At 36.7% G+C, this 72,089-nt stretch overlaps 2 protein-coding genes and 1 pseudogene across 4 annotated transcripts; 1 reads left to right on the forward strand and 2 right to left on the reverse strand.

Moving 5' to 3' along the window:
- Nucleotides 1-15,654: 15,654 nt before the first annotated feature.
- LOC137735765 (putative fructokinase-7) lies at nt 15,655-31,999 on the forward strand (annotated as a pseudogene). The gene is made up of 6 exons (XR_015964434.1): nt 15,655-15,738; nt 29,929-30,099; nt 30,513-30,863; nt 30,954-31,094; nt 31,186-31,302; nt 31,555-31,999. The product of XR_015964434.1 is annotated as a putative fructokinase-7 (transcript).
- An 859-nt stretch (nt 32,000-32,858) lies between these two features.
- LOC137733249 (MADS-box protein SOC1) lies at nt 32,859-40,063 on the reverse strand. Of its 2 annotated transcripts, XM_068472396.2 has the most exons (8): nt 39,725-40,063; nt 39,363-39,579; nt 34,403-34,490; nt 34,232-34,293; nt 34,015-34,114; nt 33,852-33,893; nt 33,603-33,644; nt 32,859-33,245 (listed from the first exon to the last, which is right to left on the reverse strand). In XM_068472396.2, the coding sequence occupies exons 2-8, from the start codon at nt 39,542-39,544 to the stop codon at nt 33,114-33,116; spliced, it is 648 nt and encodes a 215-aa protein (XP_068328497.2). In that variant the 5' UTR covers nt 39,545-39,579; nt 39,725-40,063; the 3' UTR covers nt 32,859-33,113. The 2 variants fall into 2 exon arrangements, with proteins under 2 accessions (XP_068328497.2, XP_068328496.2); XM_068472395.2 differs by lacking the exon at nt 39,725-40,063 and having other exon boundaries at nt 39,363-39,655.
- A 10,094-nt stretch (nt 40,064-50,157) lies between these two features.
- Nucleotides 50,158-56,542, reverse strand: LOC137734703 (lysophospholipid acyltransferase LPEAT2). Its single transcript, XM_068473964.2, has 14 exons — nt 55,938-56,542; nt 55,253-55,433; nt 55,080-55,139; nt 54,327-54,490; nt 54,178-54,241; nt 54,005-54,073; nt 53,770-53,871; nt 53,613-53,657; nt 52,788-52,858; nt 52,082-52,148; nt 51,341-51,391; nt 50,938-51,048; nt 50,779-50,826; nt 50,158-50,671 (listed from the first exon to the last, which is right to left on the reverse strand). The coding sequence occupies exons 1-14, from the start codon at nt 56,399-56,401 to the stop codon at nt 50,501-50,503; spliced, it is 1,668 nt and encodes a 555-aa protein (XP_068330065.2). The 5' UTR covers nt 56,402-56,542; the 3' UTR covers nt 50,158-50,500.
- Between the last annotated feature and the right edge of the window lie 15,547 nt (nt 56,543-72,089).

The raw sequence follows: 72,089 nt of genomic DNA on the forward strand, positions 1-72,089 counted from the left end.
ATATTGTGAGCATGAATGGCATATGGTGGAGCATGATTGGCATACCTATACATACGTATATATGTTCATTTTCTGGGAAGTATACAGGTTTTACGGCGAGGGGTTAGAATGTGTTTTGCTAAAGAGTTTTCAAAGAACTTTGTTTTTGCCCACTCACGCTTTTGTTTTTGCGCCCCTCCAGGTTCTAGTGGTCTAGCAAGTTCGGTGGTTTATCCCAGAGGGCGTCTCGGCATTTCTGACAGACACTCACCATTGTAGGGTCACCTTCGGTTGTATATATGTCATATCTTTTCCTTTTGGACTGTTGTAGACTTGCTCTGAATTGTGTCTCACATACACTAGTACTTTGTATGCTAGTTAGTTTTTAATTATTAGTACTTTTATTTTACCTTCTCATTAGCTTCCGCACGCGCACATGGCTACGTCACCTTCGAGTGACGGCCAGCACACCCTGATCTCGGTCGGGGTGTGTCAGTTTGGTATCAGAGCCTAGGTTTGGCAGTCCTGTGTCTTTGTGAGTATTCTAATAGTTGGTGTCTTCTGTCAGAATCATGCCGCCTCGTCGGGAACCACGTCGCTCAGATGAGTCTAGTTTCCCTGATCTTACTCAGTTGGGGGAAGTGATTGCTACAGCCCTTCAAACAGTGATGCGCCCTCCCCAGAGGACTCCTCTGGAGACTATGTATAACCTGAAGTTGGATAAGTTTAAAGGTAACGAGGGTCATGAAGGCGCAGAACGTTGGTTAGAACACATAGAGAAGACTTTTCGTGTGTTGCATAACCAGGGGAACCTTCCTATGGAAAGGTGGGTTGAGACAACCTCTTGGTTTCTGGAGATGGAGTCTGCAGCTTGGTGGGAGCAAGAACTTCGTAGGTTGACTCCAGCTCAGAGGACCGATTGGAATGTTTTCAAGGACGTGTTTCAAAGGAGATTTGTACCCCCTGAGTATATTGACCGTAAGAAACAGGAATTCACTGAATTGAAACAGCGAAGGATGACGGCTAACGAGTATTATCGTAAGTTCACTGATTTGTCTCGTTACTATCCTGATGTCGCTGGTAATCCGGCGGAGATGCTTCGTCGTTTTCGCTTGGGCACTAGGAAGAAATGGCGTTCTATGGCCACTACTACTCACTGTGAGTCCTACCAGGAGTTCTATGAGATATTGTTGAGGGTAGAGGACTCAGAGAATATGTCGAGCGACAGTGATGAAAAGAAAGATGACAAAGGGAAAAGTCAAGTGTCGCTTGGGCCTCGCCAAACTCAGAACTTTAAAAGGGGTGGTGCCAGTTCGAGTTCGTCTAGTGGTGGTTTCAGTGCCTCTGGACAAGGACGTGGTGGTAGGTTTTATGGAGGTGCTCGAGGCCAGAGACAAGGTGATGGTGGCCGAAACCGAGTCCCATTTTGCCGTAGGTGTAATAACCGACACTTCGGCGAGTGCAGGCAGATTAGCGGTAGTTGTTTCACGTGTGGACAGGTGGGACATAGAGCGGTGAATTGTCCCCAGAGTCAGCAGCAGAAGCCGCAGCAGACCTTTATGCCGCCACCTGCACCGATTCGGCAAATCCAAGGTCCGAGTAATTATGGTCAAGCAGGTAGAGGTGGTGCCTATCACTATCAGGGTGATGTTGTTCCCTATGCTCCGGGACTATATCAGTACCCCCAGGACCCGTATTCACAAGGTGGTTATCCCCCGTATCCCATCAACTACATGTCGTATCCTCCAGCTCCGATGGGTGGTTCTCAGTGGTACCAAGGAGGACAGTATCAGCAGAGTGAGAATGCTACTAGTAGTGCAGGGTCTTCGAGACAGATGGGTCAGCCCAGTCAGGGGCGTGGAGCTCAAGGTCGCGGTGTTCAAGCGAGCAGAGGTCGCGGTGGACGACAGCAGGGCTAGGGGCGTATTCACAATATTTCCCTGCAGGATGCTCAGAACAACCCAGATCTAATTATGGGTACGTTAAACATTCTTGGTTATTTTGCTAGAGTCTTAATTGATTGTGGAGCTACACATTCCGTTATTTCTCATACATTTGCTCAAGTAACGCAACCTCACCCCACACCTCTAGGGTACGATTTAGAATTCGCTATGCCTAGAGGAGAGAGATGTGTTGTAGATTGTATGTACCCAGGATGTCCAGTGATAGTAGAGGGTGTTGTTATGCCTACAGATCTTATTCCGTTAGATATTGTCGATTTTGATGTGATTTTGGGCAACGATTGGTTGCACTTCTATCGTGCCAACATTGATTGTTACGGGAAAGTAGTTACTTTTCACCGTCCTGGATTACCTGAGGTTACTTTTGTGGGTGAGCAGAGTGGGATAAGACATGGTGTTATTTCGGCTTTGCGAGCGATGAAGTTGTTGACTAAAGGTTGTCAGGGGTATCTAGCTCATGTGGTGCTAGAGGAGACCGTTCCTAGCAGAATTGAGGATGTGAGAGTGGTTAGACACTTCCCTGATGTTTTTCCTGAGGATTTACCTGGTTTACCCCCAGATCGAGATGTGGAGTTCAATGTTGAGTTGCTTCCAGGCACTAATCCTATTTCTTTAACTCCTTATCGTATGGCTCCCGCTGAGTTAAGGGAATTGAAAGTGCAGTTACAGGAATTAGTGGATAAAGGATTTATTCAGCCTAGTATTTCACCTTGGGGCGCTCCAGTGTTGTTTGTAAGAAAGAAAGACGGAACTTTGAGGCTGCGTATCGACTACAGACAATTGAATCGGGTGACGATTAAAAACCGTTATCCATTGCCTCGTATCGATGATTTGTTTGATCAGCTGAGAGGTGCTTGTGTATTTTCTAAGATAGACTTGAGGTCTGGGTACTATCAGCTGAAGATTAGTAAGGATGATGTTCCTAAGACGGCGTTCAGAACTCGTTACGGTCATTACGAGTTTCTGGTTATGCCATTTGGGTTGACTAATGCACCAGCAGCTTTTATGGATTTAATGAACCGGGTATTCCAGCCTTACCTGGATAGATTTGTTATTGTCTTCATTGACGATATTCTGGTGTATTCTAAGTCCAAAGCGGAGCATGTTAGACATCTTACTTTGGTGTTGAAGAGGTTGAGGGAACACCAATTGTATGCTAAGTTTAGTAAGTGCCAGTTCTGGTTAGATCAAGTCGCGTTTTTGGGGCACATCATTTCTGCTCAAGGTATTCTTGTTGATCCTCAGAAGGTTGCAGCTGTGGAGAGTTGGGAGCAACCACGAACTGTTACTGAGGTGAGAAGTTTCATTGGTTTGGCGGGATATTATCGGAGATTCGTTAAGGATTTTTCGGTAATTGCCTTGCCACTGACAAGGTTAACAAGGAAAGACGTTAAGTTTGAGTGGAATGATAAGTGTGAGCAGAGTTTCCAGCAGTTGAAGCATTGTCTTACTAATGCACCTGTTTTGGCACTCCCGGACGAAAGTGGTGATTTCGAAGTTTATAGCGATGCTTCCTTGAATGGTCTGGGATGTGTATTGATGCAGCATGGTAGGGTGATTGCTTATGCTTCGCGGCAGTTGAAACCCCATGAGATGAATTACCCTACACATGATTTGGAGTTGGCTGCTATCATCTTTGCATTGAAGTTGTGGAGACACTATCTTTACGGAGAGAAGTGTAGGATCTTCACAGATCACAAGAGTCTTCAGTATCTCTTCACCCAGAAGGAACTTAATCTTCGTCAACGGAGGTGGTTGGAGTTGCTCAGCGATTACGATTGCACGATTGATTATCACCCTGGTCGTGCGAACGTAGTGGCCGATGCACTTAGCAGGAAGTCACATGGCCGTATCAATGCGTTGTACGCTAGTCGTATTCCTCTTTTGGTGGACTTGCGTGCTACGGGAGTAAGGTTAGAAGCAGAAGATCGAGAAGTGGCATTACTTGCTAATTTTCAAGTTAGGCCAATCTTGGTAGATCGGGTGCTTGAAGCTCAGGTAGCTGATGAACAGATTCAAGAACTAATTCGAGCTCGAGATCAAGGAAGGAGGCGAGATCTCAGAGTTCGTGATTCTGATGGCATGTTGATGTTAGAGGGTAGAATGTTCGTGCCTAGTAATGTAGAGTTGAAGAAGGAAATTCTTGATGAAGCACATATCTCGGCTTATGCCATGCACCTAGGGGCAACTAAAGTGTATCATACCATTCGACCATTTTACTATTGGCCGGGTATAAAAAGGGAGATAGCTGAGTATGTGAGCAGTTGTGCTGTTTGTCAGCAGGTTAAAGCAGAAAGAAAGAAGCCGTTTGGATTGTTGCAGCCGCTTCCCGTTCCAGAGTGGAAATGGGAAAATATCACTATGGATTTTGTGTACAAGTTGCCACGTACACATAATGGCTTTGATGGCATTTGGGTGATCGTTGATCGGCTCACTAAGTCGGCACATTTCATTCCAGTGAGAGAAAAGTACTCTTTAAACCGGTTAGCGGAATTGTTTATTTCAAAGGTTGTGAAGTACCATGGTGTCCCTGTAAGTATTGTCTCGGATCGTGATCCACGATTCACATCGAAGTTTTGGGTAGCTTTTCAAGAAGCTTTGGGTACGAGACTACTTTACAGTACGGCATATCATCCACAGACGGACGGACAGTCTGAGAGAACTATTCAGACCTTGGAAGATATGTTGCGAGCATCAGTGTTACAGTTCAGTGATGCTTGGCACCAGCGATTAGACTTGATGGAATTTGCTTACAACAACAGTTTCCATTCAAGCATTGGCATGGCGCCATTTGAAGCTTTGTATGGTAGATCTTGTCGCACTCCGTTATGTTGGTCGGAGGTTGGCGAAAGAGTTTTAGTAGGTCCGGAGATTGTCGAGGAGACTACTCAAAATATTCAGGTAATTAGGTCTAACCTGAAAGCAGCTCAGGACAGGCAGAAAAGTTTAGCAGATCGACATGCTACGGACAGAACGTATGAGGTCGGAGATTGGGTATTTCTGAAGCTTTCACCGTGGAGAGGTGTTGTGCGGTTTGGAAAGAAAGGGAAGTTGAGTCCCAGGTACATCGGACCGTACATAGTCACAGAAAGAGTTGGTGAGGTAGCTTACAGGTTGGAGTTGCCTCCGGAGTTGGCTAAAGTGCATAACGTTTTTCACGTATCTATGCTCCGACATTACGTTGCTGATCCATCACATGTGATACCTCCTCAACCGTTAGAGATTAATCTAGATTTGACGTATGACGAGGAACCGTTAACGATCTTAGATTGGAAAGAGAAGGTTCTGAGGAACAAAACGGTGAATTTGGTGAAAGTTTTGTGGAGGAATCACTCGGTTGAAGAAGCCACATGGGAGACAGAAAATAGGATGAGGGATTTGTATCCTAGATTATTCTTTGACCGTTAGGGGTGTAATTAGTTATTTTGAATTTCGGGACGAAATTCTATTAAGGAGGGTAGGTTGTAACATCTCGTCCCGAAACTAACGAACCGTACGTGTGAATTTACGATTTTACCCCCTAGTTGTTATTTTTTACATGTAGTTTTGTGTTGTGTGGTGTGTAGGACCACACACACACACACACTCCTACACCTCGTCTCACTCCCCCGGGATTCCCTCACTCTGTCTTTCTCTGTCTCTTTTCTCTCTCTCTCTCTCACTCTCCCCGAGTTCCTCTCTTCTTCTTCTTCCTTCTTCAACACACGGATACACACACAAACCAATTCAAATCTTCACGAATCAAGAAACCAAGACCACCATCGTGTTCGTGAGGCTGAGAGGAGTTCAGAGGTGCCATTTTCAGGTAAGGATATAGTTGTTTTCACGTCGATATCACCATGGCCGATTTGAACACTGTTCATGCAAAATTAAACTAGCTTGTTTTTGGAATTTCTGAGCTTGTAGATGTGTTTGTGAGGTCCCAAGGAGCCTCGGAGTGGTTCGTTGGGTGAGTTTGGACGTCGGGATCATCCTATGCAAAGTTGGCCGAGTTTTGACCTTGAAGACAGGTGAGATTCCTTAATTTTTAGGCCTTAAAACTAGTCTAACGTTGTTCTACTAGTCCTAGGCTTCATTTTGGTATAAAGATCGTGAAAAATGGTTGAAAAACGAAGGAGAAAACTTAGTTTGAAAATTACCCAGTTTTCCGGCACCGTCGCCGGCGCCGGCGTCTCGCCGGAGAAGAAAGGGGAATATTCCGTTAAGTCTAACGGAATATTCCTAACGGCAGTTAACAGTAACAGTTGGATTTAACGGAATATTCCTGACGGCGTCTGTTGACACCGTCAGTGTGCAGTGCACGTGGCCGCGCGTGGGGGGCGCGTAGGTCCGTGGCTGTTCAGGCGCGTGGGGGCGCGTGCGTGGTCCAAAAATTATTCTAAAAATATGGGTGTGATCCTGAGGTTGTGTAGGTCACGTTGGTATATTCAATTGTCCAATTTGAGCAATGTATGAGAAGTTATTACGAGAAGTTGCTTAGGTGCTTTTAAATTAACGTTGTCGTAACTTTGTCGCGTATAGGTGATTCGTTTTCCGAGGACGAGCGTACACACTCGAGGCAGGGGGGCTACGACCCTTCTAATTATCAGTGAGTGGGCTTTTGTTTTCCGTATATACCTATATACATATATATTCCCAGAAATTTAGTATAAATGCTTAATTGTTATATGTCACTCCTTTCATATAATTGGTGGTTATGCATGAGAGTTGCATATACGTTATTTATATATTCAAATATGCATACATATATATATATGTGTATTTGGTGCTGTGGACGCACAGGTAAGTGCCAAGTAAGCGGTATTCATGTGGTTATGCATTCCTATTTATTATGCAATGGTAATTTGAGATGTTTAGAGAGCTCATAATCTGCACCCCCGGTGTTAGTGCTCCCGCCCGAGGCCAGGGCACAGCCTTCACGTGTATGTTCACCAGCACCGCATGCTCGCCTTGGATCCAAGATAGGTGCAAGTCTGTCGTACAGACCACAATAGGTGGTTCCGACTTGTAGGTGACCCGCGATTTATCGCACAGCTTCACGTGATCGTAGCACTAGAGCATACATATATATATTACACCCAGCCTGTCGTACAGACCACGTTAGGTGGTTCCGACTCGTGTGCAGATTCAGTTATTGAGTTGAGAGTGGAGCTCTATATTCAGCCGTACAGGTCACGTTAGGTGACTCCCGGCTGCCAGATTATATATTATTGATGTGAATTACGCTTGAGCATTTATATTTGATTATGAGATTCTGTTGTGGCATATTCTCAAGCATGAATGGCATATTGTGAGCATGAATGGCATATGGTGGAGCATGATTGGCATACCTATACATACGTATATATGTTCATTTTCTGGGAAGTATACAGGTTTTACGGCGAGGGGTTAGAATGTGTTTTGCTAAAGAGTTTTCAAAGAACTTTGTTTTTGCCCACTCACGCTTTTGTTTTTGCGCCCCTCCAGGTTCTAGTGGTCTAGCAAGTTCGGTGGTTTATCCCAGAGGGCGTCTCGGCATTTCTGACAGACACTCACCATTGTAGGGTCACCTTCGGTTGTATATATGTCATATCTTTTCCTTTTGGACTGTTGTAGACTTGCTCTGAATTGTGTCTCACATACACTAGTACTTTGTATGCTAGTTAGTTTTTAATTATTAGTACTTTTATTTTACCTTCTCATTAGCTTCCGCACGGGCACATGGCTACGTCACCTTCGAGTGACGGCCAGCACGCCCTGATCTCGGTCAGGGTGTGTCAAAAACCCTATTTCCCTTCGCAATCTGCTGCCACCGAAGAAACCACGCAATTGCACTGTTCTTGAAGGATTTCCACATTAGAATTGCTTCAAGGGGGTTTTTTCTCTGAACTTTAATTTCACTCATGTTGTTCTTGATATTTATATATTCTGTAATCATGTTGTGTAATTAAGTTCATAGCTGGGGATTTCGATGTAGCCTTTCAAAACTACTCTATGTTATTAAGTTAAAGTATTCAAACTACCAATATGTGTTCTTGTTTCATTCACTAGTTTTATAGTTTAATTTGTTTGATAATCTTAATGTTTGATCACCATTAGGGCTGCTCATGAATTATTCAATCAAGGTTATAGTACACATCATGCTTAATCTTGGTAGACATGTGAATGATTGAAGAAACTACTACGCATACATCCTGCTAGGCCTGGCAATTCTTAACACAACCCGATAACCCGACACGATACGACACGAAATTAACAGGTGTTCGGGTCGTTATCAGGTAACCCGATAAGCACCTGTTAAGATAACGGGTTGGTTCGAGTATACACGTTGGTAACACGATACATGATAAGCAAAATATTAATTTTATAATTTTATTACCCTAAAAAAATATTATATTAATTATATATATTAATTTAACAATTTTTTACCCCTAAAAACTATAATAATTATATATATATATATATATATTAAATTAAATATTAAAAATTGGTGACCACTGGATCGGCTTAAATATACATACCATTCAATTTCTTAAGTGTTATACGTACAAAATAAATAAATTTAAATCTACTTAATAAATATATATATATATATATATATATATATATATATATATTACACACACACCATTGAACTTGATGGGATACAAATTCTACGAAACTAATTTGAACGATCCAACCGTCAAACTTGTTTGTATATGCATCAAGATCACATCAGCAAAAAATCACAAAAAACAAACATTCAGATATCAACTAACGGGACGAAACTTTTCGATGGTTATCAACAAAAAATCACGATTTAACAGTTATTTTAACTCCAATTTTGATGATTTTTTACAACTACACTACTTGACCCTATATGAATACAATAAATGAACTCGATCTTTAATTTAAAATATTTACACTAGTGGATAACACAAATATTATGTTATACTTAATGAAAGTATGAATGAACTCTTAAGTGTTAGTGAATCTATGGTTTTGATGGGATATGCATTCTACGAAACTAGTTTCAACTATCCAACCGTCAAACTTGTTTGTATATACTTCAAGATCGCATACGCCAAAAATTACAAAAAACAAACATTCAAATATCAAGTAACAGGACAAAACTTTTCAACGGTTATCAACGAAAAATCACGATTTAACGGTTATTTTAACTCCAATTTTGATGATTTTTTATAGCTACACTCCTTGACCCTATAAGAATACAATAAATGAACTCGATCTTCAATTTAAAATATTTACAGTAGTGGATACCATAAAATCTTATGTTATACTTAATGAAAGTATGAATAAACTCTTAAGTGTTAGTGAATCTATTGTTTTGATGGGATACGCATTCTACGAAATTAATTTCAACGATCTAACCATCAAACATGTTTGTATATGCTTCGAGATCACATACGCCAAAAATTGCAAAAAACAAACATTCAAAGATCAAGTAACGGGACAAAACTTTTCGATGGTTATCAACGAAAAATCACGATTTAACGGTTATTTTAACTCTGATTTTGATGATTTTTTATAGCTACACTCCTTGACCCTATATGAATATAATGAATGAACTTGATCTTCAATTTAAAATATTTACACTAGTGGATATACTTAATGAAAGTAAGAATAAACTCTTTAAGTGTTAGTGAATTTATCGTTTTGATGGGATACGCATTCTACTAAACTAATTTCAGCGATCCAACCATCAAACTTGTTTGTATATCCTTTGAGATCCCATACGCTAAAAATCACAAAAAAAAAAACAAACATGCAAAGATCAAGTAACGAGACAAAACTTTTTGACGGTTATCAACAAAAAATCACGATTTAATGGCTACTTTAACTCCGATTTTGATGATTTTTTTACAGCTACACTCCTTGACCCTATATGAATACAATGAATGAACTCGATCTTCATTTTAAAACATTTACACTAGTGGATACCACAAAATCTTATGTTATACTTGATGAAAGTATGAATAAGCTCTTAAGTGTTAGTGAATCTATTGTTTTGATGGGATACCCATTCTACGAATCTAGTTTCAACGATCCAACCGTCAAACATGTTTGTATATACTTTGAGATCGCATACGCCAAAAATTGCAAAAAACAAAGATTCAAAGGTCAAGTAATGGGACAAAAATTTTCGACGGTTATCAACAAAAAATCACAATTTAACGTTTACTTTAACTTTGATTTTGATGATTTTTTACAGCTACACTCTTTGACCTTATATGAATACAATGAATGAATTCGATCTTCAATTTAAAATATTTACCCTAGTGGATACCACAAAATCTTATACTATACTTAATGAAAGTATAAATAAACTCTGAGTGTTAGCGAATCTATCATCTTGATGGGATACGCATTCTAGGAAAATAATTTCAATGATCCAACCATCAAACTTGTTTGTATATGCTTCAATATCGCTTACACAAAAAATCGCAAAAAACAAACATTCAAAGATCAAGTAACGGGACAAAACTTTTCAACGGTTATCAACAAAAAATCACAATTTAACGGTTATTTTAACTCTGATTTTGATGATTTTTTTACAGCTGCACTCCTTGACCCTATATGAATACAATGAATGAATTCGATCTTCAATTTAAAATATTTACACTAGTGGATACCACAAAATCTTATGTCATGATGATCGATGAAAATTGAGGATTTTGTAAAATGAATAACATGCAAGCTTTGAGTTCCATTGGCAATGTTTAAACTTTTGAGAAAGGGTTCACAACCTTGAAAACAAAAACTCTTTCATTTTACATATCCTTACACATTTAATATTTTGTAATAGACTAGTAGTGTATGAATGTTTGTTTATTAGGCTCTTATTTTCAAGTGTAGATGTAGTACTCAAACGACAAATGTGTTTTAATGTTTTGAAGTAATATTTATGTGGCAATGTGTGGTATGTGCAAATTTAAGAAAAAAAAATACATTTTTCTTAACTGGTCATAGCGGGTCATAACAGGTCGGGTCACTTTACCCGTTGCGTAAAGTGACCCGACCTATTAAGGACCCATTAAGATAACGGGTGTGACACGACACGACCTGTTAAGATAACAGGTGTTACACGAAAACGACACGAACACGATAGACACAACCCGTTTGACAGGTCTACATCCTGCCATGTGATTTCTTTGGTTCTTTGAAGTTTTCTTGTTCTTAATGGATTCTTATTCGATAATCTAAGCTGAACATCACAACTAGGTTCCAGATTAGGAGTACTTGATCATAACCACACATCAAATGGATGATCATAAATGAGTAAAAAGAAACCTGGTTGCAGATTGGAGAGTTGAATGAGTTTTGACTTAATTTTCTAGAATTGGCTTGTAATGGTGAAATCGGTATCCCTAGTTCCATTCCCATCGTTTCTGAATAATTCTATTATTCATACTTACATTCTCTTGCATTTTAAGTTACTTTACTTTTCAATTGAAAATCCAAACTCAATTTGTTCGTTTCATTGTTTAGTTTGGGTTCACATAAAGCTAGTAATTTGTAGAGGTCTAATCAGTCCATGTGGTTCGACACCCTTACTTGTGCCATTATACTATCCTTATATTTGCACTTGAGAGGAACACAACATCCATCCTTGGTCTAATGTCTAGATCAAGAGGTATAAAACTCAACCTTCACTTTGTTCTTCAATATTTTGTTTGATGCATCATATATGAACCTATGCTTCTTGAAGGGGATTTGCATGACTAAAGCTTTGATAATATGTGATAATATGCTTCCGTTGCTTATGTATATAAATTTAGAATTGTATACACATACTAGTCACTAGAAATCCCAATTAAATCTTAATATTTCCCTTTAATAAAGGCACTACGTAGGATGGACAACATATCCTCAAAACATAATTCCCCTACGATTGGACAAACACATCTCTCCTCTCTCTCCACCCTTGCCGCCGACCCCTTTCTCCTTATTAGATAAAATAGGCTACAACATGTTCTGAACTTTCCTAGTTTAAGTGTGATTGTGTAAATCCTATATTAGAATTGATTCTAGTTATTCTTTCCTATATGGACTTGCGTCCTGCCATTGAAGATGAGACGGACAACCCTATTAGCGAAGCTGAGAAAGCCACTGCTATGATCTTCATCTAAAGACATATCCACGACGCCTTGCAAACTGAATATGTTTCTAAGGAGGATCCACGAGCACTATGGTTAGCTTTGGCTGATCGTTTTGATCATCAAAAGGACATCTTCTTGCCTGAAGAAAGACATAACTGGCAATATTTGCGCTTCCAAGACTTTAAGTCTGTGAATGAATATGATTCTGAAGTTTGCTGAATCCGATCACTTTTCAAGTTTTGTAATGAAACTTTGACTAAAGAGGATCTCCTGGAGAAGACCTATTCGACCTTCTATGCTACTAATATTATCCTGCAGCAATAATATAGAGTTCAAAAGTTCACCAAGTTCTCGGATTTGATCTCTATTTTACTTTTCACTGAAAAGCAGAACCAATTATTGATGAAGAATCATCAAGCTCGACCTACTGGGGCAACTGTTGTGCCTGAAGCACACTATAGCACAAACCAACTGTTGTGCCATCCCACTAAGGTCAACAGAGTCAAGGCCCATCCAAGGGAGAAAACAAAGCCTAGAAGCACCCAAACCTCGCTCCCAAGGCCCTAAACTTCAATAATAAGTGCAAAGCACCTAAAACCATGGATGCAAACATGTGCTATTGTTGTGGTTCAAAAGACCATTGGTCTCACGTTTGCCGAGCTCCCCAGAAGGTTGTAACTGAATATCATTCTCGTCATAAGAAGTTTGAATCAAACTTTGTGCAAATGGACGATCTGGAAAGTACAAAGATAGAGGTTTCTGACTTTTAAGAGGCTATAACACCTATAGAAGATTAGAATTTTAGACATAGACTTATTTTTTTAGTTGAAATAAGACTATGGGGCCGAATTCCACAGTAGCGGCCGAACCCCCCCTTTGTTGTTGGTTAAATTTTTTAACAAGTTTCCTTTATGTTTAGATTATTTGTTGGTGATTCATTTTTTGGATATTAAGTTTTTAATTAATTTCCGTTCTTGAATACTTAAAATTAGTTTGAATGGATATTTGTTTTTCAAACTTTTATGCATGTGACCGATTCAAATTAATTTTTCATTCTAGGTATGACCAGTGGGTAAGTTAGCTGTCTGGCAGATAGTGCAACCACGCACACTGTTTTGTGTGAACGCATCTATTTCACTAACTTCATACCTAAGATGCACCTCTACCAACCCTCTCAAGCCCATCTAACCTGATCAAAGGATACAGTAAGGCACGTATAATGTTATCCAATGGTACAATCTTGACGATTGATGAGGCTCTTTATTCTCCATGTTGCGGAAGAACGTTGTTGAGCTTTAAGGGCATTAGAGATAACAACTACCACGCTGAAACCCACGTAGAAAACGGAGTTGAATTTCTATGCATAACTTCCAAAAGCGTATTCTAGAGAAGGTTGAGCGTATCCTAAGTGGTATGTATACTATGACCATATGCCTCATAGAATGCCACTATGTGGCCGACCGTACCTCTAGTATCGTGCACGAAATTACACTTTGGCATGATCGTTTAGGATATCCTGGACAAATAGTGATGCGCCGTATCCTCAAATCATCACACGAGCATCCACTAACTTGAAGTTTAGGTTCAATTCAAGGAATCACATGTCAAACATGTTCTATAGGAAAGCTTAATACTCAGACTTCTTATGATAAGATTCGTTTGAATCCTCCCATTTTTCTACAATGGATTCAGGGGAACATTTGTGGACCGATTCACCCTTAATGCGGACCATTTAGATATTTTATTGTTTTGGTTGACGCTTCCAAACATTGGTCACACGTGTGCTTGTTGCCCACAAGGAACGCTGCATTCTCCAAACTATTGGCTCAGGTTGTCAAGCTCAAGGTTCACCACCCTGATTATCTGATCCAAGAAGACAAAGAAAACGAAATCCCCGAGGAAGACGTCATTGCTGCGCCACCATAGCTCGAGGATGGGGTGCAAGCCACAATTGATGATCACAAGGAGATCAACCTAGGCACAAGTGAGGAACTGAAGCCTATCTTCATAAGTGCACTACTAAGTGTGAACGAGATCGAAGAGTACTACCAACTACTAATGGAGTACATAGATGTCTTTTCTTGGACCTACAAAGAAATGCCTAACCTTGACCCTACCATCGCCGTGCATTATCTTGCAGTCAAAAGGCAACCAATAAAGCAAACTCAAAGACACTATCGATCCAAACTTATCCTATAAATTGAGGCCAAGATTGACAAGCTAATGGAAGTGGGCTTTATTCGAGAGGTGTCATACCCTAAATGGATCTCCAACATCATCATTATCCTTAAGAATTCTAGACAAATACGTGTTTTCATAGGTTTCCACGACCTCAATGATGCTTGCCCGAATGATGACTTTCCCTTGCCAATCATCAAAATCATGGTGGACGCAACCACTGGCCATAAGGAATTATCATTCATGAACAGGTCATCTGGATACAATCAAATCCGTATGCTTCCCAAAGATAAGGAACTAACAGCCTTCCGCACTCCAAAAGGTATCTACTGCTACAAGGTAATGCCCTTTGGCTTAAAAAATGTTGGAGCTACATATCAACGCGTAATGCAAAAGATCTTCAACAATATGCTACACGAAAATATAGAATGTTACGTGCACGACGTAGTTGTCAAGACTAAAAAGAGATCTAATCACTTGAAGGATTTACGAATGGTGTTCAACAAACTATGGCACTACAACCTCAAAATGAACACGTTGAAGTGTGCATTTGGCGTCACTTCTGGGAAGTTCCTTGGCTTCATTGTCAAGCATCGTGGCATTGAAGTAGACCAATCGAAGATCAAGGCCATCCAAAGCATACCCGAACTAAGGAACTTACACGAGGTGAAAAGTCTACAAGGGCAGTTAGCCTTCATCAGACACTTCATCATCAACCTCGTTGGACCCTGTCAACCTTTCAGTAGAGTCATGAAGAAAGAAGCTCTGTTCATATGGGATAACACATGTCGTAATGCCTTTGAGAGCATAAAAAGGTACTTGGCAAACCTACCTGTCTTAGGAGCTCCCGTGCCTGGAAAGTCGCTCATCCTATACATTGTCGCACAAGAGGGTTCCATTGGAGCACTCTTGGCATAAGAAAATGAAGACCAAAAGGAAAAAGCACTTTACTACTTAAGTAGAACTCTCATTGGTGCCAAGCTTAACTACTCATTGATTGAGAAGATGTGCCTTACCTTAGTCTTTGTCGTCCAAAGGCCTACATGCATGCTTACACCATCCACTTGGTTGCTAAAGCTGACCCAATCAAGTACGTTACATCCAAACCTATTCCGATAGGGCGACTAGCTAAATGGACGTTGTTTTTCAATCAATACAAGATCATCTACGTTCGAGCTAAAGCCATCAAAGGACAAGCACTAACAGACTTTATTGTTGATCATCCAATCCCAGCTGATTAGTAAATCTCAGATGACTTGCCTAACAAGGAGATGTTCTAAATCGACATCTTCCTGACATGGACAATGTTCTTCGATGGATCTGCATGAACGGACAGAGTAAGGGCAGGAATAGTATTCATGTTGCCACAAAGACAACTATTACCCTATTCCTTCCGACTAAGCGAGCTATGCTCCAACAACATTGCCGAGTACCAAACGCTGATTGTTGGACTCTAAATGGCGATCGACATGGGAATCACAACACTAGAAGTGTATGATGACTCCAAGCTCATAATCAATCAACTCTTTACTGGATATGAAGTGAGCAAAGATGACCTCATCCCACACTTTCGGCTAGCAACTCAACTGCTATAAAAGTTCAAGGCCGTGATGCTAGAACACGTGCCAAGAAAAGAAAATCAAATGGTGGACGCTCTCGTTAACCTAGCCTCAAGTATGGCGCTAAGAGAAGACAAAGTTGCAGATGTGCCAGTTTGCCAAAGATGGGTGATCCCACTTGTCACTGAAATGCTACTGGATGATACAAACGTTATCTCAGTACTTCCAATCAACACTGAAGAGTGGAGACAACCACTGATTGACTACTTGGAGCATGGAAAGCTTCCAGATGATCCTAGACACTGCTCTAAAATACGTCGATGAGCACCTCACTTCCTTTACTACAAATGAACACTCTACCGACACTCTTTTGAATGAGTACTTTTGAGATGCCTAGGTGAGGAATAAGCCAATCAAGCCATGGAAAAAGCACACCCAGGCATCTGTGAGGCGCATTAGTCTAGACCAAAGCTACATTTCCAGCATAAAAGAACGGGTTACTACTGGCCAAGCATGGTGAAAGATTGCCTGGAGTACGCCAAAAGGTGCCAAGACTACCAATTCCACACCAACTTCATACATCAACCGCCTAAACCATTACACCCTACAGTTGCTTCATAACCGTTTGAGGCACAAGGATTGGATGCCGTAATGGATTATTTTCCCAAGTAAGTTGAAGCCGTACCCTTAAGGGAAGACATGAAGGAAATTATCATCCATTTCATCAAAGAGCATATCATTCACCGATATGGTGTGCCTTGCTACAACATTACTGACAACGAAAGACAGTTATCTTACCAACTCATGGACAAGCTCTGTGAGAAATACAAGTTCAAACAGCACAAGTCTTCCATGCATCATGCTCCGGCCAATAGTCTCGCGGAAGCATTCAATAAAACGTTGTGCAACTTCCTGAAGAAGATGATTAGCTGAACAAAGAATGAATGGCACAAAAGAATAAGCGAAGAACTACGGGCATATAGGACAAAAGATAGAACTCTTACCTAAGTTACGCTTTATTCTCTCATATATGGCATAGAAGTTGTTCTACCGCTCGAAAGTCAAATCCCCTCACTAAGGATGGCTATACAAGAAGGCTTGACTGAAGAGGAAAATGCAAGGCTATGACTTCAAGAGTTGGAAGCACTCGATGAAAAGAGGCTTGGAGCTCAACAACACTTGGAATTCTACCAAGCACGACTATCTAAGGCATTCAACAAGAAGGTCCACCCAAGGTCTTTCCAAACTGGAGATCTTGTCTTGGCATTACGAAGGCCTATCATCACAAATCATAAGACAATAAGCAAGTTCACATCAAAATAGGATGGACCTTACGTAATACAAGAGGTCTACACCAACGGCGCCTACATAATCATGGTGAAAGACGGCTTAAAGATCGACCCCATCAATGGCAGATTCTTGAAGCGTTTCTACCCCTAAACCAAACAAGTAATGCTCATCACATGTATGAGCCTAAACTGCACATGGCACAAAGCTCCTCACCTGCATGAGTCTAAACTGCACGGCACAATGCTCCTTGTTTGCATGAGCTTAAAAGACGACACTCAATGCTCCTTGTTCGCACGAGCTTAAAAGGTGACACTCAGGCCCGCAAGAGCATAAACTGTGTACGGCAAAATCACCATAAAAAACAATCCATCATTTCCTTTGAACTACATTATGACTTGATCCCTCCTTAACCGAGGGTATGTAGGCAACTTGAAACTTCAAAACTTCAAGTACAACCACATCACCAACAAAAAAAAAAATGCAAACACTTTCAACTTGGCAGGAGCATAGTGCTCAGCTGAACCAATGGCACCTAACGAATCTAAGTTTCCCTTTGGCTTGGTTGTCTTGTTGCAGCCACTTTTCTTTGAAGGCTTCTTATACTTCATGGCACCCCAATACCAAAATTGAATCCATAAAGATATCTTCATGCCTAACTTACCCTGAGGCTCCTGGGAAAGCTTGTGATACGCCCAAAATAAATAGCGGTAACTCGTAGGCAATCCTCGACTATTACGATGAGAAAATTCCTCCACACTATGAACAACCTCGTCATAAAACTTACCATGGATTGGCAAGCCTCCTATCTTGTGGAGATCCCAAAATCAAATCGACATCTCCCCTTGAGCCTTGAGAAATGTGTTGATTGCTAAACACTAATGCTCAAAGAATGTAAGAATGACGAAAAAATGACGATCATAACTAAACAAAGATGCTTATACGGCATGATAAAGGCCCACATTAGTAAGCACATCTTTGGATCGCATCAAGACATCTTCAAGCCATTCCCAGTAAAACTCAGCAAAGTTTCAATGATGCACAAAGTTTCAGCGTCGTTCCCCTATCTTGCGAGTCGTCTTCCTTCGTAAGAATAGTGATGGTATTACTCTTAAAGCACTTGAAAAATACCATGGCTGCAACGAGAATAAAAAATAATAATAATAATAATTAAAAAAAAAAAGACAACATAAGCACAAGGTGGGACAGCAAGAAAAAAAAAAGATTGCTTTGCTAAAGCAAAAGACATGCGAGACAAACCTTGTGAGTGTTGAAGGATGACGATGACAAAGTCACAACGACAAAAAGAAATCAGCCACAAAGCTTGAGCAGCACAGCAAAGAGGGCAGCTACAAGACGGTCCTTTAAAGCATGCTACAGTAGCAAAGAAAATCAAAATGCTACGCAACCCCGCAACGATTATGCAAGCAGTTTCTTGCACTGCATGGCAACGTCACCACCAAGGGAAAACTGCGACCAAAAGGCACTACATGGTGTAACTCCGTTGTAGTCTTTTGCACAGCATTACACGGTAAAAAGTGACACACTGCAACAAACTTCAAGCAGTTACAACTCACAGCAGCAGCAAGAACAGTGCACACAGCAAGGAGTTATTGTGACAAAAACACACTCCCAAGTGTCCTATAAATAAAGGTCAATTGCTTCCTAATGCTATAGGGAGAATACATAACAAATAGCAAAAAGAAAATCAAAATCAGGAAGCATATTCTAGCTGCAAGAAGGAAGTAAATTCCAAGCTCAAAAAGGGCGAGCTGATTTCAGCACAAATAAAAATAAAAATAAATGCTATTTTTGCGACAAAATTAGCAAAGAGAAGAAAAGGAAACAAAGAAATAAGGAAAGGGCTTCTAAAAACATCAAAGGAAAGTACCTTTCCTTGCCAAAATACAAAAGGGAATCCCTCTAAGGCAAGGACAAGTCTTCAAGTTTCCCAAACCAAGAGGGAAAACACCCCTTGGCCGAAAAAAATGGAAAGAAAAAGGAAAAAAATGCAAATCCTATTTACCCAAGGACAAGAATTAAATCTTTCCAAAACCTTAAAGGAAAGCACTAAAGCTTTCCAACATCTTGAAGGAAATCACCCTCATTACCAAAATTGAAGGAGATTCCTACCTAAGGGAGGAAAAGCATTTTTTTCCCATACCCACAAGGAAAAAATTCAAGTCCCAAAATATACCAAATGTATTTTGTCAAAAAAATTATGGCAAGTCAATACACACAGTAAGTATGTGCTGATTTATCCATTTTCAAAATTGTCATTCAAGATTAAGCCTCTACGACCCTTAAAGAAAATTTTCATTTCATTCAAGATCAAGCCTCAACGGCCCTTAAAGAAATGTTTCATTCAAGAAATACGCCTCAATGGCCCTTGACGAAATTCATCATTTGCATTCAAGAAATACACCTCTACGGCCCTTGAAGAAGCAAACTAATTCAAGATCAAGTCTCAACAACCCTTGAGTTAGAACATTCATATTGCAAGACTTCAAAACATGTTTCCTACATGTGACAAGCACATGCCTACAACACGCCTTGAAGTGGGGCCAATTGTAGATATGTAAATTTCGTTGCATACAAATGATGCATCACAAAGCTTCACGTGGCATATGACTCATCATAAATGGACAAGTCATCAATGACATGTGGCACAAATCAAGCAAAGGAAGCTCAAAAGCATTCCTAAAATTCAGCAGAGGGGAAGAAATCTCCTTAAAATCGGCAAGGGGCCCAAATTGCTATCAAAACCGGAAAGAAAGCTAAAGCATCTTCACAAAACAAGCAAGAATTGAAGATTGTTCACAAAATAGGCAACAAGCCCTATAAATTTCGGCCAAGCAAGGGAAAGTGGCTTAAAACAAGACACAAAACATGCCTAAATTCTCCCATGGATGAATCAAGACACAAATCAAAGGCATGGCTTTGGAAGTCTATAAATACAAGGTCCCAAGGAAGCATAACTGGTCGACAATTTCTACATTGAAAGGCTAAAATTCTCACATTGAGAAGAACCTCTGCCAAATCTTTGAAGACTAATATGCTGCCAAAGCTCTCTTCGAAGAACGTACAACCAAAGTCGAAGCTTTCTTTCGACCAAAGCCGAACCATTCCCTTGAAGAATCAACAAACACTTGTGCCGATTCCTTCAAGACTTTGTTGCAAGCTTAAAACTTGTAACGACATTCAATTCAAGATCAAGTCGCCAAGACTCTTGAATCAACAAAATCCCACATCAACATCACCTTTGCCGCAAGCCATACACAAACCTAGAGGTGGAGACTATCCACACATTGTTTCAAGCTCAAAACTTGAAGCAATCGTTCAATCGTTCGTCCGAGATCAAGTCATCTCGACCCTTGGATCAACAACCTACGCATCTACATCAAATTTGAAGACTAAATCAGAGGAAATTTGTAAACAGAGGTTGTAACCCTACAAATTCATCAATACAAATCTACTTTGTACACATGTTCTCATTTCATTCGTTACAAAATTTTCGTGTTTACAAAAACATCGAAATTCATTTGAAGCAATAAGGGTTTTTAACACTAGAATTCGAAGAAAACAAAAACAATAAAAAAAAAAACAAAACAAAAAACAAAAAAAATCTGGGATTTCTCGCAACTGAGCGGTGACTTCACGCTGCGCCGTCAAGTCGACATGGCTGGCTTGCAGCCACGCCATCACCAGGACAACATTGTTTCGACGTGACTGCACAGCACCAGGCCTCGGACTAGGTTGGTCTTCATATGGGACTGAAGCCCTGAGTCCACCAGCAAGCCCTAAAAGCCTTGTTAGGCTTCACTCGCACGACCCGACCCGCCTGTAGCAAGTTTTGCTTACTAGGTTCACCATCTGTCATAACCCACGATTACCAAATCTAGCCCAGATGGCTGGGCTTATTTCCCCACTCCCCAAATCGAAGCCAGCCTGCGATCGGGCTTCTCGCGCACCATCTAGGCCAGCTTTCATGTGGGGCATGTATCCCCCACACCAAATTTGGCCCACAACTAGTAGGTTGGGTTGTTGGGCCTATCCCAAAAACCCCAGCCCATGGCCAATAATCCTTTTAGGGCACCCAAGCCCACAGATATTGGACTATGGTTTTTCGAATCCAATGTTAGTTTTAGCATTCTCTATAATTTTAACCTGAATGTTATCATTATTTTTTGCTTCTATGATAAACCCTGTATGGCCCAATCTATTAAATTAATTAAAGTGACCAGCAGTCCATTAATCTGACAATTAATCCAAAATTATTGTCCTGAAGCTCACTTTTGGACATTAACGATTCAATAAATTATTTCGTTTCTTTGAACAGTTGACTCATTTTCATAGTCCCAAAGCATTCACACTCAAGTTCTTGAAGCAACCCAAATCAACTATACTTAGTTGTATATTGTATTCTGTGTTCTTACAGGTACCTCCTTTTTAAGAACCAGAAGTTTATAACTAAACTCGAAACTATGGTTTCAAATTTAGTCCCTTTGAAACCTGAAGTTTTCTTAAAACAATAGACCTATGAAAACCCAACGATTTTCATGAAAATCATGTCTTAGAATTCGAATGTTCTAACTTTGATGCTTATGGATGATTCATTCCCATAGCACCAATCACAACCTTATTCCCTCCAATTCAGTGGATTGTCAAATCGTCACAAGTTCTATTTCCCTTATTTGGACATTTCTAATAGAAACCACTTTATATGGGTACAAGATATGAATCTCCACTTGACTATCAAGAAGCTGAGAAATCAATATAGCCAACAATGGCATGGAATAGCTGAATAAGCAACTGCTATGATCTTCACTCGAAGACTTATGCCCGAAGCATTACAAATGGAAACACCTCCCAAACGAGGATTTCATGGCTCTTTCGCTCGCTTTTATGGACCGTTTAATCATGAAAGACATTGCCTAAAGCACACCACGATTACGTCCATGAATGAGTACGATTTTGAAGTTTATAAATCCAATCGAATTTTGACTGGAGAATACTTTTCTTGTCCTTCCATGTTTCTAACTCGCTTTAGAAGTAGCAATGTAGAAAGTGGAAGTTTACCAAATTCTCGTATCTGATTACTACCACAAACGTGAGAGAAAGGTATAGACCTAGCTTCGGCTGAAGTTTACCGAACAGTATAGTCTCATTTCAGCTGAAGTCTACGTAATGTCTTAACCCAGTTTGGTTAAAGCCTACCAAATGGTGGTGCCCTCCTTTGGCAGGGATGCACCGAACAGAATTGCTTTACTTCGGCAAAGGGTTACTGAACAGACCCCTCCTACTTCGACTGGAGCCATCTTACATGGAGCCAAATTAGGATTTTTTGGTGTTCTCGTTGAAAGCCACTTACTATAGTTAGGGTATTAAACAACGGGTGGCAACTTGCCCAATACCGAACCCAAGTTCGAGTCTGTCTCTCTCACAATCCAATTTCGAGTTTGTTTTTACAACATATGGTAGAATCAGGGCTTGTCAAGGTGTGGCATCATGCCCAAGGCGTGATCCTTGGCACCTAAGACCTAAAACTTCAAGAATAAGGGATAATATTTCCAAACCTTAACCCTGCAGAATCTACTTCCATTTTGATGGAATAGATCATTGGTTATGCACCTGTTTATGCCCCTACCAATGTCATTAAGGAGTACCATTCTCGTAGTCAATATGTGAGACTAATTTTTCTCCACCAAACATTGTTGGAAAAGCAGAATTTTGACATGGATAGCCTTGTTGGCCGAATCCTCTTAGTAAACCATTTACTTTGTGAACACTTTTCCATGTTCTTGAATTCAAGTTTGGTGTATGTTTGAGTTACGGATAATCTTATTGATATTGTCCTCAAACACGAGTTAATGGAATCATGTTTCTTGTATACATGTGACCGAATTCACTTAAACACGTGATTAGGTAGGAATGTCGGAAAGTTAGTTGTCTGGATGAATGCGATACTACGCACACTAACTTTACACCTAAATCACATCTCTAGGAACGACTCCAGGTCTATCCAACCTGATTAAAAGCATTGGCACGTTCCTCGTTGTATGCATGGTCCTGAATTACCATGTCAGAGACATTATACTCTATCCATTCTGGAAGAATGTCGTTGAGTTTTCTTAAAGATATTCGAGGTGACAATGATCATATATGAAACCACTGAAGAAAATAGAGTGCAATATCTTTACACCACCTCCAAAATGAACCTGAAGCTTTGATTTGGGGCCAATGGGCTATCTCTCAACTGGGAACACACCACATATGGCTAGCCTGGAGCCTGGTGATTGAGCAGTTTACTTGCTTTGGCATGACCATTTGGGACACTTAGGTCGAATAGTGATGCTACAATGCATCTCCTTACCCGAAGTAAGGACCTTGTGCCTACAAGCACACTTTGCTAAACCTTCTCATTAAGGAAATTGATTTTCTAAATCATCCCTCGCAAAGATACGAAATCACCCTTTTTCATATTGGATTCAAAGGAATATATGTGGACTAATCTAACAAAAATGCATACCATATAAATACTTATGGTTTTGTGATAGGAGCATATTCATGCGACTTAATTAGCTTGTTCTCGTGCATTTATGTTGTGTTTCCTTAGCTATTTCAGTGTTTAAAGTCACTTTTGTGCATTTTCAGATTATAAGGCCAAAGTGTGCAAGAAGATGCAAATTGGAGTCTTTTGGAGCGAAAGAGGAATGAATGAGTTGAAGACTTGAAGAAACGATGAATTCCTACTCCAACAATGAAATCCTACCAAAACGAGGATTCCCACTCAAACAAGGTTTCCTACTTGAAGTAGGAAAGTTAACCCTAGGTTTCCCGTTTTGGTAACCTTTCCTAATCTAAACGTCCATATTTTCTAGCCACTTTTTAGGCCTCGTATGCACTTTAGGACACAAAACAAAGGCCCTAGCCCAATTACATAACCTTGCCGTGGGCTTTTCCCTTCTCCCCTTCCCTTGCTGTGCAAGGGAGGGCATTTTTGGCCCATTTTATTCACTTAAACCCTATTTCCCTCTCCTAACCTAACCCTAGCCGCACCTTGCCTTTTTAATTTCTGATTTTCTCCTAATTCTAGCAGCCTTTAAATTAATTTTAGTTAATAAAAATTAGCTAAGGTTTTATTTTCTGAAACCCTAGTTAAACCCTCTATCAAGCCGCACCCTCTTCTCCCAATCATCCATTCATTCTTCACATTTTTCAGCCACACACATTCCTTTAGCCGCAGCCACAAAATCCATCTCAGCCATACACTTTAATTCACCCTAGAACCTTATTAATTCTATTCAGCCATTCATCCATAAACCCTAAGTTTTCTAATCTCAGCCGTACCCTTTTATTTTCACTTTAGCCGACCTAAATCATACACATTCTTCCCCCCTAAAGTCATGCACCCTAATTCTCTCCCATTCATTCATCAGCTGTAGCCACCATTACCCAAAAACCATCCAACCCGTGCATTCCCCCTCCATTTCCAGCCACTTCCCACCATTGCCGCAGCCACCACATCAATTCCAGCCACCTTCCACACCTCCATACACCTTCCACCACCCTTGCCGCACCACCAAACTTCCCTAAATCCATCCCCAACCCAAAATAACATCCAGAAATTCCCTAAACCATCTCTGCCGCAACAAGGAAAGGAGAAAGAAGAGCTTGGACGTGCAGAAATTCAAGTGGATTCGTTGTGCGTTCTAGGTGTAATCAATCTTTTGTTCGTTATGTTTAAACTCAATTTTATTTCTCTTTCTGTGAACATGAGAGGCTAAATCCCTAATTAGCTAGGGGGTGATTCGAAACTATGTTTATGCTTGTAATATGATTTGATTACCTTTGGTTGGAATTTCATGTATTGTGGATTCAATTTGTTTAACTGCTTGATTGATAACTTAATTGTGTATGTTTATTGAGAGTGCACGCTTAATTTTCATGCATGAATATGACGCTAGAATATAAGTGAATTTCACCTAATAGTTATGAACTTATATTCACAAGTAGTGGAGGTTGCTTATAAACAATCGCGTTAAATGAATTCTTGGCACTAGTTTCATGCTTATCATAGTAACGAATGCCTCGTCAACACTTATGATTTCCAAAGAACGTAATGATTCTAACTTGTATCTTTATCATGCTGTTCATATAGAGAACTTGTTAGGAATAATTTGTTTGCGATGCATATTCATCCAATTCAATGATTCTAGGGAAATCTGAAGGTTAATTTAAGCGGACCTAATTAACCCGGAGTGTTGAGTTTCATAATTCATCGAAAGACCAACTGAAAATCATCTTGTATGCAAGTGTGACATGTGTGGAGAAGAACCTTCTAGCTAGCATTCCATCCATATTTTCATCAAATTCATCTTTACAATCTGCCCTTAATTATAATCTGTGCATTTTATTTAATTTCGTCAAAAACTCAATCCCCCTTTACTTTAGTGTCCAATTTAGTTAGAAAGTGTCTTAGTTTGTGTTTCTAAGTGTTTTGAATCAATTTATTTCCCAAATTCGTCCAAAGTAGTCAAAGTGCTCAAAACTGCCCAGAAAGTGTTTTTAAGGCAGTTTTGAGTGTTTTGGTGCTGTTTTGAGTCTTTTGATTTGTTTTAGTGTTTTAAGTGTTTAGTTTTGCATTCTTTGAGTCTAGTTTAGTGTTTTAACCTTTGTTTTATGTTTTTGAGTCAGTTTCCAAGTGATTTTGCAATCCTTCCTAATCCCCGGTTAAGAACGATCCCTACTTATTCATATACTACAATTGTCAAAAGAGGGTTTTAATTTGTGTGCTATTTAGTTCGCATCATTTTGGTTGATGAATTGACAAATTGGTCACATGTTTGTCCACAAACATAACTGCTAAATCCCCTGGCCGATTAAGGGTTCACTACCCTGCTTATCCTTTAAAGTTTGGGAGACTAGATAATGCCGAAAAGTTTATATTGATGGTTTTCAATAAAGTATTGCATGTCTATTGGGTTTATAATTGGACATTGAATTCCCATGTTCACCCCAAAACAGCCTCGCATAGTAATCATAAAGCGTAATTTAATTGATCGCCTAGACCTTGGTGAACGCACCAAGTTTTTTATTTCTGCCGAGGGCTATGCAATCTTGTACACAGCTATGTTAGTCCGCCTTGAGGCCCATTGCCACCCAACCTATTTGACATTACAGTTAGTTACTGGGTACGAACCTGACATTTTTCGTATTACGCATTTGGGTGTGCATTCCAACGCTGCCGCAATGTACCCTCAAAGAATGATGTGAATCTTTGTCGATTATGATTCTCCTTCACCTTCGCTCTCTTAGAGCCCTTGCATGCGATCTCTTTATCGCTTATTTGCAGGTAGTCACTTTAATGAGACAGTATTCCCGCCATTAGGGGCAAATAAGAACATCAACGTTCCTGTAGAACGGTGCGAATTTGCATGGACGTTACCCACTATGTCTCATCTCAATCCTTATACTACACAAGTATGATAAGCAAGTGTGATGAATTCTAGCTTTTAGAATGTTGCTCCAGACGCATTCCCCTGATCTAGCTAAAGTGACGAGATTATATACCAGCTGCAAACATGCTTGCAAGGATAAATGTACTTAACAGACGTCGAGTCAACATCCCCGAAGGGTATGCCGCCCCTGTTGGACGGTCCGGTACACTGGCTGATAGCCAATCACACTATCTTGTCCTAGAGCACGACAGATCACTTGGTTCATAAGATTTACTTCCCTAGAAGTGGAAGACATGGCACAAAATGAATATATACATGATCGATATCTCAAATCATTTCCATCTCATAAGATTAATCTGGATTACTCCCAAGACTTGAAGTTCTTGGTCCAGTATACTAGTTTGGATGAGAAAATGGAATTGAAATGAGATTACCATCGATGATGTTTTCACTTATATGGCAGCTACCGACATAAATGAAAAACGATGATATTGAACCGTGTTCCGTTGATTAAGTGACAATGTAGAAATGATTGGACAACCGAAATTACAATCCAGGTCAAATTCCTTACAAAGTGTGTTTTGGACCTATTGTTCCTACACTGCCCAATGTAACCTCGTTGTGTTACAAGTGGGAAAGGAAGCATTATGAGATGAATGAAATAGTGTGATATGATGCATGTCTTACGACGCAAAGTTTCTCTCAAATGTCCTGTGATTGATAGCAGCATTATGAAATATGGTTAGTGTTTTCTCCATGGGGATATAGATATGGAGATTTACATGTAAGTTCCCTAAGAATTACATGGATTAACTCACATAGTTCTAAACCACTGAACACCCTCTCAACTTATTTAAGGCGTTCACTTACGAATTGAAGTAATCTGGCTGATGAGGTATACCCGTCTAAGTGATTATTTGATCAGTCAGGGATATGAATGAATACCCTTGCGTGTTAACCTATGAAGTCTTATTCCAAATTGCTAGAGTTACAGTTTATGTCGTTAACACGAATCCCACTGAGACTCTAGAAGAGCTTAAGAAAACTGCCTCGTACCTGAAGATGGAATTTGAGATGAAGGATCTTAGGAAAACTCTTTTATGCCTTGACCTGAAGCTGAAGCATTGTTCTAATGGTACTTTGGTCTACCAGTTGAACTACACCTCGAATGTGTTATCTTGGAGTATACCTATGATCATCTATACATTATATGCAAATGAGACCCTTGAAGAGGTTATGGAATCTAAAGTTCCATATCTGAGTTCAACTTTGTGCTTTATTGTACTTAGCTCGTTGCAATTAGAAAAGGCATCTCCTTCGTTGTTGATCTATTGGTAAGGATGCAGCACCACGCCTACACACACCCACTGATTTGGTATTAAAGATGTTTTCGGCAACCCTGAAGGTACTACGGATTTGGGCAAATCCTAACACATCTCAAGTAGATTCGATATCGCAATATCTTGGAGGTTCATGATATGACCTTAGTTGCAAAATCTTCGAATCATTCCAAGACTCACCTCACTTCACTACACCACAAGTAAGACATGGTTAGGAGTTCTTGTTGAGCATATTTGAAGTACTTGCTGTTTTCATCCATCGTTGAGTCCCAACGACGATCCATGAAAACTATGCCGCATGTATCCACCCGACCAAGACATGATACATCAACAAAGTCAACGCCAAGACATATTACGTCTACAAAGCATCAGGAGATTGAAATCATGCAAGCTGATCCTAAACAACCTTGCCGACCTCTACACAACGTCACTGCAGAAGTCAACCTTTCAGAAGCTTGTCCGAGGAATTGCTATACCTAACTATCATATGCAATGCTTGTAGTTCTCATTTGAAAGTTATGTCAAACTTAGGGGGAGTATCCAGAAGTATACTCACTTGATCTTAATGTACTCTTTTCCCATATGATTAAGAGCATTTTTCCCACTAGATTTTTACTACCTAACTAGGCTTTAACGAGGCATCCATCCTGGGTTAATCATACCCTTGTGAGCTCTTCTACTTACGTCCAGAAGACGTATAGTTTTGACTTAATGCAACTTCTCACTTTTCTCCGTAGTCTATGGGTTTTTCTCCCACCTTGAGTTTTACCATAGCGAGGTTTTTTGAGTTTTACCTTTTTATTCATTCTACTGTTGATTTAAGACTCTCATTCGCTCATTGTGTCGACGACTTCATCAACTGTACTTACTTCATCGCTGAAGACTTGATGCACCATTTACTTAAGTATTTACACACTCAAAGGGGAGTGTTACAGTCTTATTAGATTAGGAATGTGATTGTGTAAATCCTAGTGTATCTAGGGATATATTTGAATATTCCCCTGAGTATTTAATATTCTATTAGAGTTGTAGTCTTACAAGGGTAAGGAATTAATTTTCCCTACTTCTATAAATAAAGACACAATGGGGTGAAATAACAACACATCTCAAAATTACACATCGCTCTCATGTCTTTACTATTGTCGCACCCTCTCTCTATGACCTCCATAATTGTTCAGTAAATTATACCTATAACAAAATTCAATGTTTTTTTTTTCTTTAAATTAGAATTCAGTTGGAGATATATAAACTCTCGATTAATTAATTAATCTTAATTCTTGTAAAATTAAAATTAAAATAAAATTAAAAAATTAAAATTAAAAAAATTAAAAAAAACAGCGTTGATTTGCGTTTTAAGTTTTCAACTTTTTAGTCAATGTTTGGTTTCAAACATAATTAACACCACTCTTGATTAATTTAATTATAATAATGGCACCAACAGGATGCAGCTGCTTCCCCCTCACACTTGAGCGATCCAAAAAGGGCAGCTGCAAGTTTGCTAGGAATTCTTCCTCTCTTTCTGGTGATAATTTCTACTTTCTTTAAGTTCGTTGACGTCCCGTTTCGATTCTTCAGTATAACTGTGTTTTACTGTTGTAAATCTTGGATTTCATTTGTACCCAATTGGATTCTCGAGGTAAATTATAGGATACTTGTCAACTAGATATACATTGTTGGTCGATTTTCTTGAAAACTAAGATTTTGGTGATCATGTTTCATGTGCGGATGGAGTTGCTTAGCTTGATATACACTGTTGACTTATTTCTTGATGACTTAAGCTTTGAGAGCCTATTGATTGTTTAACGATATCGAGAATAGTTGTTGGCAAAATTTGATCAAGAACATTTTCCCAAAGCTACAAAATATGATCCTAATTAATAAATTTTTGGTTATGTAATATCTAGGACTTTTACTTGAATGTATCACGTCATTTTCTTTATGTTGAAATTTTGTTTAATAACAAGAATGTTTGAGTAATAATTTCCTTGGCTTTCTGAACTGATCTTAAGTTCTTAACCAATTGGTTCTTTGTAGGTTCATCTAAATCATTATCCTTAAAGAAAAAGAGTAGTATCCAATAGAAGAACTCAGAGCTGATTATTTGCTTTGGGGAGATGTTGATCGACTTCATCGCGACTAGTGCCGGAGTTTCTCTTGCAGATGCAGATGGTTTCAAGAAAGCTGTTGGTGGAGCTCCTGCCAATGTTGCAGTTGGAATTTCAAGATTGGGAGGCTTTGCAGCTTTTATGGGCAAGGTGCTTTTTCTAGCCATCCAAAATCACTTTTAACTTTTCTGCTTCATTGTATTACCACCAGTTTTATCAAGATTCTGTTATTTCGCTTTGGTCACATTATACGTAGAATTTTTTAACTGTGCACTAACTCAACTTTTTTGAAATGTGGATATGTCATTAATTCTATTGATATTGTTGATACTCCAACCTTGCAGTTGTCCATATGCAACTAAAGTGGTTGTCAATATGGCGTGCACAAATTTGACTGCACTTTTTTAAGTGTATGGTAAAGGACTGTGCTTAGCATTTACATCCAACATGTAAAACATCCTATACATAGCATTAAGATCTGTCTTTAGGTCACATTTGTTTCAGATTCTTCTATCGAGTCATTCCCGTTTTTGATAAACTAAAGTCTAGCAGTTGCATCCCAGGTTGGTAAGGATGAATTTGGATACATATTGGCTGACATTCTGAAAGAAAACAATGTGGACAATTCTGGCATGCGCCTTGATCCACATGCAAGGAGTGCACTGGCGTTTGTTACACTCAGAAGTGACGGGGAGTGCAAATTCATGTTCTATCGCACCCCTAGTGCTGATATGCTTCTTCATGAAAAAGAACTTTATGTAAATTTAATCAAAAAGGTGAAACGACCCAAATTCATGTTCTATCGCACCACTAGTGCTGATACGACCCAAATCTGAGATTGCCACTGTGGCCATCTGCAGAGGCTGCTCGAAAAAGGTGTTATTAGCATATGGAACCAAGCTGACATTATTAAGGTGCATTATGCTGTTTGGTATAACGGCCACACATAGTTAGTTATCTGGTGTTACTAATCCACGTGTTATAATGTATTCACAAAATTGTAGATAAGCGAGGACGAAATTGAATTCTTGACCAAAGGTGATGATCCTTATGATGATGGGGTGGTCTTGAAAAAGCTTTACCATCCGAATTTGAAGCTTCTGCTTGTAACTGAAGGGTCAGCAGGCTGCAGATACTACACAAAGGTTAACATCCATCTTGATGTAAATAGCAGATTGGATTTTTATCTGCAGTTAATTTGGTTTTGTTGATCCCTCTTTTTACTGTGGAGTGCAGGAGTTTAAGGGTAAGGTTGCAGGTATCAAAGCTGATGCTGTTGATACTACTGGTGCTGGTGATTCTTTTGTTGCTGCTATGCTCAACAGCTTGGGTTCAGAAATTAATCTGTACAAAGTATGCATTTGCAAGGTTTTTTTTTACCCCTAAACAATATAGATGGGCTGAGCGAGCTGGCACAACAAATTGGGCTTCAGTGTCATGCTTACCATGACACGACAGTCCATTTTGTAATCAAAAGTTGTACCGGATTCTCTATAAACTTGTTGAGCTATGCCATATTCAAACAAGCCCAATCTTTTTCATTCAATTTCTGAACACATGTCACCTTATATGGTACTGAAAGTTTGAATTCTTTTACCTATCCAGGATGAACAAAAGCTGAGAGAAGCTCTCTTGTTTGCCAATGGCTGTGGTGCTCTCACAGTGCAAAAAAAAGGAGATATTCCTGCACTGCCCACAAAAGAAGCTGTGAACCAACTTCTCCAACAAACCATTGCTTGATAAACTCCCAAACACTGTACTTTCTTTTATTCACATTCATGTAGCAAAGCTTGTTGGATTTTTGGATTGTCGGGCCCATCCCACTCTAATGACACCGATACTGTCCCCAACTTTACCACTTGCCCAATCCATGTGGGGTTTTACCACAAAAGACCTCAGTATTAGTTAGAGTAGGGTAATCCTATTTAAACCCGTTGTGTTTTCTTTGAACCCACTTATATGGGACTTTAACACTCCTCCTCACGTGTAACCTCATTTAGTGGTTCACACGTAGAGATTCACATCGGTAATTGCATTCAGAGGTCGGCTCACGTTGGGCCCACTTGTTTTCAATGGCACTCAAAAAGAGTCTCTATATTAAGAATTCAAACTTGTTTCCTTATGAGTGACAAGCTCGTTGGCTTGCACCGGCCCGAAACCGTGGGCTCTGATGCTACGTTGGATTTTTGGATCATCGGGCCCGTCCCATATAAGTGAACCCACTTATATGGGACTTTAACACTCCTCCTCACCTGTAACCTCATTTAGTGGTTCACACGTGGAGATCCACATCGGTAATTGAATTCAGAGGTCGTCTCACGTTGGGCCCACTTGTTTTCAATGGCACTCAAAAAGAGTCTCTATATTAAGAATTCAAACTTGTTTCCTTATGAGTGACAAGCTCGTTGGCTTGCACCGGCCCGAAACCGTGGGCTCTGATGCCACGTTGGATTTTTGGATCATCGGGCCCGTCCCATTCTAACGATACCGATATTGTCCCAAACTTTACCACATGTCCAATCTATCAAATGTGGGATTTTACCACAAAAGATCTTGGTATTAGTTAGTAGGATAATCCTATTTAAACCCATTGGGTTTCTTTGAACCCACCGACGTGGGATTTAACAAAGATGCAATGTATTCTGTATACAAATGCTTTCCAATGTTCTCCAACATTAAAAATGTTTTGTAATATTGTTTGCTGAAAAAGAAAAAGAGACGAATCCGTGATGACAGTCAACCTATTTATTACTCTTCTTATCTTCATTCAACAAGTGTCGTTTATGAGATTTGAACTCATAACTTCCTCAACAAAGTAGAGATGCGACCGAGTAGCTAATTGACGACAGATGCTCTGCATGTGATGAAAGAACACAAAGTAAAAGGACCAGATAAGAAGAACTGGAGAATTTCAATAAAACATAAGGATATATAACAAAAATCAAATAGTCCATATATATGCATCATAGTCATTTCCACAACGGCACCATGATCCCTCTTACAATATAGTTGTTATATATTACTTGCAGAGCAACATTACAGTATTAATTTAGTGGAACAACAATCTAATGCAGAGCAAAAATCCAATCTGAAACTATAGAAATAATAGATCTGCTCAACCATGGATTTTTAGATTGTTCACACCCTCTCTCTCGGAGTGGAAGCTAGCGCCTCGCTCTACTTTCTGGCGGTCCAATGAACAATTCAGTCTCAACATCTGAGCTTGTACTACTATCAGTGTAGGTTGTGTTTTCTCTTCGCTCGTCCAATGTTTTCCTTGGCTGGAAACTACCACACTACAAAGAAAAAGTGAAACTGTTATTTTTTGTTCAACCATTAACATGAAGTTTTATCGATGATAAATACGATTTAAGCCTCTCAAGTGGTAACCAAATGTATATAACTCAGGCTTATGGCATTGAAATAATAGTTAACATGATATAAATGCTAGGTTTTGCTACTGTAGAGAATTTGTAAAGAAAATTGACTAGGAACAATCACTCAAGTTTCTTGAACACAAAGAAATTGAGTTTCTTTCCTCTTTCTCAGATGCCGTATCTCTGTATTCGTATTTGTGCAACATAAGGAAACACTGGTGACTGCAATTACAATATACATTATAAAAGAAGATTATGATAACTTAAAGGGTTTACCTTCTCAACCAGTTGTGCAGTTTCAGCTTTGAGGAGTTTCTCCTGAATTTTATCAACAAAAACAAAAAAGCAAAAAAACTTATTTAGTTAGCTACCATAATCACAACCTCTTGTTGGCATTAAGTGTTCTGCACTGTCTGTAGATTTCTTATTTTTCAGCTACATATTTTGTAATATTTACTCAGCTAGCAGTAGCACAACAGACATGCAAATTTTTTATTTTTTAACTTTATGTTGTAGCAGTTTTACCTTTTCTCTCAGTTGCTCAATCTGTTCCTTGAAAACCTGACTCTGTAGTATTAATTACACACAAAAAAATTAAAGTTTGTTTAATATCCATTTAATCAAGGATGAGAAACTGCTAGTTTCAGAATCTACTGGTGCTTAATGATCTTTAATTTCTCAGATAAACCTTTCGGGCTCGGACATTGTTCACGCTCTTCTCCAACTGGTGCTCTATTTCTTGTAGCTCTGCAAGAGTGCATGATCCTAGACCCTCTCCCAAGAGTTTCCTGAGGCATAATTTGCAATTCCACGTTTAAAAAAGAAGCATTTTGAAAAGGATAAAAAAACTGAATATTTCGACGACATGTTAAGATACAAAAAAAGTTTCAGTCAAGGCCATGAACCGTTTTGATACTTCAAGAAGCTCTAACTGTTTCATCATGCTAGTTGCTTTTTGCTTCAGATGCTGCATGTTCCGATTTAAACGAAAACTCATCACCGAATATTTCGTTGGACTGAATTGGGAACACTTTCTGGGATGAGCTTACGTACAAAAAGGAGGCACAAGTACGTACCTGCATATTTTGTTCACTGGAACTGGATTCGTTGCTGGTTTGATTGCCTTTCGCGTGCTTCTGATATCGCTCTATGGTTCCCTGCATGCTGAGTTTATAACCAATTCCAAGTAATGATAAATCCTTCTTTTATATTAGCATATATGCAAATTGAATGCTCCAGCATGCGTGTCTGTTGTTTTAGTATTGCTTCATAAAACTTTCCCTCTTTACACTATTCAACTCTACATTTCTGAAAAGGTTGGTGACAATATATATTACTTTTCATGAGCTACACCAAATATAATAGGTCCCTATATCGGCTAACATAGAAACCCTATAGTTGCTATAATATCCAAAATGTTTGCATAAAGTTCATAAGTTAACTAGTTTGACTAATTTAGTATTCCTCTCTACTCTGTAAATAAAGGTCTTAGATTCCAATTCGTTAATGGCAGTTAGATATCAAATTATTATGACTTAGTCCATATTAATCTCCCCTGTCATTGTAAATATATAGTTGTATTTTTTTAGTTCGAAAATATGTTTTGTTCAAACACCAATAATACATGGGACATCATAATGAAGCTATCCAAAAGCTTACAACATAACAATCAGGAGTTTTTGAACTTTAATCCTTGAAGAATATTAAAATTCAATAAAAATCTGGTGTTAGATTGGATATTGATTTTAATCCTCTAATGAGTACTTAATTCAAATTTATATTATATTTTTGTTTTAATATTTAATAGATATCTTATTTAATGTCATTACATTAAAATTAAAATTATTTATTACTATACACATTTTAATTCATTATATTTATTTTACTTCCTCAAATTAGTGTAGCTAAACGTCCGTATTATAATATATTTTACTAAATTAGTGTACCGAAATGTCCGCACCTAAATATATGATACTAAATTAGTGTACCGAAATATCCGCACCTAAATATATTATAATAAACTAGTGTACCGAAATCTCCGTACCTAAACATATTAAACTAACCTAATGTACAGAAATGTTCGTACCCAAATATATTGCAATGGATTAGTGGCATGTAAGAAAATATGCAAAAACATGTGTACCGAAAAATCTTTAGGAAAATATTTTCTTATATAAGATACTTACCATAATGAGAACTAAAATTTATAATATTTTCATAAAATTTAATTTATGAACCATAAAATTATAAATAAAAAAGAGAGACATTTAATATGCTGACATTAAATAAAGTGTAGGGGCTAAAATCAATTTTTAAACTTGTATAAGACATTTTTCTAACTTTCATCTTATATAAAGATTAAAATCTAGTTTTCTATTAAAAAAAATTACAAATTAAAAAAAAAAAAAAACTGCGTCTTATAGATCGTACATAGTACATAGGACATCATATATCGATATGTTAGGAAACCAAAAACTGCTAACTAATTTGCATTATTTATGTCCAGATAATGTATACCATATTGTAAAAATTGGATCATATGGAATTAGGTTATGTAATGCATTATGCCAAAAGTAGATTGTTTTACTGTTTTCTACATAGTTTCATATATATTTTGTTTCTTCTTTCTATGAGATGAAAGGTATTCGAATTTATGACATATTCAATTATGAAAAGAGACTTACCGCTAAACTTTGATAGTTTAATATAGGGTAGTGTTATCCACACACTTATTTTCACTTCTCACACATTTATTTCCAGTCATCGAATTCAATGAATTGAAGATCAATAACAAAAAACTAATAAGGGTGCATGGAAAGCAAAAATGAGTGTGTGAATAGTATAAAGGATATATTACTTATGAGTCTTGTTTGATAATTAAAAAAAAGGTAGTTTTATCCATATACCTCTTTTTACCTCTCACGCACACTTAGTAATATTTGTTCATTGATCTTCATCAACTTATTCGATTCGAAAGCCGAATTTAAGAGGGTGTGCGAAAAGTAAAAATAAGTGTTTGGGTCGCACAACCCTAAAAGAAATCCTATTTTTTGTAATTTTTGTAGTGTTTTTTCTAAAATGAATTGAAATCTTTACATTTTTCAAACAATACCCTAATGAAATGAATATAAATCATGTTGAGATAAAAGTGGAGATAACACATATGTGTCAAAGTAGATTTCTTGAAGTGAAATACCGAATAGGAATGAATTTGGATCCTCTTTGCAACGATCTCGAAATCACTTCATCGTATCCGTTTATTAGTCATCCTATGATTAAAAATCATTTTGAATTTTATTATTTAAAATTTAACACAAACAACACCTGACGAAACTATCTGCACAATGTACAATGAACTGACAAAATGAAGTAATCTCTAAAATCCGCACAAACAGAATCGAGATAATCATCCGTGAAATACAAAATAATATGCAGGGACTGACATTATGTATCCGTGAATTGCAAGGAAAAAGAAAAACGTGGGACAAAGCCTCATGCACTTGTCTTCTACTAGATGATGTTGTTATGATGTCGATGAGGTTTGGTAAAATCCCCATAAAAGATAAAATTAAATTTTGTAAATCAGTGTCCTTTTTTGTTATTTCTGCTAATAAAATCCCTTATTAAATTCTCTTTTGTCAACAAGATCCTAAATAATTTTAAAAGTCATACAAGTTAACCCAAACTTTGTGATTAATCCAAGAATAATTGAATATTAATTTTAGTTAACCCAGATCTTGTGATTAACCCATTTCCCTAATATTAATTCATTTGAACTTTATTTTTGTCACAAAGAAGGTTTTCAACTCCAAATTGCTAGTTTACTCTTACTTATCACTCGACTCACCCTCACTCCTGAACTAACCATACTGCATTAATTCTTTTGCATTTTTTCCTACCTTCTGTTATTGAAAACGAAAGGCAAAGAAGAGAGGAGGAACGGAGGAGGAAAAGGAGGAGATACAAAAGAATTAATTGGTTCTCTCCTTTTTAGTCTCCTTCCTTCATTTTCATTCTTGGTTTTCCCTTAAGTTTTATCTCAGTTTTCTTTGAGCCGGGTCTCATCTATCCCTAACTTTGTCTCATATTTGGGCTTCATGCCCCCTTATCCGACGTTTTTCATCCGCTTTTACTACTTTCTATCTTTTAATTTTCCTTCCTCCTTCCTCCTTAGTTGTGATACTTCATCCACATCCCATCATGTGCTCGGATCGAAGGCTCTGATAAGAAATTGGATATCGGATCCACTTCCCTCCATCAATTTCCCTCCCCCAACTAGCATGTCGGATTCCCATCGAGGCCAAGTGTTGGATATTTTACATACCCCCTTAGTCTAACTCTCTACACATATGATACTTTGTATATATTTGTAGGGGTTCATGAAGGGGACTTGGATCTAGTGTCTACTTTCTCGGTTCAGTGTTTGGCTTCCCCCGAGGATGTGACAGCAACGGTGGTGTGGTTTTTGCTATTGAAGATTAGGGTTTTTTGTTGTTTGTTTTTTGCAGCCTTCAGACCTAAACTTCTCTCATTGTATATTGTTTTGCCGCTATCATTTTGCTGGGGCCTTTTACTTTATCTGTAGTTGTTTGTCCAGTTCTTTTTGACCTTACACTAGTTTTTAATGTAATGAAAATATCTTCCTTGACCAAAAGAAAAAAAACGTAATAGGCAGCCAAAGTCGGTGGAAGTAAAGGTCATAGGTAACCAGATCAAATGAGCCACTGCTACAGACTATGTATCAAAGTTTACTATAAATAGTAATGCAAGGACTACTACCAAAAATAAATAACCATGCAACTTGTTTCTGGATGAAAAGTAAAACAGGACTTACTAAATATAACCAAATATATAACCTAGAGTAATGCTAGGGAGATCATAAGATAAATTTGTAAACTATTTGATTTGTCACCAACAGGAAATAAGTACATTAATCAACATTTACATAATATTCCAATCATCACCAACGACGGAGCTAGGTAGAGGGCTACACTGCGCTCTAGCCTAGGGAAGTTTTGTGCTCTAATTCATTTTATTTCATGTAATTTATCATTTTTTTTCCAGTTTAGCCACCTCTTGCCCACCCATATTCACAATGAAAAAGCTCAATGCTGGATCATGCAACAAACTTCCTTGATCCAAATGAGTCCAATGTTATAATTTTTTTGGTTTTTATTATCATATGTTGGTTCAATGCTATTATTCTTTTTCTTTTTAACATTATTCATCACTAAACACATCATATGATTTACACAATATAATTTAAATAAATAATCTTTTTAACATTATTCATAACGCTACTGTGTTAGAAAAAGGCTTGTACAGATCATCACAGTATGTATGACATTATTCATTTTAATAGCGGATCTACCATTCTCTTTCAAATTAAACAAACAATTTTTATTGTTTTTTCTTCTTAAAAAAAAAAAGTTGTTTTATTGGTACCTCATATTTTGTTGATTACACCCTACGTACTAAAAACAACTCACACCTACTTTTTATATTAAAAAATGTCTTAATACACCCATTCTTTCTCAAGTTACCCTCACACCCTAAACTCTTCACATACACCTCACATCAAACCCACATATTCGTCTTCACAAACTTGTTTCCTCCTGTTTTCTTTTCAATTTTCATATTAGTAACCTATATAATTCTTCAATCTTTCTTTTAGCGAAATGGGTTTTCATTAAAGCAAAGACAAAAGGACACAAGCCTCACCCAAACTAACTCGAGGGCAAAAGGGTTTAAGTCTTGCAATTGTATGTATATGTATTAAAGTGATAGAGTTTCACATTGAGTTTTCAAACTTCTACGGAAAACATGTTCATTCTTTTCTAAAAAAATAATCATATTGCTTATGTGAGAGCGTAGAAGTAAATTTTAAGCATGATTCAAAGAAAGAACTTGAGGTGTATTTAGATACTTCTTTTTAATTTTTATAACATTTTAGGGCTTAAATAGTCATTTTATGAGCAGTTGAATATTAAATCACTATGTGAGGGATTTATAGTTAATTAAATTAAATTAAAATACCTGGAACTTGCAAATTCGAAGAGTTTTCCTCTGGGAGAGAAGATGATGAGGGAAACCTCAGCATCGCAAAGAACTGAGAGCTCAAAGGCCTTCTTTAGCAGACCACTTCTCCTCTTTGAGAATGTCACCTGACGGCTCGTCGCGTTCTCTATGCGCCTCATCTGAGTTTTTCCTCTCACCATTTTTTATGATTTAATTATACTAATTTCCTTCTACCCTTTTGACACAAGAAAATGAAATTCTGAGATCAGTTTTTTTTTTTTTTTTTTTTTTTTTTTTTGGTCTCTGCAGAAATCATCAAAACAAAAAGGAGATATATATGAAAATAACTAAAAGAAGAAGAGAACATAATTAAATCTTACCAAATAAGCAAAATTAACCCAGAAAGCTTTTTTTTTTTTTTTTTTTTTTTTTTTAGGTTTTGTGAGTTGGAATGATGGTATAGATCAGGTGGAAGGCAATAGATCCTTTTCAATTCAAAAAGGTTGCAAGCAATCAATATATATATAGATAGATATAATTTGTGTAAACAAAGGAGGAGTGCATAAATTAAAATGAAGATATATATGAAGAGTAAAACAAAAACAGCCAAAGAAAGTGGATGCGACAGAGAGAGGGGCGAAGGAATACTAAAAGTGGAAAGAGATAGCTCTCTTCTCTAAGTTTTTTGAGCAAAGACTATGATTCCACCCTGAAAAAACACATATATTTGCATATTATATATATATATATATATAGAGAGAGAGAGAGAGAGAGAGAGAGAGGAGGAGGACGAGGAGGAGGTGGGTGTTTTGTGATTGATTGATTGATTTCAAAGACAAAGAGAAAATCTTCTTCAGAGCAGTGGAAAAGTTTAATGAGCAAATTTACCAAATATGCAAACAGACCCAGAAAAAAGTTATGGACAAATATGAGAGAAAGAAGATGCCAAAGAAAGAAAGAAAAACGAGGAGAGAGGGAAAATACATAAAAACCAAGAAGGGAAGGAAATTATAAGGAGGGAGGGTGGAGTTGATTGACCTTTTACTTGGGGTAAGCAGAGGCAAACAACAGACCTACCTTTCCTTTTTCTTATGTTTTTTTCTCGCCTTATTTTTCTTCTTCCTCCTTCCATCCTCTCTTCTAACCCCACCTTGAAAAGGAAACATTAAATAGTGACACCATTATTTTTACACACATTTTTGTAGGTCTAGTCCATAACATATTTTAATGATTCGAACCCTTTATCTTTTAGGTCTTCTACAAAATATCATATGTACCAAAAATTATTTAAATCTAAAACTATATGACCATTAGATTCAATTTAGGTTTCTTTACAAAACAGTATTCGTCCATTTCCTTCACTATAAATTAATGTTTTAATTATTTTAAATTTATCTAATTTTTTGTAAAAATAATCTACGAATGATTTTTAAAATATAGAAAATTTGGATCGTTAAAATATATTAAGAAATAGACCCTACAAAACTTGTGAAAAATTGTATAAACAAAATAGTATCACTAATGCGCCGTACTCTAGTAGTCCGTTAGGAAGGGGGACACTCGAAGCCTATCAAATAAAATACACTTTAACAATATAAAAATCAAAGTTCAATGTTTCATCCTTTGCTTGTTTTGGTAACCCCACAAAACACACCAGAAAAAGAAATTGTGGACACAAAAGGCAAATACTACGAGAAAGCAAGGAACTTTTTTTGTGAAATGGAGAAAGCAAGGAACATAAAAGTGCTTGTTTGATGAAAGTTCTCAGAAGAAAAACTAAAGAAAGGTACTGAGTTTCTGGGTTGGTACGTTATTCTATTAATATTTTTTAGATGATGTTTTAAGGAAAGTAAATTTTCTAAATTAAATTTGTAAACTAAATAATGTGATTGTTGATGATTAGATTATTACTTAATCATTGATTAACATGCTTATTTTTTATTAGTGAGATATCATTTGGTTTGTAAGTTTGGTTCAAAACTTTAATCTCTCTAGCATTACCCATATTATTATTGTTTAGTATGTACTGAATTTTTTATTTTTTTTTTAACAAACGATATTATTTACTCTTAACCGCACAATAAGTTAGCAATAATGTAATTCAAATTTGTCTTTGGCGAGAATCAAACCTAAAATCTCTTGATTACAAATGAAGAAAAATATCATTATATCATAATACTAAATAACAATTTATTTTCTTTATTAAAATTAATATTTTACACCAAAAACAAAAACGAAAAATTTTAAATTTGAATCACAGGGTCTTAACTAAAAAGACCCCAACCACCAGATTTAGATCATCTCCTGAGCCCAAGAAGATGATCCTCCTGATCAAGAACTGTAGGCCGTAAGATTTTCTTCCAACGACTACAAACAGAGGAATTCTTTTAAAATTATAATAATTATAACTGTTAAATGAAAATCTAACCGTTCACAATTCTTGGTCAGGAAGATCCAAGGAAAAGATCCAAATCCCTAACCACCATAAATATTCATCATTTTCACATTAACTTTTGATATTAATGGTATGGTGCGTTGATTTTTATTTAGTTTCTTGTGATGGACAATTAACTAAAGAAAAGCCGCCCACAAATGAAAGTAAAGTAAAAGGGCAAAAACAGAAAAGAAAGAAAGTATAAAATATTGGAGGGGTAGAGTTTAAAATGGCAAAGATCGTACAATGTTAGCAATACATCAACGTCGTCCGTACGAATCGTACTCCTCCAGCCAATTAGAAGTCGAAAACGCAACAATCCTATATCATTAGTTGCCCTTTCAAAATATAAAGGGTGCAGTCCCCACCGCCCACCACCTTGTCCGGCACATCACATTTTCCCCTTTTCCCTGTTTTGGTCCTTTAACGTTTTTAATGCCAAAATAATATATATATATATATATATATATATATATATATTTATCATTTGAATTGATGGATTGGTTGGATGTCATGAATCAAGTACACCCGCAAAGAAATTCGCAATACGAAGGGCTACTCAATTATTTATAATTACTTAAAAATACATAAAATATCTTCTTTCTTTTTTTTTTTCAAGTTTTAACGAAAAATCTACAATATTGTTCACTTTAACGAAAAACCACATTTTTACATTAAAATGTCAATCCTGATACTATTCACTTTACCCTTTATTTTGTCTTTATTATTCAAACTCAAAGTTTTCAAGCTCTTTCATTAGTTTTCATTTTTTTTTCCAATGTTAGATTCAATTCAATTATTTATAAATATATGCAGGTATATTCTTTTACAAATGTTAGATTCATACTCTCTACACATTTCTCATGTGTGGTGAATTTTTAAGCCTAGCACGTGAAAAACACAAATTAAGTGTTATAAAGCATATGTGGCCGATAAACTTCACACATAGGACAATTTGTTTTGTTAACATGAAGAAAGTTGTGGTTCTTATGACAATTTGTTTTCATAAGAACCAAAAGTTGTAACATTGCATTCTCTCTTACATAGTTCATTTTTCTTTTGGAAAAATAATATGGTCACGAACTTGGAAAATTTTGATTTTGTCGCACTTGACATCACTGGAAAGAATTACCTTACATGAGTCATGGATCTCAAGATTGGGTGAAAGCCATGATCTTTCGTCGCTACATCCATTAAGGATTGAAGGGTGATGTGAAAATTAACTTGACACACAAATTAAACCCTATTGTTGACAATTGTAGTATATATGCAAGTAGGGATCGTTCTAGATCGTGAATTAACTAGGGATGCTAATCTACTTAAAACTGACTCAAAAACACAAAACTAGTCTTAAAAACACTCAACTAGACTCAAAGAACTCAAAACAAGCTAAATAGACTCAAAACACACAAACTAAATTGAATTGACTCAAAACAGGTCTTAGAAAGTGATTTGAACGACAATTGAACTAAAAGGACTCAAAAGACTCAATATGGACAGATTTTGACGAATTGAAACAAAACTAACACAAATAAGAACTAATGAGGTATTTGGACGAATTTTAACCTTTACTTGACTCAAAACACTAATAGAATTAAACTTAAACAGATTCTAACTAAGCTACAACACTAAATAGGACTGATTTTGATGAAATTAACTAAACTAGGTAGATTGCAAACTAAACAAGTTAGACACTAAATTGATTGAATTGAATGAGTGGAAGGTTAGTTAGAGGGGTCATTCTCCACACATGACATATGCATACAAACCAATTTCCAGTTATTATTTCTTTAGACTATGAATGACAACGCCCCAAGTTAATTGCATCGCACAACCAACCATCAGATTTTCCTTATTTCATTGAATTGAATGAATACGCATTACAATCAAATTATCTTTCTCAAGTTCTCTATATGAAACGCATGATAGAGATACATATCAAAAGTCATTGAGTTTTATGAAAATCATAAGCATTGATAAGGCATTCATCACTATGAAAAGCATGAGATTCCTGCCAAGGATTCACTTAACACGATTGTGACTAGCAACCTTCACTACTTGTGAATATAAGCAAATAAATATTACGTGAAACTCCCTTATATTCTAGCATCAAATTCATGCATGCAAATTAAGTGTCGACCCTCAACCAACATACATAAACAAGTTTTGATAACTCAGATAAGCAAATCACATTCAAGACTCAAGAAACAATAACTGGATGCAATCAATTCATATAAAACATATAATCATGGCTTCGAATTCACCTCCAACTATAAAGAAATTAGTTCCACATGTTCATCATAATTGAAAACCAAATTAACATAAACATTGAACTGAAACTAAGGATAGAAAGAACCCAGAAACGTTCCACACTCCAATGGCATGCACAACACTCCCTTGGATGGCAGATTGCATAAGTCCTCTTCTCCTTCCTTCCTTGCTACGGCACTAGGGTGAATTAGGTGTTTGTGGTGTGAATTATGGTGTTTGATGGCTGAATGTATGAATGAATGAGTGAATGGATGGTGGTCTTTTCTGCGGCATAAGCATGTGTGTGTGTGTATATATATATATATATATATGTATATGTGTGTGTGTGATACACGGCTAAAACCCTAGGGAAATTAGATTAGGGTGTGGTAGAAATCAGGTGGGAAAAGGACTAGGGTGCACCAAAATATGAAGGGAAAAGGATTGCACAATCCTTGGGGAAAAGGATTGCAAGTTCTAAAGCTTCTAGAAGAGGGAGAGGCGCCACCTTTCTAGGGATTCTAGAAACAATGTGTTTTGTGGCAAAAATTAGACTTCTAGAAGGGATAAAGGGTGCGGCATGTATTTAGGATCAGATAAGGTCTTCTAGAATCTGAGTTATGTATTTAAATGTATAATTAATCTCTTCTAAATAGCTGGAATTAAGGCACAAACTGATTTGGATAAGATAAGATAAGATAGGATAATATAATATTTAGGAAAGGATAAGGTTGGTTAGGATAGGATAAGATAAGGTTGGTTAGGATAGGATAAGATAAGGTTTGTTTGGATAATGTTTTGGATAAGATAGGATAAGGTTCCTTATTTGTAGTTGATTCCTTATCTTCAAAACTTCCAATTTTGCTTCTCCAACTCTTTAGCACATTCGTAGACACCTTTGGTCTTCAATTTCGTCCATCCATCTTACTCCACTCATAAGCTATCCAATTAATGCCCAAAACTGCTCTAAAAGGTTCAAAATTGTCTTTTCTTGCCAACGTTGTCATTAGGACCAACAAACACACGAAAATGGCTTAAAACACTATAATAAGTAGTAATTAACTAACTAAATGCAAGGAAACAATATAACTAAGTAGCATAAATATGCTCCTATCAAGGGGCGAATACCTAACGGTTGAAAACCCAATACCTAACAATTGAAGACCCATTGGCTCTTTGGAATACCTTGAGAGATAGATATAATCATCAAAATAACGGTGATTCTCCCAAGAGCTCATTATGATTGGGCACCTACAAAATTAAGATTTTAAGTCAGTTGCTAAGTATAATTCTGCAATGTTTAGAATCAGCTCCCAAATGAAAACTTTATGGGGAGAATGTCATTGAAGCAGACATTCTGGAAAAAAAACATTCAGCAGCAATATATAGATAACACGATTTTATAAAGTACAATCAATCGATAACAGTACTCCTTGTGGTTAAGCAGAACAATGAGGTGTTGATGAAAAATCATTTGTTCCGATCAAGTAGATCAATGCCATACTCAAAAGTGAATGTTGCTTCCCTTGAAGCAAACACTACCTCATTTCCTGGCAGTAACTACAGACAAGGATGTGACCATAAACGAGGCCAATGGAATGAAATTGGTAAAATCCAGGATTTTCATAGTTATAACCAGGGTCTAAGGAATAATCCAGTCTCAAGCTTTAAGAATGCAAATCACTATAAAGGAAAAACTTATATGAATAACGCTCCCAAAAATTGTTAAGGAGGCTGCCATAACAATTGCCCAGTCCCGTGTTTGTTACCATGTGGGACAAACTTTAAGGGTGCATTTGTTGTGTCAGACTATATCGGACTGGACTAGCTTTAAGGACTAGACTGGACTAGCTTAGACTAGATTAAGCTGAACTAATTTAGTGAAACATTTGGAGTAGTGCTAGACTAAGAAACTGGACTAACAACAAATTATTATTATATTTCAATTTATTTTCTATTAAAATATTAAAATGAATATAGGGAAAAATAAAAGGACATGGCGCTCTGCTTCTTCTTCCTCACGAATTGCTGGTGCTCCTCTGCAACTTAGAGAATTATTGAATTTTCAATAACAAAATTAACCCCCAATCAAGGCCCAGAAAACAGAGATCCAAATTTCCAATAACAAAGAGAAAATTTTGATTATTACAAATAAAAAATACCCGAAAAAGACCCAATTAATTGCTAGTGCTCCTTTCCAAGCTCGGGGCTTGTTCAATCTGATCTGAAACCCATATCCATATTCCAATCTTGTTTGCAACTTAAAAAATGAGACGAAGAAGATGCTCGACCGCAAATCTGCGTCGAACTTGACCAAAATCAAGGCCTCCAACAATTAATTTCAAGCTTAATCGGTAATTTTGAATTAAAAACGTTTGTAGGTTCAAGTCGTTCTAGGCCGTATCAATTTGCAGAGGTTCATATCCTCTGTAAAGAATAGTGGGACGAAAGAGGCGCAATCAGAGTTTCAGATAGAGAGGTTAATTTCTGCGACCAAGGGAGAAGTGAGAAGAGAGAGAGAAATGGGGAGAAGGGCAAGCAGATGAGGGCGAGCAGATGTAGATGAGGTAAGACGCAGAGATGAGGGTGAGGAGGATGATGATGAGGGAGCAGGGCAAGGAGGGAGCGATGTGCGACGAGTAGGACGAGCGACGTTGGGGTTCTTGGACGAGCGACTATCTCGCGATTTTCTTTCTATCAGAAGGGCTTATGAGTCCGGCCGAAATTGGAGATCTTCGTTAAGAACTCATAGCGAGGTGTATAATCCGAGCGAGTCCGACCTAAGCTCATTAAACCTAATCCTTGTCCAGGCCAAACAAGGGACTACAGTCTAGTCTAATCCAGTCCCCCCTAATCCGGTCAAACAAACACCCCCTAATGGGATTAGCCGGGACTAGTCCAAACTAATAGGGTCGCTAGAGGTTCTTAGCGAGTCCCTTCAGAAAACCATAGGACTAGCTAAGACCTTTCATTCGTCTCTGCTATGTCCTTTCTTTTACTCCGGCCCCTCTTTGCTCTCTGTCCTCTCTCCGGCGAGAAAACACCATCAAACCATCAACACTCTCTCCCTCTCTCCTTGTCTTGCTCAACTGCAACCACCAAACCACCACCACACGACCATCACCAGAAGCTCGACGTCGATCTCTGCGTTCGCGCTCGACCCAAACACAAGTCGGGACCGAAAGCATACCAAATGCTGATAGGAGCATATTTAGGCGACTTACTTAGCTTGTTTTCGTGCATCTATGTTGTTAATTCATAATTGTTTTAGTAGTTTAAGCCATTTTCGTGTGTTTTTAGGTTCATATGGCTAAGGAAGCAAAAAGATGCATTTTGGAGCATTTTGGAGCAAAATTGGGCTTGGAATGGATAGCATTTGCTTGGAGCCAAAGTGTTGGACGAATTTGAAAGCCTTGTATGCACTTTGGACATAAAACAAAGGGCCTAGCCCAATCAAACAATCCTTTGAGCCATGCAAAACCTCTAGCCCAATCAACAACCCTTAGCCACATGCATTCACATGCATCACAACCCCAAAACCATCAAGAAACACCATTCACACACACATGCACTTACTCTTTCATCATTGCACCACCATTCACACACACATGCACTTAATCCTTCATCATTACACCACCTTCTCCATCTTTATTCCACATGCATTCATCATAATTCACCCTAGCTACCACCATTCACACACACATGCACTTACTCTTTCATCATTGCACCACCATTCACACACACATGCACTTACTCTTTCATTATTGCACCACCAATTCAACACATGCATTTCCACCTTCCTACTTCATCATTTCATCCACATGCACTCTCAATCATAACAACCACATTCACTCTTAAACAATCACCCACATATTCTCCCATTCCCCCTATAAAAACCCATGCATTCATACACAAAAATCTGATCTCATTTTCATACACAACACACCACAAACACATCCAATCTTCCCTTATAATCCAAACACCACTCCTCATCCATTTCCATAATTCCCCAATCCATTCAACACACCAACAACATCCCTTAGACCTTGTGCTACGACGAAGAGGAAGATAAGAGGGCCTAAACGTTCATACAATTCAAGTTTGAGTTGTTGGAATGTTTAGGTGTTTCTTTGATTCTCTTTGTTTTGTACCATGAGGAACTTCCTCTTTCGACATCAGTTTTGCTTCAAGGGTTATTTCTTCTTAATCCTATGTTCACTCATGTTATATATTTTTATGTCAAACCTTTTGTAAACATGAAGTGTAACTAATCTCTCTCTAGGGATTCGATGTAGCCTTGCAAGAGTGCCATGTAGTTAATTCAGAATTCTCATTTAATCTATCTATTTCTTGTTTCATTCTCCGATTTAATTGTGACTTAGTGTGTTAATTTTAGTGCTTGATCATCATTTGAATTAACCACAGGTTGTTTAGCCAAGATTAAAGCACACATCATGCATAATCTTGGTGGATATGTGAATGAATGAAGGGAATGTTTTGCAAACATCCTGCCGAGTGTTCCCTTTGGTTTTGTGAAAGTTTCTTATGCACTACATATTCTTGATTAGGAACCAAAGTTGCACATCACAATTAGGCTCATGATTAGAGACATTTGATCAAATCCACACATCATATGGCTGATCATATCTAAGTGAAACAAACCCAAGAAATAAGTAGAGGGATGAGTATAATCTGACTTAACAAGCATGGACTTGGCTTAGCAATGGTGAAATCGAATCTCTAGCTTCATCTCCATTTGTGCTATCTCTTTTTATTAGCTGTTGATTCATTCATTTTGTGTTTACTTCATTTCCTTATGCTTTAATTTACAATCTGTCATTTAGTTTAATCAAAACCTAAATCCCCCTTTACCTTATTGTTCATTTTAGTTAGAAATCAATTTAGTTTATGCTTTAAAGCATTTTGAGTCTTTGGTTTGTCTTAGTGTTTTAAAGTTTAGTTTTGCATTCTTTGAGTCTAGTATAGTGTTTTAGATTGTGTTTTTAGCGTTTTTGAGTCAAATCCAAGTGATTAACAATCCCTCCTAATCCCCGGTCCAGAACGATCCCTACTTACATACTTACTACAATTGTCAAAAAGAGGGTTTAATTTGTGTGCGTATAATTCTCGCATCAAATGCCCAAGTACCAGTTGGGGTTTTTGTCTGTGGTGGCGAAGAAGCTAAGAAACTTGTGAAATTTAGTAGAAAGTTGTGAAATTTGGCATTTGAATATTGTAATCTGTGAGAAACTTGTAAAATTTGGGCTTTATATTTTGTGATTCATGAGAAGCGGGAGATCGGGTTTGATGGGAAAAGAGGTAGAAGGAGAAGGAAAAGAGAGGTTTCACGAGAGAGGGAGATAGTTCGAGAATAGGAAAAGACAAAAAAAAAAAACAAAAAGAAAAAAAAAATAGAATTACTTTTTATTATCCTGCTTGTAGTCCGATACTACACCAAACGTATCATTAAGTTAGTCCAGCTTAGTCTATTCTAAGTCAGTCCAACTTAGTCCCTGAAGTTAGTCTAGCCCGAGATAATCCGGTACAACAAACGCACCTTATGTGAATTTGGTTTGGGGTGGATAACCATTGTTTTCCATTATTGCCCCTTTCACATGCATTTGCTTAAAATGGAATCTAAGGGGGATGTATTCAATTAGGAATTTGAGATATTTTAATAGATTTATAAATCCATAGATTTTTATGAAGTTTAACTAATTTGTAAAGATTCCATGTAAAATTTTAATTCAATTCTCTCGAAATCTCATGGAATGAGATTTGTGAATGCTTAAAATACACTATAAAATTTCTCTAATTCCCTCTAATTCCTCAACTTTTCCAAATTCTTTAAATTCTAATTTTAATTGAATACACCTAAAATGTTATAAACTTCTTTAAAATTCTAATTGAATACACCTGAATTTCTAAGAATTTTAATAAACCATCTTAAAATCCTGATTAAATACACATTGAATTTCAGAAAATCACTTAAAATCCTGATTGAATATCCCTAGATTTATTAAAAGAATTAAAATCCCTCAAAATTCCAATTGAATACACCCCCTAAGTAACAATTTTGGGGAGGTACAATACAAGACGACAATTTCCAGGACAAATAACAAGATCACGTATCTTCCCAAATTCCACACGTTAATGGGAGAAAAATTGCAAATTTCACAGTCAAGGTTGCTACAAAGAATTTCTCTCAATTAATGTCCAACTGGTTACAAGCAATGATTATACAAACTTACAAATAAAAAGAAACAGCAATTAAATCAAAACTCCGGTATGATATGAGCAGCTTAAGGGTGCAAGGTAAGAATATTATGCCCCCTCCTCCCTCCTCTATACTTCAGCAATCCCGAAGCTCCGCCCCTTTCCACTCCCTTCTCCACCCAAAATAATACCATACCATCGGAGGTTACAAATGCTGCACAAAATCTCCACAAAACCTAATAGAGAAACCCATCCACTACACAATCTCCTCCACCAACCTATTTCCATCTTCTGAAATGTCTTTGTTAAGCAAACAAGGCGAGAAAACCGCAATCAGTAGTGGGTTTTTTCTTAGGCAGGTCAAAAAATCTTCCTTGCTGATTCTTCCATCATTATCAGAATCAAATAGATTGCACAGTCCACGGACCTGCAAGCACTCAATTAAACATTAGTCATCTTGCAAAAGGGGCAACCTGAAGATGTTTCATGGTAATATATCTTGAAAATCCTAGCCTAAAAGGGTATGGCCATCACCTCATCCTCATTCAAATCCGGGATTGCATGTCCGATGGACTCTCCAAACTGATTGAAAAGCAATTAAGAAACAAGGAACCACATGTTGATTCGTCATAAAAAAGTTATGTGGGGACTTGCAAAAGGAAAAAAGAAGGGAAATCAGTGCAAGCAACATACATTTTGTTCTGAAACGTAGTCATTCTCCCCAGAAACACATTCAGAAAAGGCTAATTCACAGGCTCTGCGGAACAATGGCCGCTTAACGACATGCGCTGATCCAAATAAGAACTGAAAGCAACAGAATGATATGATTATGCTCAACTTGGTATCATGGCATTTAGCATTTAGAAAAGAAAAACCAAAACCAAAACAGATGCGCAAACAATTGCATCTATAGCCAATTCTCATATATGCGCGAGTAATAAGTTATTCCAGTTGTGAAACTAAATTACTTGGTATCTAACCAAATATGAAATATACAAAGCTATTACGGTAGTTCAATATATGCCTGTCAACATGTATTGAACTCTCTAAAGTAACTTTGTGGATTTCTAGAGAGGGCTTGGGGGTGTTCGATTACCTGCTTAAACGTTATTACTCCATTTCTCTCAACATCCATGAATGCAAATATCTGTGACACAAAATCTTTCAATGAGAATGACGGAGAATTGAAAGTTAAATCCATTCGTGAATACATTTGACATGCTGTGATGCCCAATCACGTGTATACTTTGTACAGTCAGAAACAAAAAGCAATCATGGTAGTTTAAAATAAGGAAAAGACAACAGACGAAATAAAAAAAAATAAAAAAAATAGCAGAAAAGTTATCATGCATTCTCTCCATAATTAAAGCCTTTTGTACAACATGTTCCCCTGTCCTTGTACATTTAGACACCATTCCAACACACTAACCACTAAGCTAGTTGTAATAGAGGATACTGAAGTAAGTCCACAGGAGGAGGACAAACACTTGGAGCAAACAATTGCAGCATATAGACAAAAAAGTAACTTCACCCAAGGGCCAAGAGAATGGTATCAAAAGCCATGCAACCATATTTCTATCCTAGAGGAGAAAAAAAATTAGGGTGCTTTGAAGCATCAATTCATGTTACGTCTACCAACTCTTACTATTCTAAATCCCATACATGTACACATGATTCTGATGTGGATATCTCTTATATTATATGCCAAAGTTCATATCAGAAAAGCTAGAACATATCATATAACCTTTCTAAACTCTAAAACTCAGCATTAAGTTCAAGTGGTAGCAAACCAAGAGATAAGAGAAATTGTTTAGCACAAAACTATACGGCAACTGACCTCTTTGGAATAGCTACAAGCCTTGAGTCTTAGCACCCTTAGGAAATCATGGTAGTGAACATGACCTCTGCAAACAGGACACAACAATAAGAATCCTAGATGTCTTGTGTTTGCAATAGGTTTTGCATAGATTCAAAGCTCTAGTACGTTAAGCATGTCAAATGGCGCAGCATTTAACTAAATTATTAGCTAGAAATCTAGTTACTAAATGATGTTAGATGCATTGTTCAAGGTTCTCAGCATTGTTAAGTGAAGTATCGAAGTTGCAAACATAAGACAAGCTTCACGAATGACATTGTACAAACATGAAAAGAAAAAAAATATAATCAAAACGCATACAAAATAGAAGCAGGATGAACACATACATATGCACCCTTTTGGTTTTCTTGGTTGGCAGAAGGACTGATATTTGCCCAATAGCATTTAATATATTGTCTTGAACAAGCAATCTTACCATAACTAATTGCATTTATCTAACAAGAATTTCCACCATACGTGGTAAGATCATATGGGGGGAGGGAATATACTTACAAGAAACAAGGTGGAGATAAAAACTATATATGAACCCTATTCAGATGACAGATGCTAAATTTAAATAACCGCGTCATTTTCTTAATAATAAAAATAATAATAATAGTTGACGAACACCACTAGCCAAAAGGGCGATGTAGGGACAACTTCACTTTAATAATAGTTTCACGAATACCTTGGGTCTGGATTCATACAAAGAAACTTATCTAGAAAGTCCACAGCCTCCATGCTGCTTATATGGAGTAACTGAAAAACAAGACATAAACTCTATCAGGTCTCACGTATATCGTTAAACAAAGCGAAGGGCACAATAACGAATAGATAAAGGACATAAAACTTAGACACTCTTGTACTGGCAGCAGATAGAAATAGCATATACCATGTAAAAAGTTAATGCATCAGCCTATTAAAAGAGCTATTAAAAGTTAATTTCAAACTACTATAACTTCTCAATGCCTTGAATCAATGAACTAAGTAGGATAATATTGGCAACTTTATCCTCACCCTGGTATACTTGTGAACTATTCTGTTTTCAAATACAGTCCCACAAGCAACACGGTCATGACCAAGGGAATTAAATAGTCATCTTATACCATTTCAACAGACTTGCCCTTATTTACTGAATGCTTTTATAGGGCATATTTGATCAGATCTATAAGTGTTAATGGCTGATTTTGCAAATCATCCACAATTTGAAAAGTATTCAGAGGAAATATATGAGGTGCAAGAAAATATTAGATGAATCTCCAAATGTAACTTTTTTCTCAGAAAAGGACAGAAGTTATTTCAACCATATAAGCTGAATGTCGCTCCTGTGGACATGTCCAAAATCAGTTCTATTATCTAAAACTATATATGTTAATCTACACACCAGGATGCACAGCTATGAATTCTCTTGAAGTTTTATAATATTATATATGTATAAACAGACAGAGAGAGAGAGAGAGAGAGAGAGAGAGAGAGAGAGAGAGAGAGAGAGCAATTATATGCAATCACTTACTGACTTTACACTTGCCATTTCAACCATATACACTGAAGGTTGCTCCTGTGAACATATAGAAACGTTTAGTGTACTATAAATAGGTTGTGAATAGCTCTTAAACCATTTAAACATAAATTAAGAAATAGAAGCTCATTTAATTAACCAAGATGTTTACCAGTTTCAATTTTAACTGAGATGCTTTCATGAGAAGCATTAAATCTCCATATGAATGAGACGTCTGTACAACGTTGAGTGCAGTTGCAATAGCATGACTAGTCTGCACATATTCATACGTGCCAACGTCTATTAATAATCTACAAAACAATGGCAGAACAGAAAATGTGCAATGCAAAACTAAACTCATGGCTCAAGAAAAACAGACAGCAGATTAATTTCACCAAGATTCTCACCCTCTCCGAAAAACGGGTAGCACTTTCTTTCTTGTTATCAAAGAGTGAAACAACAGAAAGGTACTCTACCTGTTCAATTCAGATCAAAATAACTAAATCAATGCCGATGCAGTACAAAATGTTATAACACCACACAGTGCATCAACCCCAATCAAATAGGAGAAAGAGATTACCTCCATGAAATTGTGAAACTGTGTGAACATTCTAAACATGAGCTTTGCCAAAGAAATGTGCCCCCTGAACGGTATTTCACATGAAAACATTAATAGATACCACTGAAGACAGCACCAACAGAAAGTTTCAAATTAGAAAAGTGTCCTACCAGGATTGATCAAAGTGTACATGGGGATATCGTACGACTACTGGTTGGATGGCAAAACCAGGGATGAATGCACCAAGCTCAAATGAAATGAGATATCTCCCGTTGGTTGTGGTTCCCTCGGGAAATAAAAGAACTCGAGGAAATCTACCACATGAAGCTTTTCTCTGTATATTTTAGATCCTTGAAAGCACATTTCTGTATCAAATAGCTTATAAAAGTGATAAAAACACTTGACTTTTTATCTCCTACACTATTATAGGTTCATACAATTACATCCAACATGCAACTAATTAACCGAAGATAAATACCTAAAAGGTGAAGTACAAGTATTCCAGCTGCAGTTGGACTAAAAAAGCGTGTATGTACTACATTCTATGGAACACATGAGTAAGAAATACATTAACATAGTGATGCAGGCTAAAATCTCACAGAATACAGTATCCAAGTCAAGACATCTAAGAACTAGACCACATCACAAGGAATACAATTATAGTTTTAAGGAAACAACAATTTACAGTTGAAAGAGAGATGTTTCAAGGGCATCCAAACTTTGAAAAAAAAAACAAAAAAAAAAGATCAACAACATAAAACAAAAAAAACTTAGTAATTATAAGAAGGAACACAGAAGCATATATGTGCTTACTTCTATAATAAACGACAGGCAGTGACAATGGTTGCCAACCTATGATTCTAAACGGGTTTATAACTTACTAATAAAATAGGGATAACCAAGAACTAACAGAAACTTTTTACCTTGATTTCACTGACAGCATGCTTCCTTGATGATGCTGAAAACCTGTTAACATATATTACCTGAGAACGTAAAACAATAAGGCAAACAATGAGAACAGAATATAAATTCTATCAACTAAAGAGAATGTAAAAAGTTTGCTAGCAAATGAAGTGCAGAATTACTGTGAAGTTACCTGCATTGCTCTGATGATCGTCCCAACAAAAGGTAGGGAATCATGGGATTCGGATGCCACAATTGTAGGGAATAATTCATAGAAATAGAAGATAGGTTCAATAAAAGACACATGGTTAGAAACAACTATTGGAGCAATGTCTCGGGGAGAAGGTTTTCCTTTCCGTCTTATCCAATGGTAGCTGCAACAAGAGGTGCAAAAGGGAAAAATCAAATTTTTAAAAACTACGAGGAAACAGAGATTAAAACGAAAATCAACTATAACATGAAAGAGATAAACTATCAAACGATTACCACCGGTTATCATTCCGCTCCAGGTTGTATTTTTCAATTTTCCAAGAGAATTTAATAGTTTACTCCAATACTCTCCTTATCCTTCCTTTCAATTGAATCTAATAAAACCATTCACTTCACTTCGATTGCAGCAATTAAATCTCCAAAAATCAAAGTTCACTTTCCTTGCTCAAGTTTTCACTTTTCAGCATCCAAACAGACCAGAATCCTAGGCTTCCATCTGACCCCTTCCAATCAAACTAACTACTTCACTTCAATTAAAATAAAAATTCCAAATTCCACTTTCTAGTCCATTCCTCCACTTTCCCAGCAACCAAACACAGCTAAACCAACCCAGAACAGAATAACAAACAAAATAACAAAAACCCAACAAAAATTATCATTAAACTTACCCAAAAGCGAAGAGAATGCATCGAGTACAGACCCTAGTGATCCACATAATCCTGCACCTCCACCTCGGCATAGGGCTCTTCTTATCCTTCCACCCCTGAAGAGCCAATTTCGTCGCCAAAAACCCAATCAGCAAAGACGCCCCAAACAGCACCAGCCGAACCAGCGCAATGGGCAGGCAAATTCCGATCTTTAACCACTCGTAAATACCCGTAATCTCGAGGGTGTGGTTCCGAAACGGGTCCGCGGTGGTGGAAACGGGCACGGTCAACCCATCGGACCCGAGAAATGCAAATGGGTTGCGAGAGTGGTGGTGGTGGTCGGCGCTGGTGCTCTGATGGGTGTGGATGCCGTTGTGGTTGTGGTGGGATTCGGTATCGGTGTCGTCTTGGATGGTGAGGATCAAGTGGGGGTGATCGGAAGGTGGAGGAGAGAGGAAGGGGGAGGTGAGATCGTTGTCTGCCATTACTGTGGGTGTTTTTTCTTGGGGGAGCAGAGTAGCAGTAAGGCCAATGAAGCTCCACGCTAGCTTCCGTAGGTAAGAGAGAGAAACAAATATTTACGAAGGGTTCGTACAACGCTATTGAAGGCATGGATCTCTCTCTCTACATGCGGCGGAATATTATTCGGTGATGAGAAGATCAAATTTTTTAAATTAAATTTACAAATTAAATACGTGTTATCAAATTTGAATTACATTATTGATAGTCTCGTTCTCGTAAATAATATTGTTTGTTAAAAAAAAAATTGCATCACCAATAAATAAGTACGTTAATAACACTTAAGTAATGACTAATCATCAACATCCTCATTATCTAGTTTACAAAGTTTTGTTTAAAAATTTAATCTCCCTAATATTATTTATTTCGCCGCGTTTTCTTAATATTTTATTGGAGAATACAAATTTACTTATGTAATGTGATCAAGAAATTTGCTTATCCACCCACTTATGATCAATATAATTTTTATTGTATAAATTTTATAATCAGAATCATATATTCTTTGTCATCATCGAAGAGCACCTCTACAAGACTCAAATCCTGGCCTACATCCTTATGGAAAATGCTAGGAAGTTTACATTTTTATACAACATTCGTGTGGCAAGCGCTGGTACACCAATTTGGTATATGTTGGAACTAGGCCTGGCAATTCCTGACACGACACGAAATTAACAGGTGTTCGGGTCGACACGATAACGAATCGGGTCATTATCGGGTAACCCGATAAGCACCTCTTAAGATAACGGGTTGATTCGGGTATACACGTGGGTAACACGATACACGATAAGCAGAATATTATTTTTATAATTTTATAACCCTAAAAAAATGCTGTAATAATTATATACATTAATTTAACAATTTTATACCCCTAAAAACTATAATAAATATATATATATATATATATATATTAAATTAACTATAAAGTCTATAATAATTCTAATAATTATATATACTATAATAATTATACCCCCAAAATATTAACTATCTATAATAATTATATAATTATATATTTATTTATTTAATTTTGAATTAAATTTTATAAAAACTATAATAATTATTAATTAATATGCATGATGCATCCATTGATTTGATTCCATTCCATTCCTGCAGTCCTTTTTGAAGAAAAATAGAGGGAAAATGAAAATGATAAGAAAAGTTGAAAATGAAACAAAAAAGTGAGGGAATTAGGGAAAAGTGAAAATTATAAGAAAAGTTGAAAAGGAAACAAAAAAGAGAGGGAAAAATGAAAATTAATAAAAGTGGTGAGAAATTTTTTTTTTTTTTTTTAAGTTATTAACTTTTTATCACACATATGACATATCTCACTATTTTTATAATGATACATGTGATATACTACTCCGTGTACCAGTCAATTATACGTACAAAATAAATAGATTTAAATCTACTTAATAAATAAATAAATATATATATGTATATATATATATATATACACACACCATTGGAACTTGATGGGATACGAATTCTTTGAAACTAATTTGAACGATCCCAACAATCAAACTTGTTTGTATATGCTTTGAGATCACATCAGCAAAAAATCGCAAAAAACAAACATTCAGAGATCAAGTAACGTGACAAAACTTTTCGACGCTTATAAACGAAAAATCACGATTTAACGGTTATTTTAACTTCGATTTTGATGATTTTTTATAGCTACACTCCTTGACCCTATATGAATACAACGAATGAATTTGATCTTCAATTTAAAATATTTACACAAGTGGATACTACAAAATATTATGTTATACTTGATGAAAGTATAAATAAACTCTAAGTGTTAGTTAATCTATTGTTTTTTATGGGATACGAATTCTCTTAAACTAATTTCAACGATCCCAACCATCAAACTTGTTTGTATATGCTTTGAGATCACATCAGCAAAAAATCACAAAAAACAAACATTCAGAGATCAAGTAACAGGACAAACCTTTTCGACGGTTATAAACGAGAAATCACAATCTAACGGTTATTTTAACTCTGATTTTGATGATTTTTTACAGGTACACTCCTTGACCCTATATGAATACAATGAGTGAATTCGATCTTCAATTTAAAATATTTACACAAGTGGATACCACAAAATCTTATGTTATACTTAATGAAAGTATAAATAAACTCTTTAAGTGTTAGTCAATCTATTGTTTTGTTGGGATACGAATTCTCCAAAACTAATTTCAACGATCCAAATCGTCAAACTTGTTTGTATATGCTTGGAGATCACATTAACAAAAAAATCACAAAAAACAAACATTTAGAGATCAAGTAACGGGACAAAACTTTTCGACGGCTATAAACAAAAAATTACGATTTAACGGTTATTTTAACTTCGATTTTGATGATTTTTTACAGGTACATTCCTTGACCCTATATGAATACAATGAATGAATTCGATCTTCAATTTAAAATATTTACACAAGTGGATACCACAAAATCTATTGTTCTACTTAATGAAAGTATAAATAAACTCTAAGTGTTAGTCAATCTATTGTTTTGTTGGGATACGAATTCTCCAAAACTAATTTCAACGATCCAACCATCAAACTTGTTTGTATATGCTTGGAGATCACATCAACAAAAAATTAAAAAAAAAACAAACATTCAGAGATCAAGTAACGGGACAAAGCTTTTCGACGGTTATAAACAAAAAATCACAATTTAACGGTTATTTTAACTTCGATTTTGATGATTCTTTACAGGTACATTCCTTGACCCTATATGAATACAATGAATGAATTCGATCTTCAATTTAAAATATTTACACAAGTGGATACCACAAAATCTTATGTTCTACTTAATGAAAGTATAAATAAACTTTAAGTGTTAGTCAATCTATCATTTTGATGGGATACGAATTCTCCAAAACTAATTTCAACGATCCAAACCGTCAAACTTGTTTGTATATGCTTGGAGATCACATTAACAAAAAATCACAAAAAAAAAAAACATTCAGAGATCAAGTAACAGAACAAACCTTTTTGACGGTTATAAACTAAAAATCATGATTTAACGGTTATTTTAACTCCGATTTTGATAATTTTTTACATGTACACTCCTTGACCCTATATGAATACAATGAATGAATACGATATTCAATTTAAAATATTTACACAATTGGATACCACAAAATCTTATGTTCTACTTAATGAAAGTATAAATAAATTCTAAGTGTTAGTCAATCTATCGTTTTGTTGGGATACGAATTCTCCAAAACTAATTTCAACGATCCAAACCATCAAACTTGTTTGTATATGCTAGGAGATCACATCAAAAAAAAAAATCACAAAAAACAAACATTCAGAGATCAAGTAACGGGAAAAAGCTTTTCGACGGTTATAAATGAAAAATCACGACTTAACGGTTATTTTAACTCTGATTTTGATGATTTTTTACAGGTACATTCCTTGACCCTATATGAATACAATGAATGAATTCAATCTTCAATTTAAAATATTTACACAAGTGGATACCACAAAATCTTATGTTATACTTAATGAAAGTATAAATAAACTCTTAAGTGTTAGTCAATCTATCGTTTTTATGGGATACGAATTCTCCAAAACTAATTTCAACGATCCAAACCGTCAAACTTGTTTGTATATGCTTGGAGATCACATCAACAAAAAATCACAAAAAACAAACATTCAGAGATCAAGTAACGGGACAAACCTTTTCGATGGTTATAAATGAAAAATCACGATTTAACGGTTATTTTAACTCCGATTTTGATGATTTTTTACAGGTACACTCCTTGACCCTATATGAATACAATGAATGAATTCGATCTTCAATTTAAAATATTTACACAAGAGGATACCACAAAATCTTATGTTGTACTTAATGAAAGTATAAATAAACTCTAAGTGTTAGTTAATCTATCGTTTTGTTGGGATACGAATTCTCCAAAACTAATTTCAACGATCCAAATCGTCAAACTTGTTTGTATATGCTTAGATATCACATCAACAAAAAATCACAAAAAACAAACATTTAGAGATCAAGTAACGGGACAAAGTTTTTCGACAGTTATAAACAAAAAATCACGAATAACAGTTATTTTAACTCTGATTTTGATGATTTTTTACAGTTACACTCCTTGACCCTGTATGAATACAATGAATGAATTCGATCTTCAATTTAAAATATTTACACAAGTGGATACCACAAAATCTTATGTTATACTTAATGAAAGTATAAATAAACTCTAAGTGTTAGTCAATCTATCGTTTTGTTAGGATACGAATTCTCCAAAACTAATTTCAAGGATCCAAACTGTCAAACTTGTTTGTATATGCTTGGAGATCACATTAACAAAAAATCACAAAAAACAAACATTCAGAGATCAAGTAATGGGACAAAGCTTTTCGACGGTTATAAACGAAAAATCAAGATCTAACGATTATTTTAACTCTGATTTTGATGATTTTTTACAGGTACACTCCTTGACCCTATATGAATACAATGAATGAATTCGATCTTCAATTTAAAATATTTATACAAGTGGATACCACAAAATCTTATGTTGTACTTAATGAAAGTATAAATAAAATCTAAGTGTTAGTTAATCTATCGTTTTGTTGGGATACGAATTCTCCAAAATTAATTTCAACGATCCAAACCGTCAAACTTATTTGTATATGCTTGGAGATCATATCAACAAAAAATCACATAAAACAAACATTTAAAGATCAAGTAACGGGACAAAGCTTTTCGACGGTTATAAACGAAAAATCACGATTTAACGGTTATTTTAACTCCGATTTTGATGATTTTTTACAGGTACACTCCTTGACCCTATATGAATACAATGAATGAATTCGATCTTCAATTTAAAATATTTACACAAGTGGATACCACAAAATCTTATGTTGTACTTAATGAAAGTATAAATAAACTCTAAGTGTTAGTCAATCTATCGTTTTGTTGGGATACGAATTCTCCAAAACTAATTTCAACGATCCAAACCGTCAAACTTGTTTGTATATGCTTGGAGATCACATCAACAAAAAATCACAAAAAACAAATATTCAGAGATCAAGGAATGGAACAAAGTTTTTCGACGGTTATATACGAAAAATCACGGTTTAACGGTTATTTTAATATATTTTTATATGGTATAGTATTATTATTTTATTTCTTTTCATAATAATTTTGGTAAACTTCTCATAATTTGAATGATTTTTAATGTTTGGTTTTTCTATACTTAGTTTATGCGGAAGAGAGTTCTGACGTGGAAAACCTTACTGAAAACATCTTCAACATAACTCTTCAAGGCAATAGATGAAGCCAAAGTTTCAATACAATTTCATGATGATTGATGTAAATTGAAGATTTTGTAGATAGAGGTGTAAACTTTTGAGAAAGACTTACAATCTTGAAAACAAAAACTCTTTCATTTTGCATATCCTTGCACATTTAATATTTGTAATAGATTAGTAGTGTATGTATTATTTTTTTATTAGGCTCTTATTTTCGAATGTAGATATAGTACTTAAACGACAAATGTTTTAATGTTTTGAAGTAATATTTATGTGGCAATGTGTGATATGTGCAAATTTAAAAAAAAATATATTTTTTTCTTAACGGGTCATAACGGGTCGGGTCACTTTACCTGTTGGGTAAAGTGTCCCGACCTGTTAAGGACCTGTTAAGATAACGGGTGTGACATGACACGACCCGTTAAGATAACAGGTGTTACACGAAAACGACACGAACACGACAGACATGACCCGTTTACCAAGCCTAGTTGGAACCAACTTTGTGCCATGTATAGTGGAAAGCAAGAATAGTCATCTACAAGAATGAACAAGCAACCATGAAATTACTAAGGTACCGGGGTGATATAGGGCAAAGTTTCTCTGACAGTCAAGTTAATATAAAAACCTTAAAACCCAAGCAGTAGGCAAGGGAGCAATTGAGAACCAAGTAGGTGTTACCCATGTTAAATCTTACGGAGATGTATTTATACCAGTCGAGAGAGAGTCATTTAGGATAGTGATATCCAAAATAAACCGGGAGATCCTAGAGAATATCTAGCAATAGATATTCTTTCCTTGTAGGACTGTTATTACTTGAGGCTTAAGTCAATTTCTAAATTGTAGGAATCTGCAATATTATAGGAAACGAGTTCGTCGGAACAAACCTCTGTACTTTGCAGAGTAAGCATGATCATTCTCGATAAGATTTGCAAGCCTTACCTACTATTTCGGAGCCTAATAGGTGTGTTGCCACAGTTGGTCCATTTACACAGTCCAACATAATTGGAGCCGGTTAGTCCATGCCCAAATTTATGAGGTGCTTGAATTTTGATCCTCCTTATTTCGGCCTAAAAATTCATGTTCCCACATATAAATATTCTCCTTAGCGTTATTCTATTTTATATTTGGGTCCAAAAAACGTAAGAGATTTATGCATTTTGGTTTTCTTCTCCAATGCAAGGACTCAAATCCTAAAAATCAAACATAATTTTGAGTTTTAAGATTTGAGTCTTTAAATTAGAGAAGAAAACATTGGACTCAACTCATATTTGAGTTTAAGAATTTGGTTATGTGCATAGGAGATAATTTGACTCAAAACTCAAATCTCATTTTTCTTTGTTGAATAATATTTTTCCTATTTGGCACGGGATCCACCTTCAACTCAAATCTCATATCGATTCCAAATTTATATTTCGACTTCAAATTGGAGATGCAAGACAATCTATACTCGGAATGCTACTTGTTAGCCATCAATATGCATTAAACAATAGACAAGTCATCTTGGGAATGCTACTTGTTATCAAACTTGTTAATTTCTTTGGCACACATAGATGACTAAACATTTTCAAATTGAATGATATTTGGTAAAGATGATCTTTAAATAATAGTAAAGAGAATGAATAGTTCTGATTATGATGTTTGTCTGATAAAAATGAGTGGACAAGTAAATTCCCCAAAGGATAAACATATGTACATCTTCTTCTTTTTTTTTCTTCCTATTTTGACAAAATAAATGAAGGGTAATTCTCAGTTACTACCTTGAGGTATCTTGGTTTTCAAACTTTCATACATTAAACGGAGGCCCAAGAGTGGTAGTTGAGAAACAAAACCATGTGAGTTTTTATTGATTTTACTTGTTTAGGTAATTTATTTGCATTTTAGTATATTATTTTATTTACTAATTTTAAACTTTAATCCACACATTCATAGATAGAAGATGTAGAGTCCTCATATTATAAGAAAGAGGGAAAATCATTCCGGTTCATGAAATGTTGGGAAATTTTACGACCTTCCCCGAAGTGGAATGAAACACTCTTCATTAATGAGTTATCTCCAATAGCAAATAGTTTTTCTGTCAACAATGAGGATCTTATGGAGTTGGTTCCGAAAACTCAAAATAGTGCGCAAACTTCAACCCAACATCAAAGGCCTATTGGAAACAAAAAAGCTAAAGCACAAAAAGAAAACGGTATTGCGCATGATATTGGCGAAGAAGCAAAACTTTTAGCTAGCTCGTTCATGGCTTGCAAAGAGAGTTTTGACAACAAACAAGAGCTTAAGCTTATGATGATGGAAACATCAAAGATTGAGACTCCGACTAGGAGTGGATAAGAGGAACAAAACTCAGTTCTCAAAAAAAAAAAAAAAAACAAAGAAAAAAAAAAAAAGAAGAAGGAAGAAGAAGAACTGCACGCCTTTCAACTCCCATTTGCATCGGTAGAGTATCATGGAGAGATTTGATTATTATGTACATGTTCTAATATAGTTTGTTAATGTTTTAGTTTGTGTTTGTGTTTATACTTATCCAAAAATATTGTACTTTGTGTTATTGATAAAGAAAGTGTTGTGCTTTGAGTTTAATTGCATGCCTAGTTTAAAAATTCATAAAAAAAAAAAGTGATGAATTTTAAGATACCACGCACATAAGTGATAAAATCTAACTTTATCAAAATTTGAACTTTTTTTAGGTTGAAATGTTCATGAAAACATTTAAGATAACATGTCTAAAAATCAACTTAAGACAAGTTAAGGAAAAAAATAAAATTTACTGCATAATCAAATTACTACATAATATAAATATATAGCTCCATATGCAGCTCGAAAAATATATAACCCCTCTGGGATAGATTTTTTTAGAGCCCTGAAGGTTCCTAGAAGCTCTAAATTGGAGTATATCCACCATTTTTCCAGCCTTATATAAGACCCCTCATTAGAGCATCCCCAGTGAGGGGCTCTATATGAGGCTGGAAAAGTGGTGGATATAGCCAATTTTAGAGCTTTGAGGAATCTATAGGGCTTTATAAAAGAATCTTTTCCAATGAGGGGCTATTTATTTCAGGCTATATATGGGCTATATGTCACATCCCAGACCGGCTCCGCTGTAGCAGAATATTGTTCGTTTTGGGCCACGTCCTCACGGTTTTGTTTCTGGGAACTCATGCGAGAGGTCACCCATCCTAGGATTGCTCTCGCTCGAACTTGCTTAACTTTGGAGTTCCGATGGAATCCGAAACCAGTGAGTTTTCAAAAGCCTCATGCTATAGGAGGTGGGCACGTGCATATAAGGCACATCACCCCCTCTCCTTTGGTCAATGTGGGATGTTACACTATATATATTTATTTATGCAATTTTATTATGCGATAATATTTTTTTTATGCTAACTTTTCTTAAGTTGATTTTTGGATGTGTTATCTTAATTTTTTTTATGAACCCTTCAATCTAAAATGGTTCAAATTCTGACAAAGTTAGATTTCATCACTTATGAATTGTTCGTTGGATTAGATTATTTTATCTCAATCTCATTCGTTAAGAGAAATAAACCCTCACTTCGCCATCTGAAATAGTTTGATTTTTGCGTCCAACACAACAATTTACCTAGCACCAATTGGTAAATTAGTATCATACAATTTTGAAAAAAAAAAAAATATTTGAAAATTTCACCCACCAATGCCCCTGAACGTTAAATCAATTTGGAATTTTAATTCTTATGGAATTTAAAAGAATCACTAATTAGCCAAATTGCAAGAAAAATATGCAAGAAAAGAAAATTAAAAAAATAATAAAAGGAGAGTATAAGTGTATTCGCAAGTTGATGGAAAGTGATAGAATTTTGCTCAGATAAGTTGCTATTTTTTGTGGGACCCACTATTTTTTTTAGGCTAGATGTAGCCCAATTTTATGTTGCTCAAGAAAGTAAGTTGCTAGCCCAAGTGGTGAATCTAGTTCAAATTTTCAACTCATTTATGATAAAATTTCTCACTAATACTTAAATGTAATAGTCTCATAAAAGATAAAACCTCCTATAGAAATTCTCGTTAGGGATACTGTAACATTTCACGTAAGAGTATAAATCAATTTCATATAAGTCATTCCAATGCAAACGCAACATGTGAATTAGGTGGATGCGAAAGCCGCGCGGCCGCAGCAGCAGCTTCACAACGTCACTAAAGCCAGTCTCACTGGGCCACTGCTACTGAAAAATAATATACTTTTAACTTTTGAAACATGCTTTGTTTCGAGCCAAATAAATAAATAAATAAAGCTTTGCTTTGTGATAGGAGATGTCCACTTTGTTGATATGTATGATGCAATTGGAAGGTTGGGTTAGTGGTGTAGGTGAAAAACAACGAAATTGTTCAAATCAACCAAATAAAACCAATTTGAAAACCCATTTAATTTAGTAGGATTATTTTTCACTTGTAAGTGAGAAACTTTAAGTTCTAATCTCGTTAATAGTAAGTTCGCAATCAATTTATTTCTCCACTCTTTAATGTCAAAATATCATTATATCAACAACAAAAATATTCGAACCAATTTGATCTGGTTTTGACATTAGAAAAAACATGCAGTACTGGACTGATTTGAAATAGCCCGCAATTAGTTTGTTTTGATTTAGTTTGACCTATTTGAACTGCTTAAACCTTAAATTAAAATCATGAATCATTCGACTTCGACATCATCACTGTTCCTCTAAAAATGTTAAGAATGAATATCATGTTGATGAGAGAACAAATATTGCATGAGCTTATAATTAAGAAGTTGAGAGAACAAATATTGCATGAGCTTTTAAACATATTAATGTCTTGATCTTTGCGTGCCCCTCTAGGAATCCGCATGGGGTCATCGTCATCACCGTTGTGGCGTCCGAGTCTGCCGCCAGCACCATCATGTGCTCCACCTCCGTCACCACGCCCAGCCCAACAGCGAGCACTGCCGGAGCCGGATTAGGAGCCGATTTAGGATCTAGATCCGGATCCAAATCCCGAAAGCCTCAACAAATAGATAAGGATGCACAAATAATTCAGCATTCGGTTCAAGAGCCATGTCCTCCCTCTCTTGTCGTCCTTCCTTTCTCCACCATGGCCAACGGGAAACGGGAAACGGGAAACCAGAGTAGGCTTGCAAACTTCTCGAGGTCGCAGTTGTTGTGGCTGTTGCGTCAATAAAGGTTGTATGGTCGACAGAGGAAGCAATGAATAAAGCTAACAATGCCATGAATGGAACACTTGCTGCGAAAGATGTGGCACTGGGTGCGACGGCACGCCAGCACTTGTGGCTCCTGGATCAGTTCCAAAACTGTTTATAAGGATCCTGATCCATTTGTTGCGGTTTTTCGAAACTCGGATCCGGATCCGAATCCTGAATTGACTCGTAGACGTGGTTCACCACTAGTTTTTTGCATTGGCATCGACATCCACGTTCGCCGCTAACACCTCCACGTACTCTACCTTCGTCATCACGCCAAGAGCTGCTTCATAAGTCACTTCAGGAGCCGAATCCAAATCCCGAAAATTCACAGCAAACGGATCAGGATCCACTAACGATTCCTGATCCGGTTCAGGAGCCACAGGGTAACGAGGCACCTATAACACATGTATAGTTTGGTATATTTTGCTTTCTAGTCTGTTACAGCTGTCCATGTAACTAATCCTAGATTAGTCAGTTAATCAGGTTTAATTAGTTACTAAGCTATTTTCTCACATGTATATATAAACTGATTGTAATTTCTTATTCATTAAGAAATGAGAAATCAAGAGTCATTTCTTATATGGTATCACTCGCCTCTCTGCTCACGCACCGATCCTAGCTTCCTCTGCAATCTTTGCCTTCTCCTCCCAAATCTTGTCTTTCTTTTGATAGAAGCATATTCATGCGACTTAAATGGCTTGTTCTCGTACATTTACGTTATGTTTCTTTAGTTATTTTAGTCCTTTATGCTTCTTTTGTGTGTTTTCAGGATCGAAAGACGTGTTTTGACGAATGGATGCATTGTGGAGTGTTTTGGGGCCTTTTGGAGCACTATTGGGCTAAGGATGGATAGCTTATGCTTGGAGCCCAAGTGTTGGATGAAATTGAAGGCCTTGTATGCACTTGAGGACACAAAACAATGGCCCTAACCCAATTACATAACACCTTGCCATGGGCTTAACACAAACACCATTCCTTGCCATGCAAGGGGGAGCAATTTGGGTCCATTTTATGCACTTAAACCTTAGCCCAATTCCACACCATTGCAGCCAAATCCATTCTTTGCCATGCACATTCACCACCAATTCAACCACATGCACTTATTCCTCCATCATTGCACAACATTGCAGCCACATGCACCAAAAACACCCAATGCCGTGCACTTCCCTTGCCATTTTCAGCCATCACACTTCATCATTGCAGCCACCATTCACCCTAGTTGTCAATCACATACTTTCCCATTGTATAATACATCCACATGCATCTTTAACCAACAAACATTGCAGCCACAACACTCAAACACACTCAATGCCGTGGGGTACCATGCAATTCCAGCAATTCCAGCTTTCCAACCTAGCCACATTCACATGCATTCACTCATAATCATTCACCAAACTTGCAGCCACATTTCCACCTATTCCTAGCTGTCATGTTCCCTCTCATTTACCTATAAATAAGCATGCATTGCAGCCACAATTGACTCATTCCATTCACAACACAACACACAACACAAACACACATCCATAGCCGTGCATATCCTTCCATTTCTGTGCAGTTTTTCTCCTCCATTGCAGCCACTATCCAACCACTTCCCATCCCTCCAAAACACTTCACATAATCCCCAAAGCTCACCTTAGACCTTGTGCTACAACAACGAGGAAGAGAAGAGTGCCTAAACGTTCATACAATTCAAGTTTGAGTTGTTGGAATGTTTAGGTGTTTCTTTGATTTCAATGTTTAAATTCAATTTTCTTTGTTTTGTAATGGAAGAGAAGAGTGTCTAAACGTTCATACAATTCAAGTTTGAGTTGTTGGAATGTTTAGGTGTTTCTTTGATTTCAAAGTTATGAGGAACTAAACCCCTGATGTGAGATTTACTTGACACTCAAATTAAACCCTCGTTTGACAATTGTAGTAGAATGGATAAGTGAGGGATCGTTCTAGACCGGGGATTAGGAGGGCTTGCTAAAACCTTCTAAATTGACTTAAAAACATAAAAACTAAATTAAAATACTCTTAACAAGACTACTATGACTCAGAATGGCTTTGAAAAACTCAAATTGTCTAAAACAATCAAATTGACTCAAATAGAAGCTAGAACTTGATTTAGACGAATTTGCAATTGTTTATCACTCCAAAAGCTTTAAAGATACACAAATAAAACAAATACGAATGATTAAGACTTAACAAAATAGGGGGGGGGGGGAATTGTGGTTGGACGATATTAAATTAAAAAGACAGAATATAATTGAAGGCAAAATGTAAATATGAATGTGATAAAAATATGGATGATGGAATAGCTAAGGGGTTCTTCTCCACACATGTTACACTTGCAATACAAGATTGATTTTCGGTTGGTCTTTCGATAAGTTATGAAACTCAATGCTCCAAGTTAATTAGGTCCGCTTAAATTAACTTTCAGATTTCCCTAAATTCATTGGATTGAATGGAATACGCATTACAACCAAATTATTCTTAATCAAAGTCCCTAACTATGGAATACGCATGATAGAGACATTCAACAAAGATCATTAAGTTCAATGAAAATTATAAGTGTTGACGAGGCACTCGTTACTATGGAATACGCATGAAACTTATGCCAAGAATTCGTTTAACGCGATTGTTTATAAGCAACCTCCACTACTTGTGAATATAAGTTCATAACGATTGGGTGAAACTCACTTATATTCTAGCGTCATATTCATGCATGAAAATTAAGCTTGCAATCTTAATGAACATACATAAATAATTTATCAATCAAACAGTTAAACGAATTGAATCCACAACTTATGAAATACCAACCAAAAGTAATCAATTCATATTGCAAATATAAACATAGTTTCGAATCACCCCCTAGCTAAAGGGGGTTTAGTTCCTCATAACTTTGAAATCAAAGAAACCCCTAAACATTCCAACAACTCAAACTTGAATTGTATGAACGTTTAGGCACTCTTCTCTTCCATTCTCATACGTACAAAACAAAGAGAATTAAATTTAAACTTTGAAATCAAAGAAACACCTAAAAATTCCAACAACTCAAACTTGAATTGTATGAACGTTTAGGCACTCTTTTCTTCCTCGTTGTTGTAGCACAAGGTCTAAGGTGAGCTTTGGGGATTATGTGAAGTGTTTTGGAGGGATGGGAAGTGGTTGGATAGTGGCTGCAATAAAGGAGAAAAACTGCACAGAAAATGGAAGGGGAATTGCGGCAATGGATGTGTATTTGTGTTGTGTGAAGTGTTGTGAATGGAAATATGAGATATGAATTGAATGAATGAATGCAAGGGTATTTATAGGAGTAGTGGAGGGAACATATGGTTGTTTGTTTAAGATGCAAGTGGCTAATTAATGATGAAAAAGTATGTGATTTAAAGGATGCAAAGTGAATGAATCATGAATCATTGTGGATGAAAGGTGGAAGTGCATGTGTTGATGACTAGGTTAGTGGGTGGAAATCTGAAAATGGCATATAGGAATGGGAGCTCACGGTTTGAATGTGTAAAGTGTGTGTGAATGCATGTGAAGATGCAATAAATAATGCATGTAGGGTTAGGAAATAATGAAGAAATGCATGTGAGATGTTTGGAAAGGAAATGGGAACCCATGGCAATGAAGTTGTTTTGTGTTGTGAATTATGATGAATGCATGTGAGTTAAAGAGGGAGAATGTGGTGAAATGATGAAGTAGGAAGGTGGAAATGCATGTGAGATGTTTGGAAAGGAATAAAGAATGAATGGTGGAAATGTGAGTGAATGATGTGCATGTGTGAGAATGCATGTGGAATTAAGAGGAGTATGGAAGTGAAATAAATGAATGATATGTTAAGTGATAAGTGAATGATATGTGGTGAGTGATAAGTGAATGGTTTGATAAGTGATAAATGAATTAGTTTAAAGGGCTAGGGTTTAAGTACATAGAATGGGCCTAAAATAGGTTGGTTTGTATGGCATAATGTGTTTGATTGGGCTAGAGCCATTGTTTTGTGTCTTCAAGTGCATACAAGGCCTTCAAATTCGTCCATCCTCTTGGCTCCATGGATAAGCTATCCAATCCATGCCCAAAAATGCTCCAAATGGCCTCAAAATGCACTTTCTTGCTCCCTAGGCCCTTAGAACCTGAAAACACACAAAAGAAGCATAAAGGACTAAAATAACGAGAGAAACATAACGTAAATGCACGAGAACAAGCCATTTAAGTCGCATGAATATGCTCCTATCAAATACCCCCACACTTAGCTTTTGCTAGTCCTCGAGCAAAACAGAATAAAAACAAATAAACAAAACGACACTAAACACGTAAAACACAACCTAAACCTTCCAACAACCGTCTTAGGGATTTCCAATGCACATGACAAGTTAAAAATCATCATTCTCACAGATTTTAGTCATCTTCACATTAAAGTACATTCTTAATCATAGTCACCATATACTAGTTCACAATTAAGCATTTAAAACCATGTTTTGAATGTAGTAACATGCCTTAGAGAATTTGCTCAATTCCTTTCAAGATATGCACTCAATTTTTACTCAGATTTTCTAACTACACACCCTAATCTAGTCATATGTGAGAAGATTGATGTAAACATGAAAACGACACTCACATATATGTATCACAAAGAACGCAAATTCTGGAGTTAATAATCAAGTTTAGATATGTTCTCATGAATGGAATGCTACTACTTAGACGCGAGAACCAGTGACACCATAAGCTCATACCAAGTTCAAACTCCACAAATTGAAATACACAACACTCAAGATAGAAGTCAAGGGTTGTAACGGGGCTTGGGGTATGTGGATAAAGAAGGGATATGGAAAACAAAGGTTCTTAAAGAAATAGTGAGCAAAGCATTTTAATCAACTTAGAATTCACTTTTGAATGAAAACTCAACTTTTGAACAAAAAGGGAGAATTTAGACAATTTACGCCCAGAATTGGTGTTTTGGAACCTTTCTTCAATCACTTATTCTTTTCTCTCTTTTTTTTTTTTTTTTTTTTTTTTTTTTTTTTTTTTTTTTTGAATCTCAAAACAAAAACACTTAAACATTCTCTCCCCCACACTTATTTTCTTTCATAATGTAACTCAAAAGGAATTCAATTAAGTCATGCTCACTATCTTTTAAGAACAAGGGTAAGGACGGTCATATTCTAGGTTAGGTGAAGATAAAGTGGGTAAACAAAGAACATGGGTTAACAT

The sequence above is a fragment of the Pyrus communis genome, chromosome 7, assembly GCF_041283825.1.
Source record: "Pyrus communis isolate YQ-2024b chromosome 7, ASM4128382v1, whole genome shotgun sequence".
Taxonomy (NCBI): domain Eukaryota; kingdom Viridiplantae; phylum Streptophyta; class Magnoliopsida; order Rosales; family Rosaceae; genus Pyrus; species Pyrus communis.

Coding starts and splice junctions, on each gene's coding strand:
- LOC137733249 (XM_068472396.2), bottom strand. CDS start 39,544: ATGGTGAGAGGAAAAACTCAGATGAGGCGCATAGAGAACGCGACGAGC. Junction 33,894..34,014: donor ACAATGTCCGAGCCCGAAAG/GTTTATCTGAGA, acceptor TTAATACTACAG/AGTCAGGTTTTCAAGGAACA. Junction 33,246..33,602: donor CTGCACAACTGGTTGAGAAG/GTAAACCCTTTA, acceptor TTTTCTTTGTAG/TGTGGTAGTTTCCAGCCAAG.
- LOC137734703 (XM_068473964.2), bottom strand. CDS start 56,401: ATGGCAGACAACGATCTCACCTCCCCCTTCCTCTCTCCTCCACCTTCC. Junction 53,872..54,004: donor CTACCCGTTTTTCGGAGAGG/GTGAGAATCTTG, acceptor GAATATGTGCAG/ACTAGTCATGCTATTGCAAC. Junction 51,049..51,340: donor GAGTAATAACGTTTAAGCAG/GTAATCGAACAC, acceptor TGTTGCTTTCAG/TTCTTATTTGGATCAGCGCA.